The sequence below is a fragment of the Wasmannia auropunctata genome, unplaced genomic scaffold (genome assembly GCF_000956235.1).
Source record: "Wasmannia auropunctata unplaced genomic scaffold, wasmannia.A_1.0 LD336050.1, whole genome shotgun sequence".
In the NCBI taxonomy this organism is placed as follows: Eukaryota; Metazoa; Arthropoda; class Insecta; order Hymenoptera; family Formicidae; genus Wasmannia; species Wasmannia auropunctata.
Window position 1 is genome coordinate 525,898 of NW_012026840.1, and position 72,089 is coordinate 597,986.

Genomic DNA, 72,089 nt, shown 5'->3' on the forward strand with positions numbered 1-72,089 from the left:
GCAATCATACGGGTCGAATCACACTGAACGTCTCATCCGACGGTTGAGAGAAACGGAGAGAAGAGTAAGAAAGATCGGAACGGAGTGAGAGGGGAGACGTAAGGATCGACGTAGTTTCCACTAACCCATAATTTCCGAAAGGCCTCCCTCCAGGCCGTCGTAGTGGAGAACCGGTAGATGATTCGAGTCTGTGCAGGTATACCTGGGCCCTCCTGCCCTGCCCCGCACACCCCTACGCATACGGGGTCAAAGAACGTATATTCGTCCGTTATTGCGGTCTGCAGAGGACCGCGAAAAGGCCCATGCGCGGAGAGGGGCTTTTCGCATATTGCGGTTGCAGCGCGAACTTAGAATAATTCATCGTTACTTTTTGGCTTCCCATAATAATACCGTGTAACGCCCACCGATTACGCGCGCGTTGACCATCGCCGTCGGCGATTTCCCATACGGCAACACCATAGGGCTCTTCTTTCCCTGTCTTCTTCTCTCTTTCTCTCTTTTTTTCGCCCTATTCACTCCCCCGCTCCATGGCCCTGTCCACTGGTTTCTCTTTCTTCCACTGGTCAGGCATTGCTCTCGCGTTTATTAAAATGCATCGTGTGGAAGGCGCACCGGAGCATCCCTATTCGTGGCTCCCATAACGAAATTACTGTGATTAGCCTCTCTCCCTCCTACGCTAACCACCGCTCTAGCCTGTGCCCTAATTCTATCCTCACGACGATCCGCAGAAAACGCACGCGTTTCGCCGCTCTCATTTTGCTCGTGCACCGCGATCCAAGGTTGCTGTCCGATCACGGCCGTCCCTTCATAATTGTTTTTTCCGTGAACCGTGTCCTTTTGAAAGACTGAGACGATCTAACGGCATAATTTCTAGTTCCTCGTATTGATTTATTCTACGTTGTCGAGCATCTATCATTTATGAGGATTTTAATCTGCCTATGCGGCCTTAAACGATTCTCTCTTCTGTCTTTGTATCCTGTTGAGATTCTCCTGCCGAGGCCAAAAAGGGTTTTATAGCCAATAAAAAAATCCAGTTGCCGGTTATAGTGTTTCTACAAAAAAAAAACGTATCGTTTTCATTCCCTCAGATCCGTCTATCGATGTTATTCTATCGATATATTGAATGTCTGTTGCTCACCATACCCTATAATTACGTGGCTCGAATAATGCGTTTAATGCTAATGTAATTTTGTTCCAATAATCAATCGTTCTGCATTCTTTTGTTCTTATCGTTTGAATAGCCGCATTTTAAAACGGTTGAATGCATATCGCGTAAGTATATTGGATAAAAAAAAAGTAATGAATTTTTCAGCAATGTATAATTGTATTTTATTTTATAAAATATCGTTTTTTTATATATATATTAGACGAAAATAAAAATTGACAGAATTTAAATGCTATGTTTGACCACTAAACAATTTTTATACTGGAATGCACTACGAATAAACTATTGTTACGATAATCTCAATGTTCAGTGTATATTTCCTCAATTTGTACGTTGTATTATTGAAACATTGTTAATTATAAGTTCGTGACTGTAAGTCAATCGCGGATAATAATGATGCGTCTGTCCCTAATAGGACTTTTGCACAAATACACAACTGAGATCAGATTAATATAAGTTTCCATGGAAATTATTTTCTATGAACATGAAACACCTGTTGTTATGATTCGATCAAATTAGTTCACTGACAAACTTCGAACGCTCAAACAGAATTTTTCCGATACGCTAAAGATTTATTGACCGTTGAGTCACTGTACGGACCTCGAAATTCTCAGAAAAACTTATTTGATTCGAAGAAGTCCAGGACCTTTCACGCCGAGAGAAACGGAAGGGCCTGCCTTTTTTTGTGTCCTCTCCTCTTCTTTCTCTCTTTTTCACAAGGAGATCCCATGAAGATGGAGAGATTGTCGACCAGTTTTAGGACCAGTTTAAGAGTTTGCCCTACCTCCGTTCTTCGCCTCAATGTTTATTACACAAAGCGCTGTTTGTTGCAAGTCTTTTCAGGAAATGCCACGAAACGGCAGAGAAGTGAAAATGAGGAACAGAGAGGAAGGAAAAAGGAAAAAGATCGCAGGACAACGCACAGCTGACACAACCAAACATGCATGATATGGTCACGGATTGGGGAAGGTTTTAAAATCTTTTGTGAGAATCTTTTAAACTACCTATAAGTACGCCGCGCAGTCTAGAACTAGCTGTTTTCTGTTTGTCAGTGAGCACACGCTGAGCTCGTGAATTTTACACTGATTGTGAGCAATATCGCTAGCACATGTTTACACAAATGTTCTGGCATAAGGTGAAAGTGGAGGAACAAAAAACGATTTGACTAAATTCGATGTAGTTCTGTCCGTAAAAATAAATCCGAAATAGTAATAGTAAATAGTAAATTCTGCGTCGTGCATATTATTGTGAAGCTTTCAAATATTTTCTTCTTAAAAAAACTTTTCGAGAATACGAATTTATCCAGAAACTCTTTATGTGAAATAGCTTGTGTTCGAAGATACTCAAAATAGAATTTTTATTTTTGATAATTAGTTGAGAGTTTTGCAGAAAAATAGTACACAATGGTCAACAATAAGCGAGGTAAAGCAAAACATTGCTCAATGAAAATAATATAAAGAGCATTATTATTTAGAGTATTATTATAAAGAGCAAAGTTTGATTTTTTTTAAAGGGTTGAAAAGATTTTAATAAAAATATTTTATCTGATAAATACCATTTTGAACATAAAGAGTAAAATCTAACATTCTGATAAAAAAACTGTTTTTCTAAAAAAAATATATATATATATTATAAAGTTAAAATATATATTATAAAATATATTTTTTATTAATATTAATATATATTTATTAATATAATATATTTTAATAAATATTATAATATATATTTATTAATATAATATATTTTATTAATATTAATATATATTTATTAATTCATTAAAATGAATTTACCTAAATAATAAAATTGTTATATGCGTATATATAATATTCTGAAGCATATAATAAAACATTTATATATTTTTATAATAGATTATTAATTATATTGCACTTCATGAATTTGTCAGAAATTGCTTCAATTACAAGGACATATATTCAAATCAAACTAATCAATAAATCTCCTTTTTTTCTCTTTCTTTTCTCCCCCTCACTCATTTCCATAATGTCGTCAAACCTATTCCTAAAGGATAGTCCTAAATTTGAACCTCAATAACGCAGAGCGTTATATTTCTTGTAACTCCAAGACATGGAAACAGAGATGCGTAGAAAACAGATAGCGGGAGAGGGGACGAAGGAAACAAATATAATACCTGTTGATACCTGTTTCTTGCAGGTGCATTTCGGCCGAGCCTAGCCGAGGTGGCCTAAAATATATGCTACGCAAAAACCTTACCTTTGTCCCAAAAAAGGGACGTATTTCTACCTATCTATTGTGTTTTACTCTCTACTGTTTATAAATCTACTGTTTATAAAAAAAAAAAGATTATTTTTAGCAGTGCGTCGTACATATCGACTGTTTCTCACCCCGCTTTAACACGAAGTATCGTTCGTTAACGCGATCCGATCGGTTGAATTTAACCAATACCTACAATTTAAATATCAAGCGGTATCGGCCATCACCGGAGTCTCGCTGATGCACACATGTATATGTAAAAAGCACAATTTCGAAACCGGGTCCTAACGGACTTCGGTAGAAAATAAAAAGCGGGATCTTGTAACGCGAGACCGAAACGCTAACGACGGTAGCAGTGGCAATAAAAATATTAAGATTGGCCTTAAAGAGAATAAAAAAACTCTCGTCCGTGTCTGGTGCCTGTCTGTCTGGCGATTGTCTGGCTGTATGTCCGTGCATCTTACGATGTACTATTAATTAATTATTGTGAATCTATACGACATTCTCCAATGTAATTAACGAAATGGCAACTCGTAAGTACACTCGGGATCCTAAAGTCATCTGTTTTATCTACCGAATGCAATTATTTTTTAAATAAGTATTTTTTTAACTGCCTTTACAGATTTTAAAATCTTTTTCCACAATTGAAGAGAAACGATTTGAATTATAAACGATAATGTAGTCTAAATCGATCGACTTTATGCCAAAGAAGAAAAAAGTTTAATTGTTAGCAGCTTGTGGACCGCCGACTCGTAACAATATTTGCTTTGTATAAAATTTGTAGGTACACTTTGTACGTATAAAATCGCAAGTGAGCTATTATAAACCACAATATGTTTCCGTAGATTTACGAGTACATCCAAATTGTAGGCCTTTGTATTCCTGTGCACGTTTAATAAATCGCATGCATTTTCTGCCCGACTATATAATAAGATAAATATGCAAGTTTCGTGGTTTCCGTTTAAACGCGACGCTTCACTCTTGGCCCTCTTTATTTCGCTACTTTTAAGAAGAGACCGGACGAATCTTTATTTCTCTCTCTCTCTCTCTCTCTCTCTCTTGCGGCCTCTCGCGAAATATATCGAGGAGCATTCATAATCCACTCCGATGCCGGCCGTTGTTGGCACATTATCGGGCAAAAATATCAGCCGCCCGGCATAACCTCGCATCCTGCACGAAAAATCTTCCTTCCCGTTTCCTGGCGCGTTTCCTCCCGAAACCGCCGCCGATCGCGTCGCATCTCGCCGCTCCGTGCGAAATTAACGAGATCGCGCCGCACGAAAATGCAAGTTGGCAGATCCGGCCGCGATTAGAAGTACATTATTACCGAATTATGCGGTGGGCGACGTCCGGCCCGGGAGCATCTCTTAATTGCGCCGCGTGCAAGTTAAAACTAAAACGCTCGCTGACTGAAAAGAAAAAAACGGCTGTGGTCAGAGACCTTGTGTTTCTACGAAAGAATCAAGTCGAGAATGTAGTCGTAGATAGATATCTTTTTAATACTATAAGGTTCTATTTCGTTAAAATACACAGAAACTCTTTGAGAAATTCGATATTATCAATTTAACAAAAGCATCGAAGGAAATTGAAATTCCCTTCAATTATAAAATTCTATCGTCACAGATATTGTGTTATATTTTCAGTGCCAATATGCGTACAAATCTATGACGCATCACATTTCGATGTCCACTACAGAAGGACTGCGATATGTGACGCGCGAGCGCGTCTGTACAACCAACACGTGAACAGAAACGTGACACCAGCTCATTTCGTAAGCGTGCATAATAGATTGCACAATATCGCATCCCTATAAGCGACACCCGTCAAATAATTTCAACATTCGCCCGATATTGTAAACTTGCAAAGACCCTGACTCGGATCGGAGGTGCATCCGATTCAGCTGAGGCGTTTCCAGGCATGCGATTAGAATCCCTCCGACCGGCGACCTTGGCAGCCAAGCAGCGAAAAAGACAAAGGATTCTCGCGGGTAAAATTTGCGAGGATCGCCGGATCTCTCTCGTCTTGTTCTCGATCGCGTGACTGGCCGAAGTCGCTAGCGCACTCATAATAATAAGATTACGCGATGCACACACGAGCGTGCAGTAGGAAAGCTCGCGGCCGTCTTCGTTAACTCCGAGTGTGAGTCATCAGGTTCATTTCCTTCCAGCGGTCTACGGGTACACTCGACACGTCTCAACTTTCAGTTTCGGGACGGGACGAAAGGAGTTTCGCAGCGGCGCGATGGCTTGAGAGTTTGGACTTTAAGAATTGTCGGGTCAACCGGTTGCTAGGTATACAAACCTGTCCCTATCGAAAAATCATATTTAACTGTCTGATTCATCTCGGTTCTGAGTAATCTACTTGTTATTTCGCTAGAACTCGCCCCGGTGCGCCTTTGATGAGTCAATGATTACAAATACCTCTTGTACACAAACAAATAATGCCTGTTATGCAAGGTAGTTTATTTACTTCGCTTAGATTATCGCTTAAAATATCTTTATTGACTTGAGAAATAACACAAAGGTCTTTTTTAGAGATTATTCAAAAAAGTTGTATATGTTATGGACATAGGACATCTTCCTCAAGAAGTCCTTATTCCGAAGCAAATAATCCTCGCGCCATTTGTTCTATTCATAAAATCAACAAAGGTATATTAAGTAATAAAACTAAATAACCTATCCTGTGTCTAATATCTATATAATAATATTTACCTTAATCTTAACTTGTTCTACCTGCGTTTAAAAAAAAATCAAGATTTGAGTATAGCTGATTAATTGTGCGAAAATTGAAAACATATTTATTAATCAAATAAATTTATCTTATTACATATTTCGACTCTTCGCAGATATACTTTTATTGTGAAAAATACTTCAAAATTACTAGATTAAAAATAATGATCATTGAATAAAATCAAATTTAAATGTTACGTTTTCACTAATTAAGTCAGGAGAATGAATAAAATTTTTCTCTCTGTAATTGCAACAGCTTTTCACTATTTTCACTATAATCTTTCTTATAACAGAGGCGCGAATCTCTCCTTCTCCTTTTTAGAACGTACCTACATATGCTCGTTTGAAGTGGAAGAAAAATAATGGCAAGGAGAGCAGTGCCGTGGTATTCTCAAACGCTTAACGACGATTGTCGGTATCATTGCGCAGCTTTTCTGACATATAAGAAAGACTGCGCAACGATACCGAAAATCGTCGTTAGGCGTTTGAGAATTCCGGTACAGAAAGCCGACGATAAAATATCCCAAAGGCCATCTTGTACATCAATGGCAGGAAAACCGAAAGACGCGAAATTGTAGAGCAGGTATACACCAGCATCCTGCATATATCCATTGTACTATTTATTATGTGGCTAGCGTGGGTCGTCATTGGTCGAAGCAAGCGAATGCGCATGCTTGCGTTGCACCTCTTTACACTTTCCGTTCCCTCCGACACACTCATTTTTAAGCGGAGAACCGACAAACATTAACGGTACAATTAGCTCCCACAGAAGCGCATTGGTCCTGATTCGATCAACACCTGGTCGGTATTTAGAGAGAGGTCCAGTGTCAGCCAGAAACTGTTGTCTTTGTTGTGATCTTACACAACGTCCGTCGATCGCACAGGTGAGTCATCTAATCTCAGATCTCTCGCGAATTATATCTTGTCAAAAATCATTAGGAACGAGATTATCTCGATGTAATTGTATTGACGACGTGTTCAAGCATTCGAAGAATGTGCGTATGAGATAGCAAGAATAAATATTAAAGGAAATGAGATAATTCATCTTCTTACTTTCTCGAAACAAGTAGAATCGTAAAGGACGGACGATATACGCATATATATATATAAATTAGCACGCATATATCTACAATCATAAAAACCGCAACTTGATAATAGCACATCGCGTTCAAGGTCACTTCTAAGAAATCGCATCATTCTGTCAAACAGCGAACAAGGCAAATTATAAAAATTATTTTAGCGTTGTAGTCGTCTATTCGTCACGGTAGAATGATTAATACAAGAGATTTTAGATAAGAGCCTCTCTTGTCATCATTATATATAGTTACGACTCGGTATTTTGAAAGCATGGCTGTGTCGCATAACACGTACATGCTCTACTTTTTCCCCAAAGATGTTCGATTTTCGATTGTGCTCTCAGAGGCCATTGATTGGTCAGACAAAACTCAAACCATCACTTTAGGCTTGCTCTACAATAGGCTTGGTCGTCAGGGTCAGAGTCGGATGGTGCTGGTCGTTAAAGGCTGGCCCTACAATAGCGTAGTAAGTCGTAAGTCGTACGAAATTGACCAATAAAATAGTCGATTATTCTCCTCACATTCGATTGCGACTGATTAATTTCTTACGGCTTACGACTTATTATAATATTATAGGACCGGCCTGATTAGTAGTCGATTCCGTGATTCAAACATATAATACATCAAGACAATACATTAAGACCTCAGAAGCATAGCCTATCTTTTTTTTTGTTTTGAACTTACGATAACTTTATTCAACTCCAGACTCCAGAGTGACAGCCGACCATTTGATGTCTGACGTATGTCGTAACAGACTTATCAAGTTAAAGACAAATGGGTATGGTATGTTTAAGAGATTAGTATTTTCTTATCATTTGGAATTTCTTTTAGAGAAATGTAACACCAAGAAAGATTTTTTCGTCATGCCGAATTATATACTGCGGTTGTCCATAGAAGAATACTATGTATAATATAAGTGAGCGTAGCGATGTAAATCGACGTATTTTATGTTATGTGAAGGGAATAAAAAAAAATAATCTTAAGTTAACGCTGCATTCGTATATTTATTAGCGATATATTTTACTGTGGTACACACCGGTGATGTAAAAGTATATGACCATTAATATCCGCGTTATCCCGAGAAATTAGTCGACGACGATATGATCTTGTCGACTCTGATATGGTTAAACTACACTCGTCTCTATTAGATCTTGATGATAGCTAGCGGCAAATACTTATCCTCAAGTGCACGTGTGTACCTTGATATTATGCCCTCACAGCTGGAAATGCGTATCCACGCATCGGTACTTAGTCAATTATTGCTCGTTTGTTTACGCAAACCTTTTTGTCGGATTACCTCTACGGATGTTTTAGCAATTCGTATTGAACGGCCGGGGGATTCTCCGCTACATCACGCGGTAGCATAATGTTTAACATTACGGACGATTTTGTCAATAACAGGTTGTAAGACAACGTAAATCAAGTCCCGCTGTCGTGCGTAAAATTGAAACAGCATCAGAATCGGGAGAAAAACCAAGATTGTCCCCCGGGACGTTTATTAAGCTCGTCCCGTCGTGTGCATAAAAACGTCGCCGGGCGATCGAACCGCGATAAAAACGGATTTTGCGCAGAAACTTTGTCCGCGATCGTAACTACATTCGATATTTATCGTGACGGTTCACGGCTCTGCCGCCTCTTAAAAAACCGCAAGAACGCGGCAGACAAGAAAGCCTTGCGGCTAAAGAGGCGACGATTTCGTTACCACATCCGCAAACACCCTCACGAAAGTTCCGGCCTCACGATTCATCATTTGCGTCCGGCTATCATATCGTTCTCTCTGGTAACAGATAATAGAGAGAGCGAGTAACTTCACACCGTAACGACGCAATTCCTTTTTTTTGTTTCAATGCAAGTGACTTTTTCTCCCAAAATCGCGCTTATTGTCGTCGCCTTTTGCGTGGCTCCCTCCCCCCCCCCCCCTCGCCCCCCCTCACCGGCCTAACGCACTCGGGAAAAATTATTATTCACGACTAACAATAAATCGAGATCGATATCGACGGCGAGCCGTGAAACACGTGTGCTTTCATTCCCTTTAAAGGTATAGAAACGCACCAATTTGCACCGTCTGGCGACCTGAAAAACGACGCGATAATTACAGACGTCGAAGACACGGCGAACGGAGTTAATTTCGTATAATCTTGATCGTAGTTCGGCCATTTCGAGAAACTAATTCGTCGCGACCGCTCCCCTTGACACTGGGATTCACTTATCGTGGAAATCACCGTAATACAGTGCCCGTCAATGTGTCTCGGGGGTTTCGTGACTAACGTTACGGAACGATCTCTCGGAGCGGAGTTCTTTCACTCCGGCAGTTAGCGCGCACGTAGGCGATGGTTTAAAATTACAAAATTGCGGATATTAGTCTTGCAGCTGCCATATACACATGCGTCGTGATACGCACACCCGCGTTACTTTCGTATGAACATAAGTTATACGTGAATATGCATTTGAAATTGAAATGTTAACTTGTTAACCGTTTTTATCGTCTCATTTTTTTTCTATCTACTTATCCTCCCTCGAGAACGCTTATCAGCGATAGCGGAAAACATACATTGTTTGCGATACATGTGAACGCATGTGGTTAAAAGAGTCCAAATTTTATGTATTACTTATCTGTGTTTATATACCGTGAAATAAAAATAAAATTACACGAGCCACAAGCGTAAAAATTATATCTATATATGTGTAATGGAAATATATACGTACAAATATTTATTTTTACATTTGTGTATATTGTTTATGTAGTTTTATATACCTTTTTCATAATAATGCTGAAGGCATTAAATGTATTCAATAGCGTTTAATTATTACTAGCATTAAATGTATTCAATAGCGTCAATTATCACTGTCAATAATTTAATCTAATATTTCATTTGGATGCAATCAGCTACGATTAATACTTAAAACACGACCGGATGTCACAAGAAGACAGATTACGTGTCTGCGATTTCTCGACTGTATTGTTTTCAACTTTGTGTTATTTTTTTTTTCATCCGTTATCACTAAGTCGCGTACAGATACAGCGATATCGTAGAACATCCGTGGACTACGATATTACCAGAGTATATTCGGTTTTGTACTCCCTCTGGCCGATTTAAAAGTCTAATATTTGCAGAAAACGAGCGTGCGAAATCTGGTTCGATGAACTGCCGGGAAGGGTGAATGCACCAGTGACCCGATAAAAATGATAAGAAACGCAATTCGTAACATCAACCTGATAAGTTGAGTCATCTTTCGAACGGATGATTCTCACGTCGTGCATTTTTTCTCACACTGCCGTCCACCGTAGTGCGTCCGTGCGTGAGAAGAGAGGGAAGGGGAGGGGGGGGGGAGGAAATACAGATAATTTTTACGCCTTATTTACAGAGCGTGAATTCACTTGTTGCGACGATAAGAAGAAATACGTAAAATAGTATGTTAGAAAGAGAAAAAAAATGAGAGCGCATTTTTTTTCCTCCCGTACGTAACCGCGATAAACGGAGCTCCGCTCTTGACGGTCACCCATTACAGAGATCGTTTAATAACGCATGCTCTTGCCGTTAACCTCGTAAACGACGGCAACAATGTTGCCCGTAATACTACGAGAGACATGAAACCCGTTCGAACATGTTCGCGGTAGACGCGTGTCGTCGAGCGACGAGCGATAACGCTCCTTCCCGCCGCGATAATTGCCCCCGATAATTAAGGCGCTTCGTTAATCGCGGGAGACCTTAAACTTTGGACGTTTCTTCTTCCTCAGAGAGCGCGTACTAATCTCGTACTAAACCGCGCTGATACGGATCAGGTGATCAGATGTGTCAGTCATTCCTCGATTATTATCTCGTGTATAGATTCGATTTGAAAAAGAATTAAGCGTAATTATGCAAACGCGCGTCTCCCGAAACGTGTGGAATCAATTTCGTTTTACACTAATCGAAATGTCTGCGTGTCCGGACATTTTGGAAAGCTATAGAATTAGGATTAGAATCAGGCATATTATAATGGTTTTACGTCCATCAGCGTATCTCTGGATATTAAACCAGAAGCTTTAAATCATCATAGTGGATGAGGCGTGCTTGTTACTACATAGACGTGCATGCATATATCCACGGAATAAGGAGCCTCTGTTAGCGTTAGAATTCCGCAGAAGCCGACAAATGAAGATATAGTATGTGTATTTCGCCTTGTTGCGAACACGACGTAATTTATACACCCGCGCGTTGTAATCTATTATCGCGGGATAAGCTCGTTCCAAAGCAGACTTTAGCGAAGCAGACTTAACGTCGCGAGGCTTTCATACGCGTGCGATTTGCCTTTCTTTGCGAAGTAATTCTTTGGTTTTTTTTTCTTACGTCACTGAAACTGTATTACGGAGAGCTGCAGTGTGTGCCGATTATTCAACAGGATCGTCGCGAGATCTTGTCCGGTTTGCGTGCGTGAAACAAAGTAGCACAGGACCGATGACCAGCATCCGCCCACGCGATCGCGGTGGTCGTTCTAAAAATACACAGCCGGTACGGCGCGCGCGTACGGTGCTACCGGTTTTAAATCTCGACTTGCTGCGCACCGGACGGCGGCGACCGGTGTTGCGTTGCACGACGCGTGATGCTTCACGTCGAAATAATAAAACGACGCGGCGGGGTTGCGAAAGACCGGGAAAGAGGGGTTGCTCGCTGCTGATGTTTCTAGATCGCCATAAACGTGGAGATCATTAATCGAGATCGTTGATCAGTGCCTGCGACAGTGACTCCGATCACGAGGTGCTCGAAGGCAGTTATTAAGTCGACCATTTGCATTCGCGTCTAACAGATTTGGCAAGGTACGATTACGATTTTTTTTCACGATGACGGAAAATTGCAACGCTCGGATATTTATAGGGTTGTCATCTTGAAAGTCAAGTCCACATCAGATGAGTATAATACGATATAGGTTTAAGGCCCGACGATAGAATTTTTATAAATGAATTTGATCGATAAGAAAATTATATTAATAAGAATATGGAGAATATGAAAAGTACTTATTGTTATTAAATATATTTTTCTATGTAAAAAGTTAATCAGAATTTCACTACGACTATTACGATTGTATCTGTATTACTTCACGAAAAATGATTTTGTTTATATATGCGATTAAGAACGATTATTAAAAACTTGATAAGACGCATCTTGTCACAATGTATTTTACAGAAAATAAAAATTAATTTTAAGAACAAACGATTTTAAATTCTACGTTTGATTTGTAATATAATTTATAATACTTATATCAAATAATATCTTTACTCTTTGCATACTGCAATATTCTTTCAGAAATATCTATTTATAATAAAACAGATGCATAAAATAATAAGTATAATTAATTAAGATGTGATACTTGTTAAAATATGATAATTTAATCTTATCTGTCAACACTTAAAATCCTCAATATTACACACATTGTGTAATATTATCGAGTTTTAGCCTTATCTTCCAGTGTCAGTAAAACTTCTAATACGTAAAAACTAATAGGCATTAAAATAGCCTTCGAAGTTCTCGCAACTAAGTTTAACTTCGTTAAGCGAATCGACTACTCGTACAATGACGGCGCAATCAACTCGGTCCCTCCCTGAAGTCGTCTCTTTGACTTTTACGTACATTGAGACAATTGGCTTCGTAGAAGTGGCGTCTCTCATAACGAGCAGTTCCTGCAAGACGCGCGATGAAGTTCGCGTATCGATCCACCGCGAGAGAATCCCAAGGTTCCAAGGCTCTCCCGCTGAGAATTTCAGCGTCGTCGCCGCTGAAATTTTCGCGCGCGAAAATTATCGGCGGCGATGACCGCGCGGCTGTATCTCACGCATCGCAGCCGATATAAGCGTCCATTCGATAACGAACGACATGGCCATTCCGTCGAACCACGGACGCGCACATTTCGACACACACACGCACATACATGCGCGCGCGCACCGACTCCAGTTTCCACACGTTCTACAGTGGTAATGTCATCTCTCTGTAACGTCATCCCCCGACGCGCCGAGAGATTCACCTGGCCTTTAACTCCCACATCCGATATCCAATGACAGTGTCTCTCCACTCCTGACATTAATCTGCTGTTCTCTCCCGTTCTCTCTTTATCTTTCACTTTCTCTCTCTCTCTCTCTCTCTCTCTCTCTCTCTCTCTCTTTCTCTCTCTCTCCGCAGTGCGTACGCCAAAGAGACGTCACGTCGATTGTCTATCGATTCGAGTGGCGCTCATGTTCACGCTTTCGAGATTGTTTAACGCGCTCGTGTACCGACGTTGCGTTATGCATCAATGAATGAAAATTCGTAGAGTAAAAGTGAAGTGCATTCCGTTTCTTTTTTTTTACGTCGATTGATCGAACGCGAATCTCGTTCTCGAATGAAACTGCGTTTCCAGTGCTTCGAGTGTTAAAATTAGATCTACAAAGGTGAAATGAAAGAAAGCACGTGCGCGACACATTTCCGCGACACGTGATTCTCGACCGTGTTAAATATTTTCGAATTGGATTTTATTGCATGCAGAATGCGCGATTAAAATTTGCGCGAATTTTATTCGTACGACAAAAAGAAAAGTAACATTATTATGATAATACACTGACATTTTCCTTGATCCACGTTGAATGTATACGATTCCGATTTTCACGCGCGTCGCGCATGCCCTCGCGCAAGCCAATATGCTCATATTTATTTATGTAGTCGCGCTCTCGTGTAGCCGGCGCACGGTGCATCGTATGCATCATGAATCAGCGCGCGCAATGGCAGCGTATTGTATTCTTGTTTCTCCGTTTTCTCGTCCATTCATCGACCGCGCAAAATAAGGACTCAACCGTGACGATGCCGCGAATATCGTTCGCGTTTTGTCGCAAATTATCGGGGAATTAAGCGTGAGCAAGTTGTCTCGTGTTCTTTCGATTCGCCCATCCGCTCCTAATTAATTATAAGTACGTCCGAGCTCATTAACTCGGCGTGTAGTCATTCGAGCGATTAAAATTGATCTTTGACACTGCAGACCGATATTCATTATCGCTCGAGCGTCTGTTATTATCGCTTGTAAATCGCAGGGAAAGCCAACGATATCGATGATGATATATCGGCGAATATTTATCGTTAATATCAAGAAAAAAATCTATGTGCAAAAAATATTTCCGCCGCTGCACGAATCAAGACCAGTAGCGTAATATTTCGCGTTGAACGCGAAATATTACGCTATATCGAGGAATCCCGTTAATACAAAAAAAAAAAAAAAATCGAAAAATCGGTAAAATTGAACAACTGAAATTAAAACGAGAAACGAAGATATATACGCGCATGAAAGTAACGTTTAACTTTTTCAGCTTTCCCGGGAGTTTAATTTTAACGGTGGTAAAGTAAATGTTTCCGATTCGTGGCCGCACCCCCACCCCCCCCCCCGAGTACGGTGCTCGTACTCGGCCGCGTAAACTGCGCAGTTGCGCTCGAGTGTCGTTTTGTCGTGTCATACGCGCCTTTACGGCTCCGAGATACACGCGAGCGTCGGTACGCCCGTGTGTGCGTGGCCTCTCACTCTCTCCCTCGTCGAGATCCCATTGCTACATGCTACACGCTCCGCTGTGTCCCGAGACCGCGTCGCGCGCGCCACTGAGTTGCACTTTGCGTCTTCCAAGCGCGGACGCCGAGTCGCCCTCGTATCAACGTCTACTGCACGAAAAGCCATAGGGAAATCAAAGCAAAAAAAAAAGCATGAAATGTTCGAGAGAGCGAACGTCATAAAGAAAAAATTGTACAAAGTATTTTATAATATTTTATAAAAAAGATTCATGCTGGACAATTTCTGACATCTAAAATTAAAATAAAAAGAGGTAGAACAAAAGAAAAAAATCTGTCTTTATCTGATTTTCTGTTTTTGCATAGTTATATGCTAATAATATTATTAATCATATATATCTCTTTTAATTAATAGCGTAAATTAATATTTACTTTTTTAAATATATTTAATTTTTTCTTTATAATTAAAGATGCAATATCTTAGCATATTAGAGTATTCCTCGTATACGCTACGCGGATACTGGATACACCGTGGTGTCTGACGATTGCAAAAACATGATTGCAGTAAATGTTAGCGTTCAAACGGAGCTCACTCGCTGCGTCCCGAAGAGCAAGACAATGTATTGTCACGCTTCTCGCGCGTTCCCCACCCCAAAGTAAATCGGCTACCCTCACCACCAGTTTATTTCCATAGGCTGCGCGCGCACGCACCCCCACCGTTCGACCAATCGGTCGCGCGGGAAAGCGGAGTGAGGGAAGCGGAGCCGGTTGCCACCGCGAGGCAGAACGTGCGGACCGAGTGGCTGCGAAAGCACAGAATCATTACCACGCCAGACCTCGAGTAGAACAGACGTGTTTCTCCGTTTACCCTGAGCTCAGTCGAGAGATCTCGTGTCGCTCCGTAATTCTCGTCTTCTCGCTGCTTATTTTCTTTTTCGGTCGCTGCCTGTTTTACGCGCGCCGCTCATCAGAGATACACGCGTGTGATATATCGCGCCAAAGAGGACAAGTTCGCGTGGCGGGTGTTGTTTGTTGCTTGTGGAACTATCGAGCTGATCTCTGGTCCGCGGAGGAGCTCCGAGGGTGACCCGATGTTACGGTCGACTCTCCCCCCGTATGTGTTACGAGTGAGGTGAACCATCAATTGGTGCGATCGCCAGCTGGACAACTGCGAGAGCGATCACGCGTTTGTGCTCCAGAATTTTTTGTCTCTCCATCTCTCGAGGAGTCAACGGCGAATCCGACGTGCTCCATACAGTGCATTCGAGCAGCCCGGTCAACAACAACCGTGACAAGGGACAATTTCTTATCTTCGTGATTCTCAGCAGGTGATTTCCTTACTGCGAAAGTGATCTTTCTTTTTTTTCCCCCTCCCCTCCTCCCCCTTTTCTTTTTCTTCGTCTCGAGAGCGTGACCGACGCAAGGACAGTTTCATCGGACTTCAAGAAAAGTCTGGTGATTCTGAGAAATTCGAGAAACGTATGAAGAGACAATAGCATCCTTTACGGGGGATCTGCGTGCGCGCGCGCGCGTCACGTGCGATCCGAGAGATGAACGAAAGCGTGCGCCGGTGAACTCTTGCCGATCACGTGCGGCGTTTTCTAACGCGTTTACGATTCTTACGGCACGGAGATCAGATAGAAACTGCGGGAAACGACGAGGGGGGGAGGGGCGAGAGGGGGGGTTTTCGGGAAAGTGACCAGTGAACTCAAAAACAGACATTGTTTGGTTCGGTTGCAGTGCGAGTCGATCCCGGACAAGGTGGGTGCGGTGACGAGCACGTAGGCTCCAATTGGACTCTCGAGCTACAAATTGCCTCGATCGAAGAGTAAAACGAGAGAGGAGCATCATGGCGATACCGTTTTTACCGCCCACCAGCGACGAGGGCACGACGACGACGGATGAGCAACTGATAATGCACCTGTATATGACCCTGCAGAATGCCCTCCGAAGCAGGAACGCCCATCATCCGTCGCGAAATCGTGAGTTGTGCTCACTTTTTAAGTATATACGCCGTCAGTGCAAGCACTCTCTGAAACGTCTTCTTTCGGAAAAAGCCCACTATAAAGATAGAGAGGAATAATTGACAGGTCGTAGCGTCACGTGCGTATAAATTTATGTTTTCGGTCTCGCACCTCCGAGATAATGAAATCATTGGAAGAGATAGGTGATTCCACGTATAGAAAAGATAACGCTTGATGAGTGGAAATTAAACGATATTATCGCAATTGAAGACAAAAGATTGGAAAAAAAAATTGATATTCTCGGCGCGAGAGTACACTTAGAGCGATTTGTTTCTCCCGAAGAGCGTATTGATGTATAGGCCAGAATTTATCGTTATGATTTAGTTGGAGGAGTATAATTTTTTTATCAATTATTTTAAAAGTAATGATAGGAAAGAACTGATTAAGAGTAATTATCATTAGAATAAGATAGGAAAGAGAAATTACTTACATTGACATTTACGAGAGCGATTATACCATGAGATATAGATAGAAAACTTTGCTACCTCTATTTGCGTGTTAATTGTGAATAAAGCGTGATACTATTGGAAATAAAGCACAGCATGTGCCATACTTTCTTTAGATTGTTTAGACATTAATATATTAGAAAATAACAAGTGAGCATATGAGAAAAAAGTCTGTCATTTTAAATATTATTAATAGTGTTAATATTATAAGAGATTATAACTAAGATTATTATCCAAATAAATACCAAAATTTTTAAAAAATCAAAAATTATAATTAAGATTTTGTTTAAATAAATGTTGATTTTTTCAAAATAAAATAAAAAGTCCTTGATTTATTCACAGATCACTACAATTTTACGAATAACCAAAGCGTTAGTTTCGCTGTCGTGCATGTGTTGTTAATGCTACCTAGAACCTTCAAACTATCAATCACTAAAGCTAACTCACTGACGGTTGAGAGCGTAGTAAGGTCGATAGCATCTCGGCTAGAATTCTGTAGTGCAACACGTGGTTGCGGCGGGGAACAATTCGGAGTAACGCAAGAAAGACGCGAGGGATCCGCGCGTGACATTTTAATTCTTGCACCCAGAATGATTAATTTCTTACGCGTCGTAAATAATTCATACGGATCACTTCGAGAGAAAAGTATATACGTCACTTACGTCGCGGAGATATTAAGTTGCACTCTCCTTGTAAAATTAACAAAAGTGTCATTTGAAAGCAACTGATACATATGCTGTGCACGTTTTTCTTATTAGACAAATAAAAATTGAAATTAATATTCGTCTATGTTAAATTATATTTGCAATTACTTGGTAAGAATACGAGCCGTATTTTTTTAAAGCATCTTATTTCGGAGATACCGTGGAACTTTTAATTTTCCGTAGGTATTGCACCATATTGACAAAAATGATATCATTGATCGGGGTCATTGTCCCGCCGTGAATCACCGTCGGAACATTTCGTTTGGTCCATTCCCAAGTAGCGAGAGCTGGACACCTTGATTCTCATTTTCGCGCAATGCCTCAGGCGCGTGCGCCTTTGACGTCAAAAGGTGATAGACAAAAACCGCAAAACCACTTCGAGCATTCTCCGCAATATATACACAGCACTATCCCGTGATCACTTTTTGGCAAATGTTACATCAAGTTGAGTGAAATGGCAAGTATTATTTCTACAGTTTTTTTATCTTTATTAATTTGACATTTAAAATGCGCTCTTTTGAAATAAAGACAACCGAAATTCGTAAAACTCATATTTTATCCGTGAAGTATATCTGACTGTGAAGTAATTGAAGTTACAATTCAATTTCAAATAATTCAATATCAAAGATATTTTGTACATTTTATTGATATAAATTTAATTTATTCCTCTTTGAAGTTCTGTTATTTCGAACTGGTAAGACGCCTCCTAGTAGCGTGACAGTCGCTAGAAAATAGATAAGCTCTGACACACGTCGTGTGTAAATTGCGCAGTAACGTTCTTGGCCTCGTAATTTTCGTTTAAAAAAAAAAAATCTTCAAATCTATTCGATCGTGGCGAGACGGAGCGCAGGACGTTTCTCGCGAGATCGCGACGGCTCATATTCGGCGCACAGTAAAATCCAAACGAGAGTGCAGCGAGAAGAAGGAGAATGGATCGTATACGCGGGTAAAACAGATGTAGTGTGGGTGTAGAGCATCGAGCAAAAGAGAGAGAGAGGGAGAGTACGGCAGACGATGTCCGGCCATGACCCTGCTCCGCTGGTCGTGCCTCCTTTACAGAGAAAAGAGAGGAGAGACCAGAGGAGCGAGGAGGATCGGCGACGTGTAGAGAAAGAGAAAGAGAGAGAGTCCACTGGTCAGCCACAGCACACGCAGTAAAACGCGCTATAAAACGCGATGCAACGCGAGGCCCCGGCCGCGACGAAGTCCGAATCTCGGATGTCGATCGTGCCGGCGCACCTCGCAGAGAGATTGCGGCTATCAACCGCAAGTGCGTGACATCATCGATTGCTCTCTCTCTCGCTCTCTTTCTCTCTTCCGCTCTCTTTCTCTCTCTCCTTTTCTCGCCAGCGCGTACGCCTCGCCGCTCTGTAAATCAAGTAGAAAATCCACAAGAGCCCTGGCACTCAATCCCCGACGAAGCCTCGGTAAGGCGCGGAGTGGTTCCGAGCGATCTCCTATACCAATAAAAACGTTATTACGGCATACGCTATTGCAGTATATACGTAGAAAATTGCTGTCGCGCGATCGATCGATCTGAAACTATAAATCTTTGATATTGGCTGCTAACAAGTGGGGCAGCGCCGCGAACGTAAGAAATTAAGTTTTATTCTTTTTTTCTGGCGGGACGCGAATGTAAGAAAAATTACTTCCTTCGTTATTTAACCGCAATGCGGTTCGATAATTTCGATTGAAAAGTCCTTACAGAAATTGTCGCGATAATATAATTTTATGTTAAAAATGTATATCGAGATATAGACAGAGTACGCATGCGGTAACGCTTACCGCACATTACTGCTGTAACACTTCGCGGCTATTTGAACCGCGCCGTTAATGAATATCGTTGGTACAACGAATAATTTATGGAGATTTAATCTTTCGACCGTGATGGATAATGTAATCCGCGGATAAATCCCCCGCTTCACATTGTGTAATATATTTTATTGCATTTTGCTCTCGCCGCGAATAAAGCCGTGCGTCCGGCAGAACGTAATTACCCGTGCCGTGTGCAATAATCAAATCTTCAATCGTAATACATCGTTTTAATGCAAACGCACGTTGCTCTTATTCCGCCATTCGCGTAATTTTCATTAACTAGGCGCGACATTATACAGCGAAATCGTATTATTTTATTCTCTCATCGTTGGATTTCCGAATGTCAAGCGTTTATCTCCAATCTAGTTTAGAGATTACCAATTTTTTCATCAATACATAATTATTTTAAAAATTTATCGAAATGAGATTCTGCACGCTTTTTACTAAAGAAAATGAAATTTTTTAAATAAGAAATTTCGAATAGCGTTCCAAAGAACTATAATATATGAAAATCAACGTTCTTCAGTTATTTACACGAGTAATATTGAATAAATAATTTCCGTCGAGGAGTCTAGTGCCGATACGCCGACCAACACGAGGACTCCTCGGTCTATCCTGCGCGCGTTAAAATCACACGTTACGATGTTCGGGCCCATTATTTCGCGAACGGAAATAGTGCCGGGCCGCGCGCACGTTGCACGGGGGTCAATAACCATAGTTGCCGCGCTTTCGCGAGAGAAGATGCAGAATTGCCGCCGCGAGCACTCGCGTGGTTGCATCAAATCGGGGGTTGTTATTTATAGGAACAGCTGTGGGCATTCCCGCACCACGCGCGCGCGCACAACGCACGGAGAGAGTCTTCTCGTAACATTTGCAGAAAACTTCCCCCTCGTCATCTCGTGCGACTCTCGCGCGAACAAACGCCTCGCCGAGAGTGCGGCAATCGCGATTACGCGCGCGCGTCCCAAATGTATTTTAAGAGACGGCCACCTCCTATGGCCTTTTTTAAAGATAGGATCAATCCGGACGGGGCGTGTGCTCTAATGAGACGTTTACTCGGAATTTATCACGTTTGAGTAACACAAAGTACACTTGATACGACCGAAATTACGATAGACTTGCGTCCGCGCAATACTGACTCGCGATACAATTTTCCGAAACGATTGAACGAGTGACGTTTCGAACAAGGCGATTTATCTCGCTTTCTCCTCTCACGCTTCTTTCCCACAAGTCGTTCGATAAGACGAATCAAATGATCGCAATCGCTCTAATCGGAGGAGTTTGATTTCCCGGCACGAGAAAGATCGGATGACTGGTAACGTGATATGCACTTGATACTGAACTTCATATTATGTTTCTCTCTCTCTCTCTCTCTCTCTCTCTCTCTCTCTCGTAAACTATCATCGTACCAGCTGCTCACAATATTAGAGTAAAGATGCCGATGTTACGCTTGAAACTATGTGCCCGAATATTTCCCATTAATAAATTTTAATTTAAACATAATTAGAAATTGTTAATTACATTGCCGTTCTACCTCGCCGTAGAAGGTCTTTCTCGTCGGCGACAAGCCGAGTGTGAAAACTTCGACTATGACTTGCTTGATTTATCAAAGATATTCCACTTAGTAGTGGCAGACTGGCGATCGATGCCGTCGGGATGAGAACAGTGACTCGAGTCTATAGACCTTATGAAATATTGAAAGGAATTCGTCATTGTAGATTGCCGGGTTTCTGCCGCGAACCGCCGCCCCTCCCGCCATTCATACTCGCGAGAGAGCGACTGCTATTGACAGAATTCTTCAAAAATTCATCGCATCCCTCACTCGGACGGAGGACTCCAATCTCTTTCTGTCCCTCTTTCCCTCATCGGCGATCCGTTATCGTCGCGCATAAACCGCGCTTTATCTCGTCGCAAAGCAGACACTCGAGGGCGCGACGTCGCTTCTTTTTATCTATTCGCTCGTCGAGTTTATCGAATTTTTCTCCCTCTCTCTCTCTCTTTCGCCTTCTTGCTTTCTTCCTCTCTCCTTCCGATCTTCCGCGTTTTTCTCTGCCGGAGAAACGCCTCGTTAAACGTCGATAAATCAGCTCGTACGCGCGAAAGGCAACGTCGGAGAAACGGTAATATAAACGCGCGTTCCAGCGATTTCCGCACGGCGCACGGAAATAGACATTTAATTAATTGCCGATGGTCAGCGGTCGTTGATCGTTACGCAAACGTCGATGATCGGTATATAAAGAAGCGATCGCTGGAATTTAGAATTACGTGATATACAACGATTCGAAGTAATCAGGATAGCAACAAAAAATTAACAGTCTGCATTTTCTTTCGCTCTTTAATTACAGACTGTGCATTACCGTTTTAGTTTTTACAATGTGTATGTTATTATAATTACATAAGTATAATGAGAACTTGAATAATTCACATTACGACCAGCACACGTGGAGCATAGCAATACTAAGCGGAGGAAACTATAAAGTACACAAATGTTTTTAACATTAATTTAAATTCGAGAAATTTTCGTGATTCAAATAATACGGAATTAATTTTCTACATTCGTTGAATTATTTATTGCGAGCGTGTTCGCAGCTGATGAGAGCCGTTGTTCATACCTCGCAAATGAATATTTATCTTCGACGGGCATCATTCCGATCTGTTAATTAGGCCGCTGATTGAAGTAGTCAACAGGCTCTTCGCGAATTTTGGCAATCTCCTAACTACCTGCGGCGATTAATATTCATACACGAGAGCGGATATTCACTTCGTCACTTCTCGTACGGTGTAAAGCATTTTTACGGTCCCTCGGAGCCCCGCGTTTCTGGTAGACCGGATCAGATAGGGGCACGCGTATCCACCGGCTCATGAAATTCGGCAGATTTTATCTACGCGGGCTCTATCTCTCTCTCTCTCCCTCTCCTCTTGCGCCTGCGGTTGCACCGACGCGTATTATAAATTTATCGCGGTCGGTCATCGAAATTTCATCGAGCGTGAAAGTCAAGTGCACCTCTCTCGGTGATTCCCCGTGCACGCCGCGGAACGAATCGTTCTCTCCTCTTTTTTTTATTTTATTCCTTTACACGCGCTTTACAACCCTTTACCTATACACATTTCTTGCCTCCACTCCTCGTTCTCCTCCTCCTCCCCGCTATATCTGCGCGTCACATCAATTCGGTCACTTGTTAAAGTAACTTAACACGTGATTCGGTCAAAGAGGCGCCGTGTGTACACCGTTTTAATTAAAAGCCCTTCGCAATTTTTAAAAATAACCCCCCGTGGTGTAGCGCGCGCGTATAGCCTGTTGACGCTATCCTCTGTGCATTTTGATGAAGTACAGCTAACTGAAGGCTCTATGGTCCCCAGAGTTCCCAAATACCACGCTGATTAATGCGCCGAGCTCGCCCTCGTGCGATCTTCGCGCTCGACACTTAGCAAAGTGCGCCTCCTCTTCGAGAGTCGAAAATAAGCGTTTTCGCTCGCGCGCCGAGGAGGACGCGACGATAAACACACTCGCGATCGTTTGAGTTCACTCCCGAGACGCGGAGAGCGGGTAAAATAATCCCCGTAAATCCGACAAATTTACGTTATTATCGAGGATGACGAATGCATAAAAAAAAAAAAAAAAGCGAGACACGAGTGCATGAAAAATTAATGTCGCAATGACGAGGAAGAAAAAAGGGGGACAATTCGTGAGAGACACGAAGCGAATAAATATTACGCTCTTTTATTGCTTTGTCTTTACCTCCATGCATGAACGATGGGCTCGAATCACGCTCCGCGAATTTATCAGTCCGCCCGACGGGGGGAAGAGGAGGGGAAGGGGGGGAAGTGGAGACGGGTGGCAGGATGAAGAACCGTGACGGAGAACTCGTGAGGCGAGCGGGCGATAAAAGAACGAGACAATCGCGAGGGAGTGCAACGGGCGCGCGCGGGTTGGAGGGTACCTACTGTATTTAATTTTCGCGACTCACGAAACGCATTCTGCGCCGCACGTGTCCCGGAGCGCGCAACTCCGAAGAGCTCCGTGCCCGCAGATCGCTGCTTCTTCGGCGAATCCGCCCTTCGAGGAATCGATTTCCGTTCCGCGCGCGCCTCCGCCCGCTATGAAACTCGTCCGATTATTATTACTGGAGGACTCGCGGAATAATGACGGTGGCCGAGGGCGACCGTTGCGCTAATAATTGTGATTCGGTTGCGCCGAATCGACGGACGGCGAAATTGCACCCGCTGCGTAAGAAGCCGGGGATCGCCCGAAACGCGGCCTTATAGCGAATATTGCTGCCAATTTTTGGCTCGGTAGTTTTTTTTTACGCGTTTTCTAGAAATTTTAAGAGGTAATTAATTTCAAGTCAAATTAATGTACTTAGTCACAACTTATTTTAATCGATCACTGACATTAATGCGATATCGAGTTTTATTATCGAACCCCGCACGGTCGTCAGTCGCGATCGACAGGAATAATTTAATCTCGAGTGCAATCGCGTTGGGCAAGACGATTAGTTATAGAAAATGCGTGCCTAATATCGCTCGCGTCGTAATCGCGCGCGGTGTTGACGCAACGTGGTATTGCAGCACGTGTATTTTTTAGCATTTCGATTGCGCGGTATCGCAATAATGGTAATATTGTCAGCGCGCTAAAATCGTCGATAGATAATGACGCTTCTTATTAACCAGCTTTAAAACGCAACGCGCGTATACGCGCGGCCGTATACGAGGGCCCGCCAGGCCGACCTTTTTGTTCGCTTCGCGATCGATTCACGTTGCGCATCGTTACGTGTAACCTTTCAAGTGGTGGTGCAGCGCGCGCTTTGGAGAATTCGAAACCGAGCACACAATTCGCGTTACCCGAGTTGAATCCGCAGTGAATCGCGGAAACCCGGAGCTTTTGCTGGAAATGTGCATGCGTGCGAAATGTCGGTTCTATTTCTAACAAAAGAAGAAGTTTCTAAAGAGAAAAGAAAAATGTTAATTTTAATATTATCGAGCTACATACATTTCCAATGGCGATGGGTTGTATTGCAAATTTCACTTTTATTCAAATAAGTTATTAAAAAGATCTTATTTTAATCTTTTCGCTAACGATCTCATACAGTGAAACGTATACATAATTTATATATATACATATATATATATATACCTATATATATATATATATATAATTAGATTTGATTAAGTCTTAACGTATCAAGTACAAGGAAATTCTTCGAATAATATGAATGTCGCACCGATTCGTGTTCTTCTCGACTGATTAGCTAAGGCGTCGCGAGACGCGCTTATTAACGCGCGATCGACGCCTTCCTGAAACGGCAGAATCACGGCCGATCTCAGATAAACGCGGGAAACGACGTAGTTGCAATTACCGCGTACATCTGTCGCTAGTAGTTCCATTGTTCCGGAAAAGCGTGTAAAAAAAGAATGACGCGATAAAAAAAAGTGCGGCAGAGCGAGCGAATGAGCGCGCGCGGAGAGGAGTACGGTAGCAGCGTACTCCGCGATGCATTTTACGCATTCGCGTGCGTATGCGCGCCGTTGTGCAGCTCCGGCGCGGCCTTGAGAGGGGTTCTTTGTGCGGTTCAGCGTTCACCGCGCGGCTCGCGCGCATACGCTCTCTCTCTCTCTCTCTCTCTCTCTTTTTGGATAGGCAAAGAAGCGACGAGCCACCCTTAGAACGATGTCGAAGAGGGGGCGACGAGTGACAACAACACGTGTGCCACGTGAGAGTGCGAGTGGGACAAGGTGGTTGTGTATATTCTTAGCGCTCAATATAGCGGAAGCCAAGGTGGTTCCAGCCTCCCTGAACGGGCCACTTCCGCCCACTACCTCTCGACGCTCTCTCTCTCTCTCTCTCTCTCTCTCTCTCTCTCTCTCTCTCTCTCTCACTCATACACACACACAGCTGCGAAACACGGGCGCGCGCGTAGCACCCACACAATCGAAACTGGCTCCCGCCGTTACATACGTACACTGTAACAAGTTGCGTTGCACTTATGTACAAAGGGCGCTCCATGTGACTCACGTGCTCGCATATGCTACCGGCAGTCATCGTCTCTCTTTCTCTGTCTCTCTCTCTCTCCATCCTTCTCTCGCTCTTCCTCCCACTGTTGATCTTTCCTCTTTTCTCTCCGCCTCCTATTCTATTTATTTCTCTCTCTCTTTCTCTCTGGTTCTCTCGTTCGTACATATATACCACATGGCACACACACATGTACGCACGGAACACGTATATACGCGCCCGCGTTTCTCTCTTTCTGCTCTCTCTATGCTCTTCTCTTTGTCGGTCAACGTCTCTATCCCACTCCACCGTTGGAGTGTGCACATAGCTCGATCCAGATATACACGCCAAAGTGCACACACGAGACCACGAAGAGTGCATGCGGGTGTTGGCCACGTGCGCGATGCACTTTTTGCTCGCGGAGCAACCTTCGCCTTTTATGCGTCGTGTGCGCGCGCGGGGCCGCGCGTTGGAACTTTATACCCTTTTCAGCGATTTGCCATGACGAGCTTTCCGATATACGCCGTTGAACAAAGGTAATAGGAAAACCGCGACCGCGAGATGATCGTGTGTTTTTCGTAAAGTGAAAACGCTTCGTCGAGCTTGCCTTTGATAACGCTGACGGTCGGGCAGAAACGCGTAATAAATCAATTCACTCTCTCGAGATCTCTGTAATATTCCTTGAAATTCTAAAATTGGATAATTTTAATTACATTATAAACGTAGATTCATAAATGTAGCGTTATGATATTATATTTTCCAATCTTTCCCCGCGTTTTCTACATCACAAAATGCATCCATATACGCTATTTCCAACAAATTTATAGCTTCTAATGTTCGCGTATTAGCCAACAGAGTCAATTAGAAACAAATTTCGAAAGAGAGATATATGTCTCCGAGTTACAGATATAACTATTGCCAATTTCTTCGTGAAGTCGTACGTGAGGTCGCGCATATAAAGACGCGTAAATCCTTCAACGTCGCGAGTGTTTGGCATAATAAATATCGAGTTCGATTATTATAAATCTCTCTCCGTAAAGGTTCCAGCGTGCGCGCGGGTGTTCTCACGCGGGCCCGGTCGAGTGACATTTGGCTGGAAAAACAGGTAGAAAGCCAATGGGGCGTCGATGCTGCACATCTCTATACGACGCGTATATATTTTGCAAGCGGTGAAAAGCGCGCGAGCGACCGGCTGCGCATCTCTTTCTCTCTCTCTCCTTCTGTCTTTCTCAACTATGACTGCTGCTGCTGCTGTTGCTGCTGCTGCCGCCGCTGCAGCGCTTCGCAGAAGATTTCGCGACGGCGAGCGGCTTTAATCGAATGTAGGCGATGACGACGATGTGTGTGTCGTTGCACAAGTGAAAGAGCCCCGAGCCATTACGGACGTTTACTCGAAATGTCAAGGATGCAACCACGTGTGCTTGCGCGGGAACACGAGAAGCGGAGGCAGCAGCAGGAGAGAAAGAGGAGAACCGCGAGACAATGACAGCCGCGAGGCAATGGCAGAATTGTTATTTTGTCACGCATGGCGATTGTATATGCATATACGCGTCCGCGCGGTGCGAAATGAAAAAGTGGCCATGTTGTGTCTAAATGTTTCTGGAACCCTACGGCACGGTAGGCGCCTTTCCGCAGGGACGCCGCTTTCACCGCGGCCGCGCCGCGCCGGAGTCGCGCGATGCGCGCTTTCAAGGTTGCAACCGCGGAGTGCAGGAGCATGATATCGCGATTTATGTTTCGTAACACGCGGACAAGTGTCCCTCTCTCGATTTGCTCGGTTATCTGTAAGGGGGCAAGCGATGACGTCAGCAGCTGGCGCGATTGATATCCGATCGTGGAACGAGGCGCGATATTTATTTATAATTAACTCTCCGTTGCATCAGACGGTATTAGGATTCTTCTTCTTCTTTTTTTTTTTTCTTGAACTCGAGAGGGGATGACGTGGTCGCTGAATAAAAGCTACATAGCCAACCGATGACACGATAGCGAAGAGGAAGATGTATAATCTTGACGGCGTATAAGCGACGACATAAGCGCAACGCAAAGCGTGTCGCTCGGTTAGTGGGAGAGACAGCGCGTCGAGACTTTATCGTTGAAGGACTGTTCTACGAAATCGTAGCCGTGGCAGATAAAAACCGCGCACACATATCCAGACGGGAGACAGGCAGTCTGCTGCGGCGCGTGATAACGCACGTTTTCCAAGTGTAGATATACCAATGTATGTTTATTCGAGCTCGGAACAGTTGATTCCAAGGCCTGACGCGTATCAATACGATTGTCGATGTCATTGTTGTATCACGATCGGCAAAGAAACCTTATGCGCAATTTAACAGACGCAGTTTTAACAGACGTGATCTTCGCGCCAAAGAAATTGTAAGCACTGACATGTACATTCTGATATTGGTTTACATTTCTAAACGCGGTTTACTTTTAATATCTTTATTTCGCGTAAGTATTTTTCCGACAGCCTTATTCGAACGTCATAAACATATCTTACGGTATCCAGGTAAAAGTTGCACGTGAGAGAGTATATTCTCTCGTAACATCCGCAAATGTCGAAACCGCGAGCAGAAGGCGGTCGGATCACCCGTTATAAATTTTAAAGCGATCATTACCCAACAATGTCGCTCTCGCCATATTCGGACTGCATTACCTTGCAGCGCGCACTTAGTGGCATTAAACCTTATATGCGAAGTATAACCGTCTCAGTCCGGTCACTGGCGAGTTGCCATTGTGTAACGTAATTTGCGTGTAATCAATTGTCGTTATGAAGCGTGGCGATACGAGCGCGAGCGTTATTACCGTTCGTTCGCGGCGCACGGTAGCTGTAAAATCGCGGTCATCATTAATTCAAGTACCACGCTGCCCGTTAAATGCATTTCGAGACGGGAAGAATCTTAATTATGACATATACGAGCCGATCGATCCAACCGTTACTTCGTTCCTCGACTCCCAATTACTGTCGATACACAGCAATCTCTTTCGCGATTATCTCTGCGTTACATTCTAAGGACACAAAAGTCTTCGTAGAATCTTGAAAGATGTTTTCCCTTTTTTGCTCCGTAGATCGGGCGCCGCGTCAATCCGGCGGTTCCGGGTCTCACCAGCAACCTCTGGTGATCTGGCTGCAGCCCGGCAATGTCGAGGACCTGTCGAGCTTGCCGCTGCCAGACCTGGTGCAATCGGCCATGGATCAGCTGCCACCGCCGTCGCCCCAGGTGACAGTCTCTGTCCCCAGCAGCCCGATGAGAGATGCGACCTTCCAGTTCCCCGAGTGCAACAACGTCAGCAGCAACGGTGCACCGCTGCCGAGCCCAAGGCCACGGCCGCGAAGACGCTTCGCCTCGGAGAGCTCCGTCGGGGAGATGGGCCCGGTCGAGATGAGCAACTGCAACGGTACCACCTGCCGCTGCCACCTCGGCGTGATTCTCAACGAGAGGCAGTCGTGGACGAGCGTGGGTGCCAATCTCAGGAACATCGCCGGTGATTTCCACGCGTGCAGGACCAAGGTCAGTGTTACACGCCAGTCACGCGTCGTTACTCCTCACATTGAGATCCGCAATTCCGATTTGATCGAGTGGCGAGGGAGGAATGCAGATTGCGGATCTCGATTGCGGAGTGACGCTCTCGCGCGTTGTTCTTTTTTTCCATTTAAATCCGCAATTCGTATTCCTCCTCCGCGCATTCGATCGCATTAATGCATCGAGAATAATTAGAATATTGTATCTAAAAGTATCTATATCAAGTGTTTCATTGCGCATTTATAATTCACGAGATTATGTTTTACTTTCGAGTCGGGTTATCCAACACCAATTTCGAACACGCCGACGTTGTCGTCGCTTTTCTCTCCGCGCCGTCGATGCCATCGCTGATGGCGTAATACAGAAGCGTTTATGGCGAGAGGAGTACAGGTGTAAAACGCCATGCGTAAAAATTGTACGGCACGCGTTTTGCACGCACGGGGAGCCATCATGTAACTTTTCACTCCGCGCATCGCAATTTCATCTTCCCCATGAAGGCTTTTATTTGTCATAAAGTTACCCTTGTGTCGCGAGTATTATAAAATGCAACGAATACGCGACAAAAAGTCCGCCGGCGGGGTGTTTAGTTTGAAATTTCGCTCGCCCTCGAAAATCCCTAAATTTTCTATTGCTTAATTTACAGATTATATTGTGAATTTCATAGACGCGTATGTGCCCTTTATTCTTGCGCGTGTTATAGACGTGCTCTCTAAATTTACGTTTTTTCAAGATCACGAGTTTAAAAAACATATTTCATCCAACATAATTAAAGTTTACTTTATCCGGATATCTTGTTATCTGAAATTCCTTCCATTCCTATATATCTATATCTCATTTGACCAGGCCGTATCTATTTACCTCGATAACACCATTAACACGTTCACAAGTATCGATTTTGGTCGGTATCCAGATTTCTCTTCCGATATCCAGGATTTAATAGCGCCACGAAATGATTCAATACCTCCCATCCCGCCGCGAAACTTTTAGGCGCCTCACCACGATGATGGAGTTCGCGGCTGGAGAGGTGTTTCTCCTCCTTAAGAAAGATATAGAAACTATCGTCGTCGCATGAGCGGGGTCATAAACGTGAATTTAGTTATATCAGGGTACCGGCGATGTCCCACAGGCGCAATAAATATCAGCTCACCACCGTCGAGACGTCTAGTATTGCCCCCCGTGTGTACGGCCCGGATGGCACTGGCACTTCATCAAAACTCCACCCCGCGTCCCCTTCTACCCTCCCACCCTCCCCCTCCCCGCATAGCGGTCGTTCGATCAAATATGTATCGCGGACTGATACGGTCCTTCTCTGGTATTTTACGACGGCTCCGCTCTTGTTCGCGGTCGGGAGCGAAAGAAAGTGGCGATTGGGAATTGGTCGGCAGAATAAATAGAGAAATGCGGTTCGGAGATATATAGGTATTACGGACGTAGAAACGTGCGCGCGATGTCATCATCTTCGAGATTAACGCAGTAATGAAACGTGTCTGCGATATTGCTTTGATGGATCGACACTTTATATATATACGCGAGATTATATTTCTAACGCCTCTCTGCAGCTAAAAACGAAGCTAATATCAGCCCACCGTCTCGCGCGCGGATTAATTATAAATATTTCCCTCCTCTAAAAATGTCGGGGAAACTCGTTAGAGAGAACGCGGCAATCCTTCTTCTTGAATATTTGAATTTCAAACGCTCCATTCGATTATGCGAATGCAATTTCCCGTTGTCTATTATTAGTCGAGACAAACATATTGCGCAAATGTAAATATTACGGCACCGAGTCGGGTTTTATCCGGTTCTCCGCAATACGCGAAAGAAATGGGTATAATTAATGCGGGAAGTTTCTGATTACTGGCCGCGACAGTAATCAGAATTACGGGATATCCACTTCCTTCGTCCATTGAAACGACTGTACGGAGGGTCGTTCGATCAAATATGTATCGATGAGCGAGAAAATTCCCCTCGGTTTTACGACGACTCTTATTTGCGGTTGCGGATTGAAAGAAAGTGAATGGCAGCGGGATGAGACACTAATAGGAAAAGTAAGAAGAAGAGAAAGTGGACGGGGAGGGAGAGAAAGGATAGTAAGATGAACAAGGTGGAAAGAGCCATTTCTCTTTTATTCCGCCTCGCTTTTATCCACTTTAAAGGTCCGCCGGCGTGATACCCAATCCCGGGACGTCTAATTATTGCTGGTTAAGTGCCGGTAATTGAAGGGAGGGAGGGAGGGAGGGAGGGGGGGCGAACAGACCCGTGAAATTGAAGAAATCTCTTCGTCTCGCCCGCTCGTAGGAGATCCGATACCGATCAGTTCCTCGTCTCGGTAACTCGAGGAGCGTCTTGTTGATAATACGAACGGAGGGATCTTCTGGAAGCCCCCAGACAGGGTCGTCTTCATGCCCCTCTCTTCTTCGCGTGCGCTCGAAGAAATTGAAATGTCAGATTAATACCACGCTGGCAACATCGTTCGCGGATCGGTCGATGTCGCGGCTAACGATATCTCGTTACATCTATCGTCTTGAAAAAAAATTTTTCACGTTGAAATTTAATTATCTCGCATCGCTCAGTAAAGTACACAATAAAAGTAATTTGCTTCTATCGAAAAAAATTATTCAATCCCGAAGCGGATTATTCTCGGGGTCGGATAATTTGTCGAGTCTCTTGTCTCGGATATTCGTAATTACGTTGTAAACACGTCGTGAAAGCATCGAAGTGCTCGAAGTGCTCAAAGTGCTCGCGACCGAATGCGTCGGCGGCTTTTCCGAACGCATCCTAACGAGCTTTTTCGCGGGATACTTCCGGAAAAGACGTCGCACAAATCACGGAAATGAACTTCTCGCCACCCCGTGCCCCTCCGCGCCCGATGGTTTCACGGGGAAACCACCGACGGCACGGTGCTTTACATATGCATGGAGAGTAAGCGAGCATGTAGCGGCTAAGTGGCCACATCCCCTTACGTGAAAGTTAAGTGGGCATGGCAGCACGAGCCGTGGCCACGGGCCGAGAAAATTATCTTCAATTATCTCGTGCAATCGTAGTTCCCCTCCTCCCCTCCCCTCCTCCGCCCCTCTCCGCCCCCGCCCTCCGCCCGCTTGTTCGCTCCTACCTCTCGCGCCGCGCGTTTCGTCTATCTCGCTCTCTCGATTAGCCTTTCGGCCGATCGTCACTTTTATATACCTGCGCCTCGGTAATCGAATAGCTATACGCGTTCTCGCCGTGTTTTCGTTGACCTCCGGATAGAGAGGGTTATACACCTGGTAACTTGCGTTTCTATGTAATACAGGATTATGGGTGAGCGGCCGGGCTCGTAAAACGCTGGATATAGTACTTCAACGTGTCAGAAACAGCGAAATAGCCGACTCCGCGTGTATCGCTCGGAAAATTGAAGTCAGGCAATTTCCCGCGAGGGCATGCCCGATACTCCGCGTATACACACACACGCACACTCCCCGCTCTCCCCGGCGCGAAACTCATTACTCACGAATACTCGCCGAATCCTTGCTTGTCGAAATTTTAGCTCGGACGCGATCCTAACTCGACCCGATTTGTTTCCGCGCGTATAGGTATACTATATACGTAGCACAAGGAGCAATACACACATTTCGCGAAATAACACGCCGCCGCGACGGATCTCTGGTGGCAAAACGCGCAGCGGTCGGCTGACATTTATCCAACAGTCATTTAAACGATCTGACCGACGCGCAAATTGATACATTAGTATACCCTCATCGCGCGGCGCGAGATAACGGATCTTTTTGCGATGGCGCAAGCCGAGGGCAAGCCGCTAAAAGAGAAGGGCGGGAGGGGGAGGGGAGCCGGGGCCCGATGCAAGAAAGTCGATAGTTCTTCGGGCCGCGTGTATATAGCCTACCGCTCGCCGCACGCGAACCGCTTAACTCTCATTTACGTCTTATTTTCACCTTCGGCCGAGGTATACAGGTACCCGCGCGGTACTCCCGCACTCCGAGTTATATATCCTCTCGCGGAACGCGGTCGCCGCTACTGCAGCGTAACCTGCGCGCAAATTTATAACGCTTTGTCACGCGCAACAAACACTCGCGGAAATTCCCGGCTTGCCGTTCCCTCGCTTTATTGGGAAACGGGAAAATTATTATCGCACCGCGCCTCCGTGCTGATTTCGCCCGTCGAGGTCCACCGATAATTTATATAATATACTCCATGCATCTCTCTAACGAGACGCCTGTAGTTGTAATAATAATAATAATAATAATTCGCGCTTGATAAGCGATCGCCTCGTGAAAAATAGTGAAAGTCGTGGGTAATTTCTGCAATACTGACGGCAACTGCACAGGCTGCAGCTAGTTATCATTTATGGAAGTATAGCCATGATAATTAGTAGTGATCGACGTTTAATTATCGGTCATTATTGGCCGTAAGCAATGGCATTAACAGGTCTAATGAGAAATTCTTTATCTTATCCGTTTATCTGCCTTGGAAAAGCAAGGATTTGTTCTAAAAAAAATAAAAAAATTTAAAAAAAAAGACAAAAAGTCGCGCATGACGCGCGTTTCCGCGTGCGTCCCACGTCTCGTTTTCGCGACGGCACTTTTGCTATCGCTGACCGCGTCGTGACAGGCGCAGCTCGCTTTTAACGGCGGAGAGCGCGTTGCACGTACCAAACGAGCGTGCCGACCGCAACTTCTGTTTTCCATCGGCTTTTTCTTACTTGGTCTTCGCGGCGAAACCTTAGAGCCGGACGATTGGCCGTTTCCACGGCAAACCGCGCAATTACGTTGCACAATAATCTATCTTGCCAGTAGTCGCGCGCGGCGCGGCGCGCGCGCGCGCGCGCTCGCTCGCGATTGTAAGGCCTCTCTGTCACGCCGCGGCGAGTTCCCCGGCGACGGTGGAACGGAGACGGAGGAAGAAAAGAGCGAGAGAGAGAGAGAGAGAGAGAGGAGCGTGCGGTTTAATCGCTCGCATCGCGCTGCACTCTCGCGAAAGCCGCTCGTGCGTAATTGCCGGTATTTTTTTTTCTCCCTGCCGTCGACGACCGACAATTCGCGATAAATCGCCGCGAGCGCTATACGCGCTTGACTCATAGGCGCGGCGATTATCCCGCCGTTCGTAAATTGATTTATTTCGGGGATTGCGCGATGCATAAACCGAGAGGTAGGCGTGCGCGTGACTCTCTTACTTCATTTTCCAATTGTCTGTCGTTTCCCCCCTCCCCTCCTCCCCTTCGGTGCTTTGCCGCCGCGGCAAACGATATCGATGGCTCGCGCACGTAAGCGCGGAAATGCAATATATTGATTTTCCTTTCGCGATGCGTATTGAAGAATTGGTTGCGGTTGTGGCAGTACGAGGGGCAATCACGGGGAAATTTACATTTTACGATTCATTCGTCATAAAGCGGAGTGCATTGCGTCTTTTCTGCAATTTGCTTTCTAATCTGTATTCATGCATTTTTGTACACATATACTTTTGATCGCAGTGCTTTTCTTTTGTGTGCGAAGTGTTTTTACTGCCGCCGATAGTCGTGACCTCGTTTTCTTCTTTTTTTTCGGTGAATTGACTCACGGTGTCGTGACGACGCCGCTTTTCTTTGTGTGATCGTACAACTTCGGGCGTTCAATTCAAATATACATATATCTCGACCATTTATCGAACGTTATCAAATATTACATAAAAAAAGAGTTTTATTTTAAAATATTGATTTTAAAAAACATTTCGCGTGGATTTCATCTTATCGATAAGAGACACTTCTCGTATTTTGCTTTCTGTAAAACAGTTTTGACATAAAGTTTTTCTATTCGCGCACGTACACGAACCGACATTCGTAGCGAATCGTATTTCTCGAAAACGAGCGTTCTCTTCCGGACTGCGGGGCTATAAAACGGCGTCACGGCGATATCTCCGTGTCTGTTCATACATGCGCAGGCTAACGACACGTCCGTGTTGGGCGCGGAGAGAGAAAGTCCATCTCGTGGTCTCGGTTACTGTCGCAGGTGGTCGATCGGGGATTCTCGCGTAACGCATTAGACATTAACGAACGTTGATCACAGGATTCCCTCGATCGCCCTTCGCGGCTGCTCCACCCCTCGGTGTCAGCCGTCAACAGTGCGATTCCGCGGCGAGGAAGGGACACTATTAATTGACGAGCAGAACGCGCTCCCACACGAGCAGCACTCTCGCGCCCTCCCACATAATTCTCCCTTAATGTGACGTTCTCGTCTACTCCTCTTACTTTCCGCCCTATCCACATCCGAGATAATCTTTCCTCTCGCGCTTATACGCGCCGACGACGAATCGAATGTTTTTCCCGTGCGTGATTGCGAGGGTGTGAGAGAGCATGAACTTTCTCCCTCCCCCTCCTCTTTCTTTCTCTCTCTCTCTTTCTCCGTGGGGTCGGCGACGCTGCCCAGATATTATGGTCATCCCATAAAAGCCCACCGCCTTGGCGATTGGGCTTTCCCCGGGCGTTTATTATTGCACGTCCGGTCACGGAGTGGATTAAGACGAGACGGGAATCGGAAGTCGCGGGTCGAAGCTGAGATAACGTCGACGGGAGGCGGGCGGAATGGAGAAACAAAGGGAACCCTCCGGAGTTAATCGTCCTGCGGCAGGAGATCGTTCTTTCACGCGGGATATTACAAGAGCGTGCCATCAAGATCTGTGATAATTTTCTCGGACTTTGGCTGGGTCCAATGTAATGAATTTCTTATGCGTTTTCTTGTATTATATTTTACTCCGGACAAGATATTACTTTTATATTTTATAGAAAATGTATCGATTACATATCGGAGTAAATTTACATATTAATTTGCGTGTCAAATTGCTTGTCTCAAAATTCGAATCGATAAAAGCGGACGATAAATTTTCCGTATAAAGAAACAGAATTTTCACCAGATGTTATCGCAAACGAATTTGCAAGAAATTTGCACAGAGAGACGTCTCGCGTGGAGGACATCGCGTAACTTCTTTTTTTTAACGCTGAATCGTCGGGCTGTGATACGCGGAATCGTTATACCGGTCTTGTCCGAAGGTACCGCGAGCTAATTGGGTAATAAGTATCGTTCATAAGTACGTCCTAACGGAATTCCTTTTTGCGCGCGAGCTATTTGTACGATTCTCGGCACGAGAAAGAATCCCAGCGCCGCCGCCGCCGCCGGCGCGTCGACTTCACCAATACCAGTAGCCGCAGGCATCACTCGGAGCAACGGAATGGAAGTTAATTGGGTAATTAGTGTCGTTAATAAGCAGGCTTTAATTGAACCTTTTTTTTCCCCGGGTCGCGAGTGGTCTGCGCGCGAGAAATGGTTTTCGTAAAGAAAACAGAGAGCCCGCGAGAGGAGAGACGTTGTAGACTTTAGCGACGCGATATTTCCCCTCTTACAACGCCGTCGTCGTCGTCGTCGTCGTCGTACCTCCGTGTAAATTCGCCGGGATAAGGGGGACTCGATAAAACGACCGCGTCGCGTTTTCTTTCTTTCTTTTCCCCTCTCTGTCGAAGGCTTAGCCGCAAGAGAGTGCCGGGATCGTCGGTAATTCCGTCCAATTAGGACACTCCCAATTAGGAACCTTAACCCCGCGTGTCGATCGCTGTTCCTCTTCCCGCGTACCATTCTCTCACTTTACTACATCGAGGAGAAACTTACAACAGGTCGCCTTCGCCAAAATCTTCGCGAGAGTATCGGAGGAGTCTGTTTATCATTTGAATATCCATTTTCACATTTAACAACATTGCGGCCTAGCCGTTGATATCATTAGTACTTCATTTTATTAACTAATCATTGGCAATGCTGTCCGAATATTGAATTTCAACAATGTTTCATTTTGGTTAGAATTGAACAAAGGTACCAAGTGATGCTGAGCGACCGATGTCGCTATGCTTATTGTTGCAGGACGCCGAGATCGAGAAATCGACGCTACCGATGATCGGTCCAGGTTTGTCCAATGGCCGCAACAGCAACTCGTCGTCCACCGACAGCCTGCTGTCGCTGTTGATTCCGACGCCGTTGCGAGAGACTCTTTGGGCAACGGTGGCTCTATACCTCGGCTGGAGACTCGTCTCCCGCCTGCGATAGACGCGCCGGTTTCGCCCAGCCGTTTTTGGGCTCGATCGACAATTGCGTCGGCGATAGGAACGGCGATATTGGGGGCTAATTGAAACAAAAGACGGACGGACCGCCAAGCAACTCCTTCCCTTGTCTGCGATCGCAGCAGTCCTGTATGGAATCCTCTCGGAATGGATCGTCTCGAGAGGAGGAGGAGGAGAAGGAGAGGCAGTACACGGCGCTCACTCCGGATCTCTCTATGCCGTCGGATGATGGATTTAATTGAGGTAGAGCGCGTCGAGAAGACAAATCGTTCTCTCTTATTTAATCATCCACTCCGATAATACAATTGTAATTTTATATATATATATATATATATTGTCTGTCTTTGTATTTCGCGCCTGCGTTGCGCGGCTATCGCGAGAATGCGCTTGATCGTACTTTGATCGGTCCCTGAGGGACCATGCGACTGCAAATAAAATATTGATATCTTTGACGATGAAAGTAGTGATAATTATTTGCTTCTGCGGCGTGCTTCTAATTTCCTTACGATTGATGATTCTAATTAATCGATTAATTTGATAATCGATAATCGGTAATATATGATACACAATTTACTTGATAGTTTGATAATTGATAAATAATAATTGGTAATTAATAATGATGATAACGGATTGATTTTATAATAATTTTTATATATTGATCATTGTGATAATTGATAATAATGATTGAGTCGACGAGTCATAGTTGCTCTCTACTAAATGTATATTCCCCCCCTTCATCCCCCTCCTCGGGGACGGACGGGTAGAATTTATATAGAAAGACTCTTTTAATTGGAAGCTGGACTGCGAGATTCCAAAAAAAAAGTTCTTAAATATTTTCTATTGATTAAATCGATGTCGGCGTAGTAGAATAGACCATCCTATTTACTTCAATTAACTATTTGCTGAGAATTGCGTGCTGTCGATAAATTGTGACTGTGATTGCCGCGGATAACGAGAAGGTTAGGCGACGACGGGATAGCGACGTCGAAGTACAAGTGCATTCTCGCGCGATGCAGGGATTATTTTCGTACGTAGTGCTGTTCGTTCGTGCCGAACAGTTCGCCCTGCGAATTCGGCACGTATAGGCGAAGAACGGGGACTAGAGTTTTGGGGGGGAGGGTGGGAAGGGGAGGGGAGGGCAGCGGGGGAAGATAACCCGGGCGAGAGTAATCGAATTGTGTATTATGTGGCGATCGGACCCGAGACACGAGGAGGGAGGTATTAAGGGTGACGGGGGAAACTAAGGACGAGATCCAAAGAGGATTAAACCCAATAATCAAATGATGATCTCATTACGGATAAATAAAGAGAATTAAATAAAGTAGTGTGATTATATGGGAGCGAGAGAGAGGGCGGACCATACGCCCCCCAATTCTCTGTCTTCTCTTCGCGCGTCCGTCCCTCTCTTGATCTCGCCGAGGAGGTAGGACTACTCTTCGGTACGTGGCTTGTAGATAACGCGGGGTTCCCCGACCGCGGCAGCGGTCGACGGGAGCAATTCTTGTCCGAGATTTTTTTAACGACGCGGCGCCACGACGACGTCTCGCGAGACTTGCTTGTCGAATATATTTCCTCGGAAAGAGAACAACGAAGATTTTTAATACTTTTGACAATATCACGAGCCTAATCAATCTGTTTCATCTGAATTACAATCGATTCACCGTTATTACAATCGATCGGCCTCGCCAGACGTCTACGGTGCGCGAGCGGAATATATGTATATAAAAGAGACGTCGAGAGGGATGACGACGATTCTAAAAGAAAAAAAGGAAAGAGAAATTGTTAAGAGAATAGGGGACGAGCGAGGACGTAAGGTGGAGACAGGGGAGCAAACTTGTATATGCATAGAGGATTTATCTAAAGTAATAAAAACTCAGTAATAAGTCGATGTTATAATAATTAAAGTAGATAATCGATAGGCCGAGGATCGCAGCATCTTGATTGGCTAGCTGCGACTCCCGTGGACAGTTTTCAAATGATCTCCGGTAGCTTAGCTATTAGTAGGGCGCCCTCGTGACACGCGGGACGCCTTTCGCGGCACATCGGAAGGAATATCTCCTTCTTTCCTCTGTGCCCTTTCTGTAACTTCTATCTTCTCTCTTTCCTTCTTTCCCGTTTTTTCTTTCCCTTCTCTATTCTATCGACAAAAAGAAACTGTCTATCGATTCTCTTGCTCTAACTCACCTATCCTCAATCTTCTACGAAGATCCCCTCCGTTTCACTTCCCTGCTTCGCAATTCCATGTTTATCGACGACAGTTCTTCACCAGTTCTGTTGTGCGCGACGTAACGTAACGTAACGTAATCTCTGATCTCGAAACTTAGCGTGTATTGGTAAGAAATCGTGTGTTGTGTTCGCTCGACGATCCCAGAGTCTCAATTTTCACGGGCGAGCGGGTCCGAGCCTTCTCGTTTTTCGCGATTTCTCTTAGGGTTCTAGGTAGGAAACGGCGGAAGGGCTAGCCTAACGAGAGCGAGGGGATGGGGAACACAGTGTATTCCTTGGGCTTTCTCGTCTTCGGTTTTAAACTATCGAGACCAAAACTAATCGAGGCTGCTGTACAGTCGTCCCTGCGGGCCGCGCTTTCTCTTCTCCCCGAGTGCAGGTTCTATTGCGTTTTCCTTTGTCTCCCTATTGATAGGACGAATGTGACGTTTACTCCGTCAAAGTATTCCAGTGTGTAGGTCTATAGTATTTATTTGTAGGCGATACCGTTTTTCTACCGTCTAATAGAGCCGCGTTTTGAGATAAATATATATACGCGCGCGGAAATATATGTATATATATATATATATATATATATATCATTACTGCCACTTCGAGATAAGCAAATCCTCGCCAGACGCTTCCAAACGGAAGCGATTTTGTGGAAAGTCAATAACGTCGGTGTCCGTAACACGTAATTTGTAAAGACAAGAAAAATAGTTAGAGTCAATGAGACAGAGGTATCTAAGAGAATACGAGTGTTTGGTACGCGCTGTAAGGAGAGCGTTATACACGGCGGGAAAGCTAACGCGTTGTTCTTAATCTCAATACGCGCGGATTGTAGAGTCTTCATATTTTCTCAACGTATAACACGCTTTATTCTGTCGTGTTTTCGCGAGCCATTTCTCATCGTCAGGAACTCAGATCCAGTTCCGCGGAACGCGGGTCACTGTTATATCTAGCACATGTCGAAATTATCATTGAATACATAGTATTATTTCATGAAATTAAATTACCATGTCAAAAAATACATTTAGCGAATTTATACGTAATTTTAATATGCAATCAATAATAATTGACCGCTTTTTTTTATTCGTTAATTAAACGTTTACTGAAAAATGGTCGCATATTTTTAGTAAATAAATATCTAATAAATATTTAAAAATTTTTAATTAGATTCTTTGTTAAGGGCTTTTAATTTTATTTAATTGAATCATATTTATAATTTTATATTGACGAAAGCCTTTATCGTATATTTATTCGAAACTTTTGGTTTATATAACCAGCCAAAATTTGATTAAATCGTCAAAATGTAAATAATATTCGCGTCGATAATTGAAAATATATAAAACTCACGCCTATTAAAAATATTAATAATCATCGCGAGAAGATTTGTCTGAAATCAACGGTGATTCGCTTTCCGCAGTCGATAGAATTTCCAATCTTCGATCGGGTTTCCTCTGTGCAGCTTGCTCCTTTCGCGGAGAGAGCACGCAAAGGTACAAGATTTATCATGTATACATATTTGATATAGCTAGTATTTCGTCGTCGTATCGCGGGAGCCGAGCCACGAGCTGAGAGGGCAAACTCTTTCTCGGTGGAGGTTGTTGCATTGCATTCCGACCAAAGGGAAAATTCCCGTTTTCCTGCAGCGCGGTGAAACGAGATGTGTGAGACGGCCTAAAAGAAAGGTCGCGGCCATTTAATCCTTTTACTTCGTAGATAGGGAAAGGCAGAGCGAATTCGCGAGCCCCCGCCGTTTATGGCCCGGGGGCGGATATATACACGCAATATATAGATATATGTGTGTATGTACGTGCGCGTGTGTGTACGTGTGTGTGTGTGTGTGTGTGTGCGTGTGTGCGTGTGTGTGTCGGAGGAAAATTGAAAGTGAGAAAACACGGCACATGTACATAGTCGCTTCTCTTCGGAGCCGTAAACGCTGTAATGAACTACGGTTTCTTTCCCGGTATATTTCTTTTTTTTTTTTTACTTTTTTTGTTCGTTTTCTATAGAATTAATTGTAGAAGCACTTAGATAGTAGTCAGCCATATTGAGAGTATAATAATGATATATGGATAAACGTATATATAAAAAAAATATATATATATAATGGAAGACGTATATGTATATATATAAAAAATATATATATATTTTAAATGGTATAGTTGGGGATATTTACTGTTTCGAGAGATAACCTAAAATGGAGAGAAATCGTATATTTCGATGGGGGCGCGAGCCCGGAGAAAGTATGACGGAAGTGTTAAGGGTAGTGGAGACGATGGTTCTTCGGAGATTGATGGAGGGTGTGCGTTGGTGGATGTAGGTCGAAGGTGGGAAATAAGCTGTAACTGTGACTATGTGGATCGTGGGGGGCAGGCTGTTGATACGCTTACTCGAGAGCTTAACCCGGGATTAATTTAGGCACACACTTTCGAATAACGTAGGAAAAAACACGAGAAAAGCGGTCTTCTCGAGGATCTTCTTGCGTTTATGGAAATAAGTTCGTATAGCATGCAATTTGCAATTCGCAACACGCTCAAGCGCGAAAGTCTGACCAAAAAAAAAAAAAAAAACGAAAGGACCAGCAGTAGATGCAGCCCGCCCATCCGAGATCCCCGCGCGTCAAAGCGTCACTGTGATCTCGTAATTATTAATAAAATATCCGATTATTATAAAAAATAATCACACGAATGGTATATCCTTCCCCCCCCCTTTCCGTGAACAAGAGAAAAATCCTGGAGACACGATCTAACGTATTTTCGCAACTATAACTGCAGTTGCGCCTATCTCATTGCATTTCTTCGTCCCACCTTGTTCTGTTTTTTTTTATTTTTCTTCTTTTTTTTCTTAATTTTTATAGTACGCGTTCGCGCGCGCGTTAGTTTGTAAAAGTAACGTTATAAGTGTATCTTAATAAATCTTTCATATGATCTCCCGGAGGTATCGATTGTTAGGCGAATTCAGCGGTCGACGCCGTTCGTTTTTTCCGCCCGTCCGCCTGCAAGAAACCTATTTCTCTTTCCCTTTCTCGTTCTCTTTCTCTCTCTGTCTGTATCTCTTTTTCTCTTATATTTTGTTCTCGAATTCTATCCTCTCTCAACACGGTTCATCAAAACAAACGGCATCGGCGCTCGATTGGCCATACCTCAAATTAGTTAAAGGTAGAGTTAAGCGATTAAAAGAGAGATAAACATTATATTCGACGCGAGGGAAGACGAGGGATAACGACGTTGTTGTAGCGATCTCTATTCGGATAGCTAGGTTTATAACAACGAAAAACTGTTTATCGCTGCGTTCGCACTCAGTAATCACCTATGTAGTACGATTCACTGATTATTATTCTTTATTGATTTATTATTATTTCTATTATTATATACTCGTCGCAAAACGTGTAAAAGCTCGAGGTCTCAAACTCCCCGGCGCTGTAAAGAAATAATCGACTAGTCTCGGACCAACCATTGAGATTCGTGTATTTTTGTTTAACACATATTTTCTAAGATCGAGATTTTCCCCTCTACATACATATATATATACATATATACATATATATTTACAAATATATATATATTTTTTGTTTTAAATAATTCATCGATTTCCCCCTTCCTCTCCCTCCCGCGATTCTCCACCTCTTCTCTAAAGCGTGATCCCGAAGTATCGAGTTCGAAAACATCGGGGACGAGGCTCTCTCGGGTTCGTTCGCTGTGAACGGTAGTCCTTTGACAGGACTCCTCCCTCCCCCCCTGCAGAATATCGCTCGACGTGAGACGCGCGAGACGAAGAACGGCCGCCTCGATTGAGAGACGTTGTGTCCCCTGACGCAAACTTGTCTTCGTAAAAAGAAAGACCATCTCTTTAACTAACTGCAATGATAAATCATTGGTATTAGTAATGCGCGGGAGACACTTGATCTCTCCAGCAATATTTAAACCGGGGCAAAGAGGACTTCGTCGCGACTTCGATTGTGATCTTTTTCCTTCCAATCGACACTCTTCTCGCGCTTTCACGGCGAGCGGGCGCGGTTCAAATAGCACATAAAAAAAAAAAAGAATGTATCGAAGCAAGAGCTCGTTGTACACATAATTACATGTGTGTATTTGTGTGTGCATGTGTGTGTGTGTGTGTGTGTGTGTGGTATACACACATATACATATACAGTTACACAGATACACGGTAACATAACACGGACATACACTTGCCCTTAGTACTATTATAATCGTCTAAGATCTTATGAGAAATTTTTATTTGCTCAGACTGTATAAGTTTTGCCATAAAATGACTGTTGTACGTTCTTCGGATGTGTAGTAGTACTCGTGTTTAGAAGGTAAGGGAATCATTCGCGCGATTATTCTGTCGCTCCAGCCACAGTCAGGTGCCAACCGTCGCTCACGGTTTTGTTCTCCTTTTAGCGGAGTACGCTGGGACACGCGAGCAGTGATCCTCGACTCCGATTGATAGATCGATCGTTTGACGCCGTGCCACTTGGAAGCCCCGCTTTTCTGAGGGTCTCTCGGGGTGACTCGTTCGACCAAAATTCGACGCGTATTCTTGTCCGCTAATTCTTAATTCGCGCAACTATGTCTCGCATATTTATAATTTATATTGTGTGCTTTTTCAAATATACAAACATGCGACACAAATATCCATTTATTCTTGAATCCTTTGATTACCAATTTTTTCGCTATCGCTGGGGAAAATCTCTTTTTTTTGGAAAATATTCCAATAACAATATTAATTTAATATTCAGCGTTTTTTTTTGCACAATTCATATGCGATGCCAATTTGCTTTCGACGTTTTGCATCGTGCAATTCGTCATTCTGTGAAAAATTGATCGAAACGAGAAGCGAGCGAGTCACACTCGGCGGACCGCCTTTGCCCTATCCCTTCGCTATGTAATCTTTCGTGCTCCACTTAAAATAGCAAGAAGTTCGTAAACTCCGATGCCTACAAAATACGTTACCTGTAGCCAAATGTCCCGTGGACCATATAGACCGCCGCAATCTATTCGTTATTTGCGAGAGAAAAAGAAAACGACAGAAAGAAAGAGAGAGAGAGAGAGAGAGAGAGAGAGAGAGAGAGAGAGAGAGCGAAAAAATTTGGATCGACCGAGCGTGCGTGAGATCGTGTGACAAGAGAACAGAGAGAAAGAGCGAGAGAGCGAGAGTGAGAAAGAAAAACAGAGAAAGAATAACTCTTGATAACAAAAAGAAATTTTAACTGTTAGAACTTCTCCCAGGACGGGCGTTTTATGGAGTCTCTCAAGTCGTATGTAAGGCTCGCAGCTGCCTTGTGATAGAGTCTGGACTGCAAATAATTCTGACGGAAAAAAAAATCGTAATCAGAACTATAAAGACTGTCAAAGGGATACGATCTTTATGCGTACGTGTTACGCATAGAGATGAAAACATACACAAGCATGTATAACGGTAAAGACAATACAATCTCGTCGATCAATTTTCGTCCAGCTGACCAATCCAAAGAAGCGACCAAATAAATGAGGAGGGAAATGATGCGAGCGCTTGCATGACGCTTGAGGTGCTGTCCTTTTTCTTTTCGTTTTTCTATCGATACTCCCGCGATATTGATGCTATACGCGTGTCCGTATATTTTTCTTTTGTTTTTTTTTTAATTTTTAGATATATATATATATATGTATATGTATATCTTTCGTTTTTTGCTTCGAATATCCCGATGCGAGTGATTGGACGGAAGATGTACGGCGGTCACGTGATATATATTATACAAATATATGGTATTATGTAATAATCTCCCCTCCTTAGTGCAGATGTAAGCGAAAGAGAGCAGAATACTGTTGATTTGTTTTGTTTTAGTTTTGACTCCTTTTTTTTTGTCTCCTCCATTAGTCCCGATCGTGCCGATTCTTTCGTAACGATCCACTTCTCTCCCCTACGTCACTCTTCACGTCTTCTTCCAGCTCGACTTTACCTTCTCTCTTCTTTCGTTTCTCCTCGTTTCCAATTAAATTTCGGCTTAAGACGCGGGGCTCGGTCGCTCTCCGAGCAGCTCGGAAGTGTTCTCGAGGCGTGGAGGAGAACCAGAACACACCCGAGCTCCTCCTTCGTATACTCGTTTCTTCGACGGGAGTCAGGGACTGCCATATAATAATCCAAGCAGAGATGCGGAGAACATTCGCTCGTACTTCGTTTCTTTCTTTCTATTTTTGTTTTTTTTTTTTTCTTATTCCCGCTCCACCGTTTTCTTCTCCCTTATCTCTTCAAGCTCCCTCCTCTTCTCTTTCGCGCTCTATCGATGTTTTTAGTTTTAAACGAACGTATGGTCGCGCGATCGTTGGTACCACACGCCTCGGCTCCTCTCGCGAGAGTACTCGAGGGACGCTCCGATTATCACGCACAAGTTGAAAGGCGAACGATGAAAGTGATACGCGTAGCGGGGAGCCGATGCGTGGCCGGCGTGCGGATCTAATCATACGATGCTGTGCTATCATAAGTCATTACATATACCATATGTTATCGATTACTTTTGATTTTAGTTTATGACAATTTTTCGTGTTATTAATTTTATTGAGTATGATTTTAAGTACTATGTGCGAACGTCTATCATTATTATCTATTATCTATTGATAGATTATTATTATTATTATTATTATTATTATTACCGGATTTATTATATTATTATTATTATTATTAATATTATATTAATATTAATATCATCATTATTACGATTATTATTATCATTGTAATCTTAATATTTTGTAAACATTACCACTCCCCATGGTCGATTACTTTTACGAATCGCTCTCGCGTCCGCTGCCCGACCGCCGGCCGACGTAGCGCCTTGAAAAGCCGCCGCTTCAATGCGTGCCCGACTTTACTTGACTACACTTTTGTTCTTCTCCCTTTCACGCTCGTTTCTCTCGTGACACGGCGCCTTCGAGGCGCGACGTCGACCATTGGGAGTTCGCAAAGGGACGGGGACATCTCTCCGCTACCCACATGTCTTTCATTGTACAGATTTTTTCACTTTTATATAGTTATCGATATATCGTAACGTTACGCAACGTCGATTGCGACGGTGACCACTTATGCGTCTCCGTATCATTATTGTACTTTTTGATTTTTCTATTGAATAAATGTGAACACGCCGAAAGCATTAACACGTGTGTCTTTACATTATATTAAGCCCACTACGCCGCTCCCTTTCCTAGATCTATATCTTGTCATCTTACGTTGTAATTATGCGTAATTATATCATCTGTTTTAAAGTGTAAAATACTGTCAAATTAGAGAAGATTTTAATTTTGAGTTCTATGTGCAAACAAATAATCATTCAAATATATGTATATTTAATAACAGACTCAGAAATAAATTTTATTTTAATTTAATCGTTATATAGTTTTACGTGAAACAGACTCTCTGTCATCTTACGTTGTAATTATGCGTAATTATATCATCTGTTTTAAAGTGTAAAATATTGTCAAATTAGAGAAGATTTTAATTTTGAGTCCTATGTGCAAACAAATAATCATTCAAATATATGTATATTTAATAACAGACTGGAAATAAATTTTATTTTAATTTAATCGTTATATAGTTTTATATGAAACAGACTCTCTTGATTGCCCAATTTCGTATCGATCTACGCGATTGGTCATGGCATTTAGAATCGTTCTAATGGATTTCCTGAGACGTGCCATCTGCGAGGCTCATTACTAAGGGATGCGACCGCAAACCAATCGGGCGTTGTGCCCCCGTTCTATTCAGTGTTCTGAATCTAATGCGAACCGCAAGACGTTGGCTGCGTTCTGTATACCAGATTAGAGCGTGGCAATTGCTTTGTAACGAGCCTAGACAACGGTACATGGAAATCGGGAAATTGAAATATTAACAAGTCGCGGGGGAGAGTTAATGTCTTCCGATATATATTGTATTCCCCCCTGGCGGGATACAGGGACTGTTGCGAGATATTGTCGCGCGCGCGCGTTTGAAAGTAGCCTGTTCAAAATTCGCGAGAAGAAATCAATGTTGATGGGGCGACGGGTAAACGGGAACGCATTGTGCAAATTTTGCCATTAGGGAGATTCTGGCGTATCGCATTTGCAGATTGCGCGTGTCGGTGAAGCTGCTGCATGTCGGTGGTATTGAATAACGAGCGCGCGCATATGCCGCCAAGTAGACATACATGCGTCCCGTGAATTCTCCCTCTTTCAATCCTCATTTCTGTCGTGATTTTCGCTCGCGCTGTTCCTCCGCGGATTAACTCGATCCGAAACAACAGCAAACAAGAGAGCGCGCATACGTCCGACGTGTAAAACTGAAAAAAAAGATGACGCCGGTGCAACAGCACGCGTGGAAAACATTGGCAATGCCTCGCCATGTTTTTAATAACGTCGGCTATATATATCGGAAACGCAGGTGCGGAAAGTCGAATAAAGCGGGAGTGCACAATTGGAACAGCGGGGCTATGGAAACTGGTGATCAATGTGAAACAATAGGTTTAACTGAATGTGCAAACTATCAATTATTTTCCATGCATATATAGTTTCTGCTGCCGAAATATATCGCGTTGCAACTCATACATATGCGATGGTCAAAAATTATTTTTCATACGCTACGAATGTGGTTTCTGACGAATCGTATCAAAGCTATTATTGCGGATGGGCTCTCCTTTAAATAAATAAAAAAATTTTTCTCAATTGAGATCGCGTATTCTAATCAAACCTCTTTACAGTAATTATTTGATTATATATTTATATTAAAATACAAACTGATGGGAAGAGGGATAATATGGACGATAAAATATTCGTCTTTTTTTTTTTTTAATTTTAATACCCCCATTCATCCTCGATCGATTCGGAAACTGCGTGCAAACACCGCGAGAGCGCGTTCGGCCGGAGCGTAAATGAAAAATGCATTCGCAAATCCGCGCGGCGCCGACGCGTTGCATCGCCGCCGCTTGGGCGATATTCAACGAAAATCGAAGGACGGAGGACGGAGGAAACTGAACGAAAGTGTGCAAGCGCATTGCAACGGGGGTGGCGGACGGGGAGTTAAACCGAGTGCACATGTCGCCAAAGCGCGCGTGTCACCGGGTAGAGAAACGCCGGTATATCTGGCGTGCATCCATATGCAGATCCCCATTGATATGACAACATTTACATACTGCATATTCGCTCTGGGCCATATACTCGCTCGCCAATTCCCCATTGTTGGCTTTCGGCCACCAGTGCGTTTGATTGACATTATTGGTCGCGCCGCTGACACCAGATTACATTTCTATTTGCATACATTCGCGAACCAGTTTGAGCGCCAACCGCTCGTCTGCGCTCGCTCGCTACCACTGTCCCTCCCTCGTCCTGCCCCCTGCGTTCCGGCGTTTTTCATCCTGCTCCTGCGCCGACGATTGGCCAACGATTTTCGTTCTGGCGTTCGAGCCTTTCGCGGCAGTTATACGCGTGTCCATATTTTTTCATGCGGGAATGCGAACAGGGTGCAGGTGCGACGTCGATAGACGCCGGTGATTCGACAGGGGTTACGATTTTGCCTGGTGGTGCAATCTGTTACGCGTTTTTACGCGACTGTTACTTAGGTATTCATCGAGGTTTTTACGACAGATGAATCTGACCAAATCTCGTCCCTATACGTCCCTACGCACAACGCTTTCACAGGACTTAATTATTTGCAATCAATTTACCCCGAATAAAATACACGAGAAAATATATTTCCGACTTTAACTTTTACACAATACAGCGTAATCATATATGTAAATGTACATATACGTGAATAATTTTTTACTAACTAAATGGCCTTATTACACGGATGTTTTAACGTACGCGTCGTTATATGCATGAGCAGTTTTTTGCGCAGCTTCGTGTGTGAAATACCTACAAAAAATACATATATACCGCTCCATTCTTTAATCGTCGTGCAGCGTGAAATGAGTGCACGTGTCGACATTTTCCACTGGCCGCGCCGCGTTGTACTATCAAATGGAGATTTTTACGTATCGCGCGGGCCCGGCGAGAGGAAGATCGCGGCTTCCGTTCGATTAGACGCCGCTGCGGAAGAAACAATGGGCAGTCGGCCACAAAAGGGCGCGTGTCAGGCGTTAGTGGCGGCGGTTAGCCCTTTATTGGTAGCCCTTTGGCCCGTGAAATATGAACGTCGTTGCTTTTGTCCGCGGATAAGCGACGCGCAGATATTAAACGCGGATTACGCGCGTCGCGGATGAACCGACGCTGGCGAAACTCCACGCGCGAAAAATCAGGCGATGCGTGACCGCTCTTACGGAAAAGAAGCAAAATACGCGCTCGATAGTGCGGACCGTTTGAGTGAATCGATGATTAATTGTTCTTGGCCGTTTATTAAGTTTAGACTGCGTGGGAAAAAAAAAGTAATGGATTAGTTTTGTGGAACTCGAAAGTAATTAACGAAATTGCCAGAAATTATTCTTAAATTCATGTCTTATTGGATATACATAACATCATTATCCGAGTGTACGTTAAAAGTTTATAACAGATAGACGAGATAAATTCGAGAATCGCATGTCACGTTAAATGCAAGCGGCGTTACAGGCGCAACGGCGGGAATACGGGCCAATGTTATCGATCGTACTTTCCCCCGCGTCGCAATAGTAAACAGTCACCGTTGCAACGTGCGATCGGCGAGAAAAATCGCGAGTGATTTAACACGCGAACTTATTGCGTCGCGGACATATTGCACGGATTTCCTCCGCTCTCGCTCGTGCCACGCGTGACTTATTTTCTGCGTACGTCAGGTGTTTTATGTAAGTGTTAGTATTTTGTATCGCGCGACACGTGAAACTGGGCCAGGATCTAAGATGATTCAAAGTGACGAACGTGACGATGGTGCGGTTGCATTAAAGTGCGATGACTAACTTTGTAGATAAGGATGTAGTCGCGCAGAAGCCGCTTTCGGTCTTCATTTGCAGTATGAAGAACAGGATTATATTTCGTATCTACTGGTCTATAGCACGTGCGGTAATAGAATAAGGTATTACCTATATACATGTCACTGCGTGTACATAAAATTCATCAATTTGAATTTATTTTTACTTTTCTTATAATGATAAAATGGTTGCAAAATATGATGTAATAATATATCGATGCTCAAACAATCTCGGTAAAGAGTGACCGGACTCATGAAAGTAAAGAAATTCAAGATTGGCTTTCGTGAACGCGATAAAACCATGAATCACGCCGGTTTTTTTTAAATCAGTGATGTGCACGATGTGCATATCTACGGTCTTGCAAACAATGCACGAGTGAAAAGCGTCGCGCACCGGTGGCGTTTATCAGAAAAACGTCTGATAAAGAATTTCTTTATGCGCAACGTAAGTGGAATAGAATTTTATCTATACTAACTCGTACGTAGAACGATACGATGAATCATCGGTTTTTGATTGCGTTGGTATTGATCTATCATGTCGATAATCAGAGATATCGCATTCGAAACGCGCGTAAATTTTTTATAAAATTTGTGTGACTAATAAACGTGTAAGCCAATCATTATATTGTCTTAAAAAAAAAAAGAACAACAGTTAATAAACTTTATAATAGCAATGGTAATTAAAATGTAACAGCAAAATAATAAAAGTTCAATAATCGGTAAATACATATAGCTCATTGTCTTTCTAAAAGTAAATTAAAATATATGACGTGAAATATTTTAGATATTTTAGAAAAATAGTGCTCTTTGATAAAGTGCAACGCACAAGTTCGAGTGAGTCTAGGCTAATAAAGCCGGTAATAATAACAACAGCGTTCCATCGGATTACGAGGCTCCGAAACATGTTCCTGAAACATGTTCTCTACTCGGCAGCGTTCTCGGGCGAGACCCCAGCTTAAGAGGCTTCGAACATAACAGCATTAACATCAGCCCTTCCATCTCGTCGGGATACTCCGGATCGCATCGTGAAATCAATGGCCTTCGGACAAGATGGTTGGAGTAGCGACGCGCCGACACGCCTGGAAGAGGCTTTCAATCATGCGGAAAAGCTGACCGAATAAACACGGTGGCCGAGATACAGGTATGCGTTAGGCAAGTGTTTCGCGAGCGAGCTGGCGATACGTGCCGGAGCACATGTGCACACAGGTGCGTGCGTGCCTGGCGTATATCGGCGGGACGCGTAGGTATATACACGCGTGCTAACGCACCACACGGTGCGTTGGAACACGGAAGGAAAAGCCGAGCCGTTGTATCGCTAGACTGCCTGTCGCCCGTGGCTTTATCGGCTTTTTCTTCGGCGTGACTATCGTCGCGGCCGGCTGACCGGCTGCCTCTGATAATGTGATTCATTTCTCGCGACGTGCCGTAAATCAAAGCGTCGCGAGGACAGGTCGCGTCGTTCGGAAATGCTCTTTCATCGGCGCGTATATCAACTATGTAGGAAAATCGATTGGAAAATAAATTTCAGATGCTCCGATGTTGACAAATAGTCTTGACAGTCTTGTAAAAAGAAAGAATTTGAAACTGAAAAAAAAGGAACGCGCGAGTTATTAAATACATAGAGTTTGTTCTCTTTTTGCATCCTCGAATTAAAGGTTTTTGCCGCGAGCTCGTTGTCTTTTTCTAATCTCCTCGACTCGAAATGGCTGAATGTAGACAAGTCGTCTAGAAGCGCTTAAAAGCGGAGTTAACTGTGCAACGAGGTATACTTTACGAAGGTAGCACTAATAGCTTAGAGAGACGGTCCCGGGGATGTGCGCGCTCGTGGGCGGAAATGGTATCGTAAAGCGTCTATTATGCCGCAGCTCGTCCTTTGTTCTGATAATAAAGACGGTGATGTTATTATTATTACTACTATTATTATAATATCGCAGCATGGAAAACACACTTGTTTTCCGGGTATCGTTACTCGAGAGAGCTTAACGTGAAAGACTGCCGGGGAGAAACTTGCAAGCAGGTCCGTACTGGATAGCGAGGAGAAAGAGAGTGTAAGGTAAGCTAAGAAGTGATTATTCAAGAAATATGGAGATTAAGGAGTTGATAAGGATGTAATAAACCGCACGTGTGTTATATAAAATAAATTTGATTTCAATTGATTTTAATTGGTCCCGAGGATAGGCGTAACGTAAATACGTATTAATTATCACGTAAATTACAAATATTACGAATTCTTTGTTTTACTTTTATACTTGGTTATTTTAAAGCCAATATACTCTGCGGTTGCAGCGCACAACCGTCAATTTCCTACATTCTTACGTGATAGTAGCCATACGTCAGCAGGTAATCTACCGAGAGAGATACGATAGAAACTTAAATTATAGTGCCGCGAATAATAACAATAAATTGAGGCGGCGTCATCATTCGTCCGGTTTGCCAAAAAGGCTGCCAGGAATTTTTACGGACGATGGAAAAATTGTTGGATTTAACAGCTGCGCCAGACTTCGCTAGCGGACCGTGAAAAGACTTGAGATGGCCCGCAGGAAGATTTAAGAAAAATATTGCCCGCGGGGCGCGTGTTTATGTTTTCTCTGCGCCGGGAAAGCTCCGAGAGAACGTGATAAATATTAATAAACGCTAATACATATTAATAAAAATAATTTAACCGCAGTCTCATCTCTCTTTCTTTTAGCAAATCTAATTTGAATTCTTAAAAATTCGCTAAAAAAAAAGTTGTAATATGCAGTTAACTTTTTCCTCCTGCCTGCTCCACATATTCCTTTCCTTATTATATCCTTCCTCCATTTCGTTCTTTTATTCTTATCTACCTCTTCGTCAGATTCCTGCGATTCCTATCGCCATGATCCATCAGCCAACGAATCTCGCGCGGGCAAAACCCGTTTCCAACTTGTTTACGTCGCGCGTTATTCCATCGCGCAACTCTACCGTAAGATATTGCAGCGACCGCGTTTGATAGGCGAGGAAACGTCCCTTTTTGCGCTCGACTGCGAGAGCTCGCCCGCGAGCAGCTTCCGCGTGATTCACGACGATCGGGATATATTCTACCTCCGGATGTTTCCGGAGCGGATTCCTCTCCGCGCGCCACGCCGCGAAGAAGAAGTCGCGCACGTCCCGTTTGTTGTTCGATCCACGCCTCGCGCAATTTGCATCGGCGCGTCGTTAGCATACCAGGGCGAGTCACCACCACCGCCGCGCTCGGCGCATCAGATGGAGCGCGGCTTGCCAGTTGCCCCGCGGTAGCGGTGAGTTATGACGGAAAGGGTTGAATTATGTACGAAATTATTCGAGCGACGAATTTATATGCGCTGCCCGCGACTGCCTCGGAATATAGTGAAGTGATATTAATTGCCGTGACAAAAAGCCAAGATGTCAGGAGGAAGGGGGTTTGCCCTTTCGACGAAACTAATTGCCCGCGAAGATCGCATGTCGCAGACACGCGAGGATATTCGAAAAAATGAGAAAGGAAGAGAGAGAGAAAGACAGGAAATTATTTATCAAAATTTCTCCGCTTTCCACTAAATAAAGTCACATATTGCAATTTAATAATTCACCGTTATGAACGTTATAATAGTAGATACATAATTAAAGTATTCGAAGATAAATAACAGTTATAATGCCCGCTACAATAAAGGGCAATAAATATTATTAAGTATCCCACTGGTACAAATAAATGTAATTATTACCGGTAGTATTAACACACAGATCGCTGGCGCGATAGTATGTCTGTATCGCCAGTATAGGATTTATTAAAATGAACGAAAGAGAAAAAGGAATCTTTCGAATAAGAGTTAAATATATATATATATATGTATATATATAAAAGAATATATACATATATATATTTGATATTTTATGAGATTTGATTAATAATGTATATCGGTTTTATAATTTAATATTGAATTTAAAAAATCTGATGCTCGTTGAATTTATCACTTATACTCTATTATAATTAATGGATATGCCGAACAGACATCTTATTTCAACATCATTTTGCTAATGTTTAAGTAAAGATCGATCGAGAGATTGTAAAGGCGCGTGCACGTTTATACAATATATATATATATATATATATACACGATAAAATAATGAATGCATCAATTCAGCGTATCGAGCAAGAAAACAATAAATTACATTGTGCTTGCCGGGCCTTATTACGAAAGTGAACGATTTTTTTGTTTGCTTTCGCTTTCAGAGAGGTGGTTAATTAATTCCCGGCTACACATTTACGAACTTGAAACGTTATAATAAAAAGCCGCGGGGCGCGATACGATCTAGAAAGAGAAATTATTAACTTCCTAGAAATTCATTAAGATCCGTTGTTGCTCTTATTCGAAAGACTTCTTTTTCTCTCTTTCGTTCATTTTATTAAATCCTATACTGGCGATACAGACATACTATCGCGCCAACGATCTGTGTGTTAATGCCAGTAATAATTACATTTGTTTGTATAATCAGTGCAGAGATACTTAATAATATTTATTCTTATATATATATATATATATACATTTATTTATTTATTTATTTATATGTATATCGGTTTTATAATTTAATATTGAATTTAAAAAATCTGATGCTCGTTGAACTTCTCACTTATACTTTATTGTGATTAATGGATATGCCGAACAGACTTCTTATTTTTCATCATTTTGCTAATGTTTAAATAAAGATCGATCGAGAGATTGTAAGTGTGTCGGCGCGTGTACATTTATATGTACAATATAAATAGTATATACACGATAAAATGATGAATGTATCGATTTGGATTTACTGGAATATATATATATATACATATATAATCGCTCGAGTTCGATAATTAACGCCGTTCGATAATTAAGCGAATTCGTCGGAGCCGGACAGACCGACAGACCAATATAAGGAATCAGGTGTATCTTACCTTAATTCCAGTACCAAATAAATAATTATTCACTTCTGATGATGCTCCGCCGTTGTATGACGCCTCCCAGACGCAACCTCCTCCTCCTCCTCCTCCTCTCGACCTCTGTCTCCTCGTCGCTGCTCCGTCGCTCCGGCTGCTCCGGCACTCACACAATACTCACTCGCGAAGGTAGGGTTAACTGCGATCGCGTATATCAAGCACTACAATGCAACGATCGCGCGGCACTCCCGACATTAATTGCACGCGACACGCGTTTTATTATACACCGCGGCGAGAGAAAACGACGCCGAAAGTACATTGCACGCCACGATCCGCTCGGCGCGCGTTCGCGACGCGACGTGCGTAGATTAACATAATGGACAAATCCTCTCGAGCACGACGGGCGACGCGATCGGAAAGACGCGCTGTAAATTTCACGCGCTCGCCCTTCGCTCCTCCACACCCCTCCCCCCTCCCCCGCCCTGCACCTGCAACACCCGCTCGCCGCGCCGCGACTATATTCTAACCTGTTGCTCCCAACGGCATTTTCACGCATATTTTCCCGATATTTTGTAAAACGGAGCGTTACACGCGTTTTAACGATTACTATCCCGTACATGACAACGCAGTCAAATAAATACGCGAGCTGGGATTGAAGACAGATAATCGCGGTATACGCAGTACTAGAAAACACGATCGCGTCGCCTCGCCGAGTGTCGACGCGACAGATATACCGCTTGGACAAATCTGGGGCACGCTTTGTAGCGAATCGAGGAAAGTGCGAAACGTCCTCAGTGTCGACACGCATTGCTACAATTCGTACCTATAATCATTGTTACGTACCGCTTTTTTTTTGCTCAAATTTTCCTATACTCGCGTATACCCGAATTACGCGAACGACGAGACGTCCGGCGCGACGATCGAGCGAACTTGACCGATAGCTCCGAAGTTAGCCATCAGTGCAGGCGTCGCGTCGGTCGTCGGACAGTGCCAACTTCAAACGGTGCAAACGATTCGATCGTGCGACATGTCCGCGACGCGCGACGAAGGATAACGCCAAGAGGGAAACACCACGAAACGTACGTCCCGCGCCACTGCCTAATCGTTCAACCCCGTCCGCGCGCGGACGACAATAAGGTTAAAGAGGTGCCGCGCGTAAACACAACAGGCACGCTGCCCGCCGCGGAAGTCGTTTAGCGTCGAGCGCCGCCGACGCGCCACGCCGCGCCGTGCCGCCAGTCGAGTCGACCCCGCCCGCACCGTAAGGTTATGAACGCGCGCCGATTATCATAATGTATCCGTCTCTCGCGTTCCGAACTGATTAAATTATTGACGAACGACGCGACACGCAGGCTTTTCGTCTCTCGAGTCGCACGATCGAAAGTCCTGCAGACCGTATAGCTTCGAAATAGCCCGCTTGGGCGGGCGCGGTATAAGCGTCGGACCGTGCAAACTTCAAACGATTCGATTGTCCGCGTCTCGCGCGTCCGCGACAGCGGTGTCACGAAGGATAACGCGACGACACACGAAACGTATGTACGTCTCGTCATTGCCTCGCGTTCGATCGTCCTCGACAGCGGACGACAATAAGGTGCCGCGCGTAAACACAACAGGCGCGCTGACCGTCGCGAAGGGCATTAGCGTCGAGCGCCGTGTCGCCAGTGAGGCATGAACGCGCGCCGATTATCTCCGGCGTCTCCGCCTCTCGCGTTCCGAATTGATTCAATTAATTGACGAACGACGCGACGACTGAGCGAACTGCACCGTGCAGCTCCGTCCGAAGTTAGCCAGCGTAACCCGCTTGATCGGGCGCGTCGGTCGTCGGGCCCTTTTATATAGTCAAAGGTCGGGCCGTGCCAACTTCAAAAAGTTTTTCGTTTCTCGTTGCGCGATGAGCATCACTTCTCGTACTCCGAACGTATAGTGTGTAAATTACAAGGTCGACCGGAAGCTCAAAGCGCATATATATATATATACTTTTCGAGTCCGAGCGTCGTTAAAGAGATAATTACCGTACTGTCCGTTGTCGTGTGCATGTGTGCGTTGTGCGAACCTCCATCGTCAGGACGCAGCCTATCTTCAACAACTCAAGGGGATCGAGAGGAACAACGTATACATACGTGAGTACAAGTTTCACATGATAAAAAAGATAGATGTAAGAAATTAACCGCAAACAGCTATTGTGTGGTACTCGTATATATTTATGGATTAAATTATCTTTTCCCGGCGCACTTCGAAAAAACAGTATCGCGAAAGTAGCTGGAAACTACTTGTTTTTTTACTTAACTCTTTTTCCACAATTCATATTTCACTATCAAAAATTTGATATAGAATAATAGAAATAATTACGTTTTTATGAGTAACGCATCTGCGCTGAATTTATTTTGAAAGATACGGGAAAAGCAGGATAAGGAGAAAGTTTCTTTATATATATTTACATAATGTAGATATTTGAATTAGCAAGTATATAAAAACCCTTTGAAAATGAGAATAATAAATATGGGAATAATTAATACTATCACGCAAGTGATAGGTATTAATAGAAATGGAAGGAAAAAGGCAATATCCGCTGTATCATAAAATATTCATTCCTTTACAACATTTGCAACGTACATTCTTTTTCAAACGATAAAAATGACATCGATTAATGCAACATAGATTTTTTTTACACATTCTGATGTATTCTAATAAAACGCGCGTATTAATCGAAACAATATGTTCATTATTTATTGCATTTTCACGGAACGAATTAATTCACTTGCTTAAATCAAATCAAGAGTCGCGCATGCCTAAGATAAATAAATTATTGATAACGAAAATACGCCGCCTTCATTGCCTCTAAGTGACTTAACCGGTTTTCCTTAACTCACGTTTACCAAGTTGTGCGTGATATTTGACGTTGTGTTTGCGACAATATCTAATGATGATAGCAAAATATCCACGAGATATACAATCAACGTCTTGAATTATTTCAATAAGATAAAGAAATAATAATAGTTATATTTTGATTAAAGTATTTAAAGTCGCACGCACACATTAATTATTTTCTAAAAGTCTATATATTCCTCCGACTATCATAATTTTCGATTATTTTATTTATAAGTAGACGCACTTCGCCGATAAATCGCAACAGTTCGCCCTTTAGTCATAAGAATATCAGCATTATCCCGTGACGTTATCTCAAGCGACACGCTGGATGAAAGTCGTTCAGTGAATTGGAACGATCGTCGACCGCGGAGGAAGGAAACCATAAATCTGCCGTTATTACAATCGTGCGCGTTATTTAGAGCGCGAAAGAACGATTGATTTTCTTACAATTATCGCTGTAATTTTTATGTAATAAGCATTTCTTGTTATTGTCGATAATTACCCCGCCTAGACGTTGCGTGAATTCATTGAGCTGCATTTCGATTTGTATTTTACGAACGTCGTAAGCCATTACGGCCGAATTTCCATTCCCGTTGCGTGGCTTTTTCAGAAACTTCAGAGAACGGTAAATTAATGGAATTTAAGTGGCAGAATACTCGACCGGTGCATTCATTCCGTTAACCGTAATTATGATCCGCGGAAGTGAAAACGGCGATGTAATCGTGTGACGTGAAATGTACACGGAGAGCGACCGTAGGGTGAAAGGCTAACAATCGTTAATTCGGTTTGAAAAGAATACGTGGAACGATCGGTGGTGAGGAATCTATAATTATAGGGCGCTACAAACTGCAGGTTCGGTTTGGCGTGCGCTTCTTTATTAGGGGGGAATTAGCGTGATGACGATGAGAGTTTTATTCGAAATTTAGAATATTTATATAGATAGAAAATATTACATCCGAAAAAGTGCTCTTTAAAAAAAAACTGAGAGACCTAAATTATTTATATATACGTATTATATTCAAGAATTATATGCAAAAAGTTATTACAGTTATTTAAATACAATCGTAGTTGTGGATCTTCCGAGATAAAGCTATATGTTTTTATGGATTGTTAAAAAAAAAAAAAAACTTCAATTGCAGCCGAAAAATTGTGATTTTGCGGGGGTGACAAGTCTCGTTCGATGCACGCCCCGATTTTCCTCCCGCGCCCGACAAGCAGTAGGCGGGGGTCCGTATAATTATAGCACTTTTTAAATGGCAGCCCGGCCCCGCACGCGTCTCTCCATTATGATGCATGGGAGTCGAATTTCGACCCCATCGGCCAGCCGCAGCAACCCCAACGTATTGTCGGCTTAATAATACGCCGCTCGTGTACAAAGTGCGGAGCTCCTTGCGCGTATACGTCACTGACACCATATAATCACATCTCGGGCGAGCGAGCGCGGTACCTCCCGGCCATGATTCATGCGCATTACGAATATCAAATACTCGGAAAGCGAGCAAATACCGCGGTCGCTCGCCATTGCACCACGGAGAGACATTAGGGGGGTGCCGTTTCGCGACGCTCGCACACACAGGCTGACACAATAATAATACGCCGCAGTTCCCGCCGTTCCCGCCGTTTGCTACCGCTTTCCGTTCTGTTTGCAGAAATTATATCATTGACATAACGACAACCCCGGCACTTCTTTCGCCGATATACGTATGATGTAATTTCATTTGACTTCTCTGCAAAGCAATAATTTCCGTCGTGACAGCACCGTCATTACACATAAACTTTGGCGGATACAACGCATTTCACGCAGTAGTATTACAATGTAAACAATATTTCGCATTACGGAGAAAGTCGCGCTTTTTGCTCGATGCATTAACGGACATTTTACGCGATATCATCGCATGCACGTTTCTAGACTTCAGATATTATTTTTTATTTCTTTGATATCTATAATAAGACTAATTGTAGAAATCGCTAATTGTAAAAATTGCAGAAATCACATTTGAAATCTAAAAAAACAAATAATCTAGAAACCATTTCTATCGCACACCTGTATATACGATAACGCGTGCATTTGCAATTCTAATGAATTCCCCACTGTTATCTGCACAGACGCTGTGCTACGAGCGAGTGCCATGAAATAATTTCCGCCACTGCAGCGCGTACCGTTTCTCAAATAAATTTACAGGCCGACCTCTTAGACGAGCGTCTTACGTCTCGCGTACGTCTTTATCCCGTAATTTCTTCTTCTCGGCGTAAACACAGGCACACTCGTAGTTCTTTTTTAACCGTTCTCGCGTGAGGGAAGGGCCGTTTGATGGCCGAGCCGAGCCGAGAAAATTCGCAAGGCTAGCTGTACAGAGCTCGAGCGTGGCCGACGTAACGTCCTCGAAGACAAATTAGCCCGGCGAAGCGGAACGAGCATCTAATCGAGCAGAGCCTAAAACGTCTCGAAGACGATGCTCTATGAAGATTGCCAGCCCCCGGGGCCACGAACGCCGCCACTTACGAAGTATTATCCGCGTTAGAGCCGGGGTTGCCCGTCGTCTTTCACTCATCGTTCCACCTTTCTTCCTCTCTCTCTCTCTCTCTCTCGTGCTCCGTCTGACTTCAAGGTTTCAGCGCACCTAACTTCTTCCTAGAAGGTATCAGCCGCCGTTGCGTTTCTTCGCTCATCTCTCGCGCGGCACGTCGCGATAATTTCCTTCGCGAAAGAGTTATGATGTTGCTGCACCGTGTGGAGATTTCATTTGTTGATGCATCGCTTTGAAAAAATACATTTACGTTTGTGCGCATTAGAAATATAGCTGTAAGAAGAGGAGACTCTCGAGATTTCATACTGCAGGCACATTATTTTTAAGGTAGATTCTGCCATTAATTTTTGCATAGCAAAATGTTGCGGCCATCAATAACTTTTCGAATTACAAGCGAATGAAGAAAGTGAAGTAAATTTTTGAATCAAATAAATTACAAAACTGTTTTCTTTAATTAATTTATATGAAGTTTATTTTCACAGAATTCTTATTTTAAGCTAAGTTATAAAAATTATGATAAAATTTAAAAAATGATAAAAATTATAAGAATTAATAACGATCTTCCTCTCGATATTGTCGCTGCGATTTTAAATTGATCAAAGAATCTATCGTTAAAAAAATAGCGTGATTATTCCACATACAGATTAAGTTGCTATGTATTTTAGAAAAATTACCATGAACGTAATTTTCACACTACGCTTTACTTTACTCACTTTACGCGGTTTTACATCCGCGACCGACAAAGGTACGCCGTGTCTAAGCTTTTTTAATTAAAAAGCAGTAAATCCCAGCAGCTGACAAGCGATCGACGTGACGAGCGGAGGGACGGTTCTTAGATCTCTGTTTGCACGCCCCTTATTCGTGACGATCTCGAGCAAAATCCGTAGCTTCGGTCCAGCCGCATAATCCCGGTCGCATTAAAGCGTCGTCTGGTCGCTTTAAAAAACCCGATCCTGCACGTCGTTTGGCTTTCCCCGCGACACTCGTTTTAGCTTTGCGTGCAAACTCGAAGCAGCAGGGGCGACGACATAAAAGAAGAAGGAAGTAGTCGAATGTGAAGGAGGAGGAAAGGGAATCGGACAGGATAAAAGGTATAAGTAGAAAGAGAAAGAGTGAGGGAGAGAGATGAGTAGCGAGCACCCTTCGGCGATGATACGAAAATACTGACACGCGTCTGACGATTGATCCGCGACACGTGTCCTCAATGCTGCAATCAGCGTGCCTGACTGACGTTGCGCGGTGCAACCCGCAGCCGGATTCATTATTTATGAACGATTTGAAAACCGATCTGCCGGGTAAAGTGGGTTTTTTTAAAGACGGGGGAGGAGCCGCATCGACGGCGGTATAACTGTGAGTGGCTTTGTGCGCCAACTATAAGAGAATTAACGTTTTGTTATCTTTGTTTGCACGTGTGTGATGTGTGATAAACACTGCCAATAATAAAAATATTTTAAAGAGAACTCATAACAAACTAATAAAATCCCAAAAGTGAATATAAGGAGACTTTGATCACTTTTGAATTTTTACTACGTCTATCATTTTCTCATTCACAAGAAAAGACTTCTTTTTCTTTTAAGTCAAAGAAGCAATAGAGTGTAATATTACGCGCGTACCCGATTTATTACCACTTGGCCGTTCGTCCCGCCCAACAATTGGCACGTATCTGCGAGGGATAAGGAAAATCTGGTGGACAGTGATAGCGAAAGGTGGAGGGTATATTTCCTTTTGTACCGGCAGATATCCACTTATCCGGCGGTTTGACCAGCATGTCAGGATTTCACGGGCTTTCGAGGACCCTTTCGAGTCCGCGAATCGTGCGCGGTAGGGAAGGACTGCCGAAGGACATGAATTTTCATTCTCACCGAATTATTCTGTCCATCAAGTGACTGGCGGGTCCATGGGATGGGAAGGGACGGCGGGGGTGAAGGGGGACGGGGATTCAGTTTTCAACGAGATCTACGGTCACCGCGGTTCTTTTGTACGGGGCGAATTGGCGTCCTCGGTCCCGGTGACAAAGATCCGATGCTTCGAATTGAAAAGTCCATCGAGAAGAAAAGGATAGCCCCCGTAGTATATTGCGACGGTAAGATATTGGGGCATTGTGAGCCGCTCGTGGGGAAAAATATACGGCTAAATAAGATCGCGGCGGTGTTTTATGGTCGCGCGCGATAGGTGGGTGTATTCGAGAATTTATGTCTTATTTTCGGGCCAACTCGGACGTATAGTGTAGCTACTGCAGCTTGATTAAATCACGAACCATTAAAGCTGTTTAGTAGGGTTTGATTTAACGGACTTTGATTGTGCGGCCAACGTATACATCTCGCGTAAATTGCGCAAACTTTCTTTACGTTAATAATACGCAATATATAATATACTATAATATTTAATAATATTTAATTAATTATATTTTCTCTGAAGAAGATCAGTTTTGAAACATAGTTTTTTTAAAATATAAGTTTTATTTTGCCTCCTTTGGAATTTAATTAATAGATTCAACATTCTTTTCTAATATAATATAATATTATATCATATTTCCTAACTCTCTATCTTTCTTCTTTGTTTTTCTATCTCTTTCTCTCCCCGTCTTCTTACTTCGTTACGTCAATCATCGGCAAAATGACAGCGTTCGAGCTCATCGCGAATTCAGAAAACCCCTGCAAATTTCACTTCCCGGGTCGACTATTCGGAGATCACCAAGGATATCTTGTTAATCCACCCTTCGCGTCGGAAAAACTCAGTCCTTCCCCAGCGCAGGCTTCACCTGAGCGTCGACAACGACGACGACGATGGATTCGTCCACCTGCAACGCATTTTTCACGGGGATTAGCCGCCACAATCGCCGTCTCCCCGGCCGATCCTTTGTCGGGGGCTATTGCGTTATGCGTCGTAGAAGCTCCTTTGCATCAACCTCGGCACCACCAATTCCGGAGGATTTGTTTCGGCACTTGGGGTGTGGTAAGCCGACATGAGACCAACGCTCCGACGGCGGCGGCTGCTAATAACGAGGAATTATCGTCGCGGCACAATGAGCCCGCGGGAAATCCTCTTTGATGTCTACCACGGAAAATAATGCCGCACTAATAGGCACGAGATTATGGCATAGACGACAGAGTCATCGCAGATCCTCGCCCGACGGTAAACCTGTTACAGCTTGCTACCATTGTCCCATTGGCGTCATTCAACGATCCACGATCTTTTCCAGCTCGAAATTCTAAATTTGCGACGTCACTCGAAAATTCCGGTACGTTAATGTCTCCACCGAAAATTTTCTTAAATATTAAAATCCGAACATAATGGAATAAACTTGGGTCAATTGGTTAATTGCGTGACCTCGTGTATTATATTTTGTACAGCGGATTACGAATCAACGGTTTCCATTGCAAATCCCGTATTTCGCCCCGCGCGTTTGCGATGCGTGAAACGAATCTTTGTAAAGTTCCTACGTACCGCGGAGCATATCACGCGACATTGGATGTATCAGAAGGCTAATTGTCTTCCGCTGTCAGTTGCACCCCACTTGGCCCTGTCCGAGGCACACGCCCCTCTGGGCTACGGCATTGCCGTGGACTCCGCGCGGCCACACCATTTCCACGTCTCCCCCCTGCATCGAGTCAGCGAGTTCACGAGCGTGATGCACGCCCCAAATTACACGCCAGAAAGGATAAAATAATTACACGTTGTCTGCCGCTTTTTCGACGTTGCGCGTATACTATTTCTACAGCGTCACCGAGCGGTGAGCCACTATTTGGAGAAAGTCATACGTGAATTTTGCAGCTGCGAGTCCGCGTGTGACAAACGCTTCACACCGAAGACGGAAAAAGCTACGCGCGTTGCAACTTGGTGTTCTCTTTAGGTATTTTAATAACGCATTTTTTACAAGAGATTTTTTGAAAGCACTTTTTTTCTTAGAGAAGAATTTCGCAGGGAATTTCTTTAATGCAATTTTTTTTTTAATTCTTTTAAAATTTGAAACAAAACGCACGTCAAATCTCTCCAAGTATTTTATTTTAATTTCTTGGATTTTAACTTCTCATAAACTCGGAAAATTAAATCATTATTCTCGCATGTGTATCATCATCTGTCTGAGTATTCGTATAATTATCGTCGAAAAAAAAACGGTAATGCAGATTTGACGAAAAGTACATACATTTCTGGCTTATGTATATTTCAAGACTTGCGGGTCGAGCAATGCCCGTACCTGTTCACGCACGCGAGCACATATGAGAAACGCAGGGTGTTACTATCATCACATGAAACACATGAGAAAAGAAAACACGAGTCAGACAGCAAAACCTTAAATGAATGGGAAGAGTCTCGTGGAAACCACCGTACGATCACCTGTCGAGCAAGTTTCGACCTTACGTGGCTAAAATTGCTAAGCAGCAGCGGGAAAGCTACAAACACGAGTTGCTCAGATGTTATCGCCTTGTGCTTTTGCAAAATTCACGATAGTGATCGAAAATTATTACGCTCAAGGGAGATCGCATGTCAGTATAGACCTAAGCGGGGAATCTTCCGGCAAATATATATACATTCTCTGAAAACTTGGCATCTCATGAGTGAATCCCGAGAATAATTTATAATTCCGGAAATCATCTGTATTGCGCTTTTGCTCATAATTATTGCAACAAAAATTATTTTGTATAAATGCTGCGAGATGCGCGTTTTAATTATAATTTTCACGTAAATTAAACTACTAATAATTTTTGTTATAATGAGAAAATTGATTTTAACAAATTATTTTTATTAAAAATTCGACGTGTATCTTTTACACTTAATTAATCTATTAGTTTTCAAAATTATATTTCGCGTAAAACGTACTTTGTATAAAAAATGTAAAATCATTGTGAGAAAAGGATGAGGCGGCGCGAATAAAGGATCCTTTGAGTTTGCGAGGATAAAATATGCTTTGTCACGTAGAATGGTCGATGCTAACCCATCGAAATCAAAATTGCATTTCCAGCTGAGTCTACAATTTCTGGTCTTTTGCTGGCTATGCACGTCGATAGCGTGATGTAATGGATGAAAGGATTGAATAACTATATAATGTTGAAAGGATGAATACAGCATAAAAAAGGGTTGAATGACTTGTTCGACCCCCCCGTCTGCATATCCCATTGCGAGCCATTTGGACGATAGAATACAAAATGTAAATTTAAAAAAATACATGTTTGTTAATATTTATACCGTTAATATTATTAAACAATAGCAATCAGATTAATTTAATTAATCCTTTTTTGGATCATATAGCATCTCGATTAATTTAATAAACAAAATGTAACAATTAGTATTCCTAAATATTATTTGAAAATTTATTCGTAACGAAAACATTCGAGAGTATTAACTCGGAAACCTAAACGCACTATGAGATACCGAGTCCGGAGATTCGGGAAAACGCAAAACTCTTTGGTCCTCCGATTCCTGAAAAATATTTCACACATGCGACTTAAACATATAAAAATTAGTATGCTTGTATCGTTTACTATTTTATTTTCATTAAATTTTATTTTGTCTCTCATTTTATTTTCGTTAATTTTTCTGATTGTAAAGAGACATAATTAATACCTGGGGAAAAACCAGCGTAGAGTCTTGCGGAAATATATTCACATCGGAGTCCGACAGGGATTTAGAAATCCTGTTTTTCAATGGGCGATCACTCGATTCCTCGTGATCCGGGAAAACCACTCGACCCGAGTTCCCCAATGTATTTTCCCTTGGGAAGAAGCTTTTTCCATAATCTTGGCGAACAGTCAAAACGGGGATGTCGAACTTCAGCTTGCCCGTTCCGGTGCGATCGGCCTCCGCCCCGGCGATACCCGGCGGCGGAGCTTTCCGTTTTCTTTCTCCGCGGGGAAATGCCGAATTATCTGTCGAGAAAAGAAAGCGATTTAACTCATGCAAAATCTTGAATTTGAATGTCGCCCCGCGACAAGTCTTACGGTGCAATCCTCTACCTCGCAAAGCGTAAGATGATTGAGGATAACTCTCGCGTCCGCCTCCGCTGAAGAGCCGGAAGAATCCGCCGTTATGATTGTTCAGATAATGCACCAGTTTGTCGGGATTACGCGGACATCTCGGGAACGCGCGGTAACACATGGCCGGATTTCCATTGCTGCTGTAACCCAAAACGGCGGCTCGGGCAAAACTCAGCATGGGAGATGCTTCCGCCAGTCCGGCGAGCCACCTGGCAATATGAAAAGCACATGATAATTTTGCTATAATCAATTAATGGAATACGTTAATATAAATGTTTTTTTTTTAAATTATGATTATAAAAAGTACACACTGCGTGAAGGCATTTCTTCCAAATTCTCCTAAATATTGCTCGTTATCTCCCGTTGATGCTCGCTTATATTCTCCCGGTGGCTTCCCACTCGCCACTTCGCAGAGTATTCTGGGCACGCACTTCAGATCATCGTGGCGAGAGATCGATGACAGAGCATTGAAAAGATTTGCTCCAAGTCCGCCGAATTGATTAAGAGGATTGTTCAGGGTATTTAATTGAAAATTACCAGTAGTAGAACCTAATGGTAAATCGTGATATTCCTGTAAAAGATATTTAAAACAATTAATATACTAAAATATTTTAATAGTATATTAATAAACGATAGAGATTAATTTTTTATTGTTGGAATATATTGAAAATATATGTATAGAAGCTAAACCTACCGATGGAACTTGGGCATTATTAAATAGATTTAAGATTATATTTCCATAAGGAAATCCGTAAGAATTTTCTTCATAAACTGACGAATCCAATGGGCTTGTTCGTCCTACGATTAACGATCGGTCATTGTTTTGATCGAAAAGAGTATCAGTAGCGAGTTCATCCATGCATCTGTATGATTAATTGAACATAAATAATAATTATATAATTTTTTTTTTATTTTTTATAAAATAAATATTTGCATTGAAATATTACTGTTCTTATTTTTTCTGCCGGTAAAAAATATTGTGTTATTACTTACCGTAATAAATCTGTTACATTGTAAATCTTCCGAGAAACATCAAAAATGCATTGAATATTGTCAGATGATTCTTGGGAATATTGTGATGAATGTTCGGCTTGAGCTTCGGAACGTAAATATGAGAAGCACCAAATGAAGATAAATTTACTTATCATTTTGCGGAGTGAAACTGTAAACTATCTTTATTTTTAATAAATACAAATCTCTCTCTCTCTCTCTCTCTCTCTCTCTCTTGCTGGGTACAAAATGTAAAGTTTAATAACTTCACGGATTTTTTTAATACACTGCTATATATAATATTTAAAATTAAAACACTTTCACTCTAACTTTACATTGCGTAAAATCGTTTATATTAATGTCTTCTTAACACATTGCAAACATTACGAAGCGCTTTACAGTAATACTCAGTAATTGTATCACATAATTTTTATTTATTTCGATTTTTTAAATATATAATAACACAATTTCGCATTTAACTATTTCTTTTAATGCAAACGATCGCGTCGTCTTTCTAGGTTTCTGCACACCAACTGAAACTTTCTTCGCAACCGATTCTCCGGTTAGCCATTCGGTCGGAAAGACGTAGGTAGTAAACTCGTCACTGTAAGCAACTCTCACTCCATATGTGCGTATCGCATCCGTATGTATGTGTGTGTACATGTGTATGTGCGCATCAATGGATGTGTACGGGTAAAGAACCCAACACGAAAGGCACAGTTTTCGCAAGAGCTCTTCGAAAATGAGTGGATTTATGTACGGTTCCTTAAATGTCAAACGATTTATTTTCACATAATAACAGCGAATTGCATGCAATGACGCATCACATAACGATATACATTGATGACTATTTATGTCATGGACATGTAGCGAATTGAAGAAACGCTAAAGGATGAAATACAAAATCATGCGAAGTGAAGCGAAAGACATATTTGAATCTATATAATTTTATAAATAAAATATTAAAATGATTATACATTTGCTATATTACATAATCACATGTTTCTCATGACGTTTTATGTATTTACAATTTTCTTGTTGAAAACGATAATAATAATTTTTAAATCAGAAATAATAATTTGATAATAAAAAGGAAAATGTATCTTTTACATAATCAACGTAAGAGATTGTGATACCAATCTATGAATCGATATTTTACACGAAAATAATAGATCATTATTATTTATTTTGTAAATATGAGCAGTTATATTTATGGCATCAAGATTTATGACTTAACAAAAAGATTCAAGTACTTTGCATCACGCTTTTAACTAATCTGACAAAGTGGCATTATCGCAGGCTCTGCCTCTCTTCGCCAATAAGTGACATAGCTTCGGACTGCCAATAATGTCGCCCATAAAGACGCTCAGCAAGTAATTCTCTTTCATCGGGTTGGACGATGACTTGTACTCCCTGGAAGATCATGATAACGCAAATTATTGGTAACATTACCTTATTGCATTATGCAAATGCGTATTGGAAGAGAGAAGGAAAGAGGAAAGAGAAGGGTGAAGAAAAAATAGAAATATGATAAGAAATATAATATTTCCACGCTTAAGTGTATATATGTATATGTGTTAGTTTACACTGCACCACATCGCCTGTATGACAACCGATGTCTTATCGCTTATTGTTAGTCGTTGTTATCAGCTACGCGACATCGCTATCTCGCCTAAATGGATTCCTAATTTCTAATGACGCCACTTCGCCTACAATTCTTCTATCGCTGACCGCTTTCCCCAAGACTGGACTCGGAGGAGGCGTTCGGGACGGTCTCGGGTCAGCTTCGTCCCTCATACATGGTCGGTTAAGTCTGTCTAGACGATAGTTGCCGCCAGTACCCAATCTCCAATTTATCTCCCCCCCCCCCCTCTGCCCCTTACCAGCTTCTCGGGGTCTCCTGCATCTTGAATATTCCTGCCTCCTACGTGAATAGGTGCCTGCAGGTGACGAGAGGAGAGGAGAGGAGAGGAGAGACCCGAGGTACGAAATGCGTATTTGGACAGACGCGCCGTTGTGTCGACAGGCAACGGCGACACGTGCTCGCTATCTCGAGCCGCGGGGCATTAGGAGGCCCGAGATAAGCCGACAGGTCCTCGAGCTCACGGATCCGGGATAGCAGGGCAATCCGTAAAACGGAGCCTGCTCGGACACGCAGCAGCGAATCACGAGAACGATCGACGGCGAAGGGCGCGGTGACGCGACGAAGATGAAGATGCAGTTATCAGGATGCATTAGAGCGCCCCGTTGCAGGCACCATTAAAGACTATCTGCTCCTGGCGTTACTTACAACTGAATTTAGTGTAAGTCCCCGCGAAGGCGGGGAACGATCGCGCGCGGAGCGGCGCGGGCGTAGACGGTAGCAGGGATTTCTATTACATCCTCCAATGATTGCGTGAGGAATGCGAGGGCAGAAGGGAGAGAAAAATCTTCCGTCGCCATTAACGGAGAACATCTCTCTGGATGCACTTCCTTTTAAGAATTTGTAGATCATATCTTGACATTATTGTCGCCATTACAATCTCATAGCACGTTACAACGCGTTTCAACCGCTTATTGACCGATTATATAGGTGCACCATGTGTCATGCATCCCCATAGATGGGGATTTAATTTTTTCTAATTAGAAAGAATTCCTCTTCTGACAATTTGAGATACGATAAAGCTGTTACGGAATGCATTTGCTTTAATAAAATTTCTAAAGCTTTAACGAGCTTTCTCTAAAATAACGTAAAATAACTTAAAAATTCGCATTTTAATGTGTTAACGGTTTTAAAACTTTACTTTAAATTTTAATTATTTATTATTGAAAATATTTAAATTTAAATATTTAAATTATTTAAATTAATTGTAAGATGTTTAACGTTGCGTTAAATAATTTATTCTTTTCATGAAATATTCAAGATTTCATATATTAAAAAAAATGTTTCTTTTAATAATAGAAAGCTGTCATTTATTGCCTTCATCTCGTAATATTCGTCGCTAATAATAGTATTGCACAAGTGAACAAGGTACTTTACAAAATGTTACATATCACCGCACAACTGGAGCAGTGGTATTTCGCTACTCTAATGAAAAGTCAAGAGAAAAACCGCTATTGATTGCAGGTATTTCCTAATCATCGTGAAACATTCGCCCATGAAACCTGTTTTCAAGACAATTATTCTTCGAGCCGTGAACTTCGAAGTTACGATTGTGCAATGCAATTGCGAAAGAGCAACTTTTTCCTCGAGTATTTTCACAGTTTACAGTTTTTTCTTTAATACTTATCAAATATGAATATCCAATTATTACCTATAGTATATCTATACGTTTTTATAAAAATTATCAGATAAACTCGCGATCACAATATTGTAATTATTTATATATCGTACCTGAATATCTCGTTCCAATTAAGAATACGTTCCCAACTTCTCCTTTGAAGGGTTCGTTCCGCATACTTGACACAAATTCTCTCGTAGATGCAAACGTTATTTCCGAGCTCAGCTACTAGCTTCTTTTCGACTTGGCCAACGTCTAAAATCTCTTCGTCGTGTATCAAAGGTTCCGCTCGTTTCACTCGACTGACGTAAGTATCTAAGAATTCAAAGGGAATTATACCTTTGAGAGGTTTACAAAGTAATTTAAATACTTAATTTTTAGTTTATTGAGATTTAATAACTACTCATCTATAATGTTAGAAATTTTTGAAAAACTTTCCCCCTTCATGCGTATAACAAAGTAGCATATAATCTTATGAATCTTAATTTGTTGCTTCAATTAATTCGTCTGGCGGTTATAAAGCGTCTTGGAATTTGCCGTAACGGCCTTGTTTTGTTCCGGTCTCTAAGCGTGCGTATCGTCTTAACGGTAAGCAACCTCAGTCAATTACCGAGTCATTACATGGCTTCATGATCGGAGAGAGAAGTTACAACAAGTGGAACACTTTCGCTTTCGCTGCTCGTCGATTTGACTTGCATATCTTGTGAGCTAATCGCGGAAATAAATCAATAACCTATGACATGTAATTCTAGCTTTCATGCTCGATGAAATATACGAGTATTACCGAATGGAATTTTCTGATAATATTTGAATGGAATATTCCCTATAATATTGTCTCTCTCACCGCTTCGATCTATTCACGCTCGTGATGCTTATTATAATTCAAAAGGCATCTGTTATGTAATATATATATATATGTGTGTGTGTGTGTGTGTGTGTGTGTAATTATGAATAAGAAATGCACTATTATAAAATATACTTTTTCTGTATGTATTACCTGGACTCAAAGCGTAAGCGAGCTTCTTGAGAAAGGTGGCGATTCTTACGCTTGCTATAATTATCGGAAATCCGATCAACTGCACCGGAAGTTCGAAGAGTGGTTCTTGACCGGTCACAAGTGCAAATGCCAGAAAGCAGCAACCAAAGAGCAAGAATGTCCGCGGCAGGTGCATTATTGTAGCGGATCTAAAGCATTCGTTAATTGTCGTAGAAGCGTTGTG

General features: G+C 42.9%; 3 protein-coding genes across 3 annotated transcripts in view; 1 reads left to right on the forward strand and 2 right to left on the reverse strand.

Annotated features, from left to right (window-relative positions):
* The first annotated feature begins 15,515 nt into the window (after window positions 1-15,515).
* Window positions 15,516-37,248, forward strand: LOC105451515. Its single transcript, XM_011692008.1, has 4 exons — window positions 15,516-16,026; window positions 16,439-16,680; window positions 28,743-29,185; window positions 37,066-37,248. The coding sequence occupies exons 2-4, from the start codon at window positions 16,548-16,550 to the stop codon at window positions 37,246-37,248; spliced, it is 759 nt and encodes a 252-aa protein (XP_011690310.1). The 5' UTR covers window positions 15,516-16,026; window positions 16,439-16,547.
* Window positions 37,249-66,297: 29,049 nt separating this feature from the next.
* Window positions 66,298-67,767, reverse strand: LOC105451579. The gene is made up of 6 exons (XM_011692126.1): window positions 67,613-67,767; window positions 67,314-67,482; window positions 66,931-67,190; window positions 66,584-66,828; window positions 66,402-66,511; window positions 66,298-66,357 (listed from the first exon to the last, which is right to left on the reverse strand). The coding sequence occupies exons 1-6, from the start codon at window positions 67,765-67,767 to the stop codon at window positions 66,298-66,300; spliced, it is 999 nt and encodes a 332-aa protein (XP_011690428.1).
* A 599-nt stretch (window positions 67,768-68,366) lies between these two features.
* The window catches only part of LOC105451516, a 4,406-nt gene continuing 683 nt past the window's right edge, over window positions 68,367-72,089 (reverse strand). Inside the window, exons 2-4 of the mRNA XM_011692010.1 lie at window positions 71,867-72,089; window positions 70,983-71,184; window positions 68,367-69,022 (exon numbers count right to left, since the gene is read on the reverse strand). The exon at window positions 71,867-72,089 is cut by the window's right edge and continues 89 nt beyond it. Coding sequence (XP_011690312.1) covers window positions 68,881-69,022; window positions 70,983-71,184; window positions 71,867-72,041 — 519 coding nt within the window. The 5' untranslated portion in view covers window positions 72,042-72,089 and the 3' untranslated portion in view covers window positions 68,367-68,880. The remainder of the gene's footprint in view (window positions 69,023-70,982; window positions 71,185-71,866) is intronic.

What these genes read in the sequence shown, in the direction of transcription:
- LOC105451515 (XM_011692008.1), top strand. Translation starts at nt 16,548, where the DNA reads ATGGCGATACCGTTTTTACCGCCCACCAGCGACGAGGGCACGACGACG. An exon ending in CCATCATCCGTCGCGAAATC is followed by an intron (nt 16,681 to 28,742) that starts GTGAGTTGTGCT and finishes TTTGCTCCGTAG; the next exon opens with ATCGGGCGCCGCGTCAATCC. An exon ending in TCCACGCGTGCAGGACCAAG is followed by an intron (nt 29,186 to 37,065) that starts GTCAGTGTTACA and finishes TTATTGTTGCAG; the next exon opens with GACGCCGAGATCGAGAAATC.
- LOC105451579 (XM_011692126.1), bottom strand. Translation starts at nt 67,767, where the DNA reads ATGATAAGTAAATTTATCTTCATTTGGTGCTTCTCATATTTACGTTCC. An exon ending in ATAATGCCCAAGTTCCATCG is followed by an intron (nt 67,191 to 67,313) that starts GTAGGTTTAGCT and finishes TATCTTTTACAG; the next exon opens with GAATATCACGATTTACCATT. An exon ending in GGAAGAAATGCCTTCACGCA is followed by an intron (nt 66,829 to 66,930) that starts GTGTGTACTTTT and finishes TCATATTGCCAG; the next exon opens with GTGGCTCGCCGGACTGGCGG.